The sequence below is a fragment of the Panthera tigris genome, chromosome E1, assembly GCF_018350195.1.
Source record: "Panthera tigris isolate Pti1 chromosome E1, P.tigris_Pti1_mat1.1, whole genome shotgun sequence".
NCBI lineage: Eukaryota > Metazoa > Chordata > Mammalia > Carnivora > Felidae > Panthera > Panthera tigris.
The window spans coordinates 34,575,310-34,645,676 of NC_056673.1; the positions used below are offsets into that span (position 1 = coordinate 34,575,310).

General features: G+C 49.6%; 2 protein-coding genes and 2 long non-coding RNA genes across 5 annotated transcripts; 2 read left to right on the top strand and 2 right to left on the bottom strand.

The window, feature by feature from the left end:
• Positions 1-697: 697 nt before the first annotated feature.
• LOC122233622 lies at positions 698-24,012 on the bottom strand. Its single transcript, XR_006211260.1, has 2 exons — positions 23,586-24,012; positions 698-1,358 (listed from the first exon to the last, which is right to left on the bottom strand). It is a non-coding gene; the product is annotated as an uncharacterized LOC122233622 (long non-coding RNA).
• On the top strand, positions 23,141-28,047 carry TOB1 (transducer of ERBB2, 1). 2 transcript variants are annotated; one of them, XM_042966822.1, is made up of 2 exons: positions 23,141-23,325; positions 26,703-28,047. In XM_042966822.1, exon 2 carries the CDS (start codon positions 26,852-26,854, stop codon positions 27,887-27,889), a length of 1,038 nt encoding a protein of 345 aa, XP_042822756.1. In that variant the 5' UTR covers positions 23,141-23,325; positions 26,703-26,851; the 3' UTR covers positions 27,890-28,047. The 2 variants fall into 2 exon arrangements, with proteins under 2 accessions (XP_042822756.1, XP_042822755.1); XM_042966821.1 differs by lacking the exon at positions 23,141-23,325 and adding an exon at positions 24,466-24,758.
• An 8,892-nt stretch (positions 28,048-36,939) lies between these two features.
• Positions 36,940-37,748, top strand: LOC122233700. Its single transcript, XR_006211367.1, has 2 exons — positions 36,940-37,123; positions 37,576-37,748. It is a non-coding gene; the product is annotated as an uncharacterized LOC122233700 (long non-coding RNA).
• Positions 37,749-44,622: 6,874 nt separating this feature from the next.
• WFIKKN2 (WAP, follistatin/kazal, immunoglobulin, kunitz and netrin domain containing 2) lies at positions 44,623-51,072 on the bottom strand. Its single transcript, XM_042967411.1, has 2 exons — positions 50,209-51,072; positions 44,623-47,509 (listed from the first exon to the last, which is right to left on the bottom strand). Exons 1-2 carry the CDS (start codon positions 50,407-50,409, stop codon positions 45,989-45,991), a joined length of 1,722 nt encoding a protein of 573 aa, XP_042823345.1. The 5' UTR covers positions 50,410-51,072; the 3' UTR covers positions 44,623-45,988.
• Positions 51,073-70,367: the final 19,295 nt, after the last annotated feature.

Here is a 70,367-nt window from a genome sequence, read left to right on the forward strand (position 1 = left end):
GGGGCTTGGTCGGGAGGAACACGAGAAAGGCTCGGTGGCCACGTACAAGGTGTCTGTCTGACCCTGGGCTTTCGTGCTCACAGCTAGCACCTCTGCAGTCCTGTGCAGACACTTCCAGGCCACTCACTTCTGGACCAGGCTGACCCCACTCCATTCCACGGCCACTTGGGTCCTCTTCCTCCTATAGCCCTCCACATGGCCCTGTGGACATGACATCTGAACTTGCTTTCTCCTGTTCGACCTTTGGCACTTTTTAAGGGCCCTGGCTGGCACCTGCCTTCTGCGCCTCCTGCTCCTGCCCCATTCCCCACCCCTGGACCTCGGCCCTTGTCCTCGAATGCTGAGGACCTGCACGGAATGTTAGAGCTTCGATCAGCCCTCACAGCCACTGCAATACGGACCCCACACTTCTTCCATCCATGTGCTCGTATTCTCCCCACAGGGGTGAGCCACAGAAAGACCAGACTGAGTCTCAAGTTCGGTCACATCCAATAGAAATCAATAGACCCCCCCCCCCCCCCAGGGCAAGAGCTAGGTGGGTAATTAACCCACATCTGTGTCGGAGTTTGTCTCTTGGATTGATGTGTAAGCTCTTTGAGGTGGGCGATATATCCTGACCACCTGTTATTTAATCTTTTATTTCCTACCCATTCCCAATTTCCCATGGCCGCCCTGCCCCCAAAACCAACTAGTAAAGTCCATCTGACACATGTATTTATTTGTTGCCTTGAATTTGATTCCTCCATTCAATACCCATTTACTGATCACTTGCCAAGAATGCACTACCACCGTAGGCACTCTGAGAGACACCAAGACAAAGGAGACAAGGATGCTGCCCTCAAGGAGCCTTCACCCCCACAGGGGGAGGACACGGCCATGGAACTGGAAATGAAATCGAAAATACAGACTATTTCCAAACGAGCCTGAAGGCTGGGCTGAACTGATTTCACCTCCAAGGGCTTGGGTGGTTTGGCCCATATGGGTCAGTCCAGACCAGAAAAGAAATCTCCCCACTGGGTCTCCAAACACGTCCCGTTCGGCCTTGAACACGGCTCTGAGCCAAGGGTGAGTCGGTATCCCAACCATGCAACCACCTTGCTTTGTGTTCAGAGAGGTTTTTTCTTTTCTTTTTCTTTCTTCCTTTCTTTTTCTTTTCTTTTTTGTCTTGCTCTGCTGGGGCTCCTTCTCCCTGACCCCTCTCCCACACTCATCCTAAACAACACCAGCAAGAACTTTCCTTGAAAACAAATGTCTCCCCGTTGCAAGATAAGGGTGCTCTTGGTGTGTTATTTTCATTAATTTCTTGACGCTTGTTTTCCTGCTGAATTTGGTTGGCCTTGTACTTGCTTTATTGAAGCCTGAAGGTTGTTTCAGCAAAAGGACACAAGAACGGGGAAAACAAATCAAAGAAACACTTAAACTCTTAACAACAACAAGAACAAAACTAAAAAAAAACCCAAAAAACAACAACTTCACTGCTGACTGACGGTAGTGGGGGGCTCAGACCTCCTCTGGAGGTTAGAGGGAACGTCTCCAAGGGATTCGGCACTGCCTTTCAGTGTCCCACCAAGCCTTGAAGCTACGCCCAGCAGGCTGCCTTCCGGCTGTGTCCACTTTCCCAGGGTAAGGTTCTCCCAACCTCCGTGAGCTTTTGGTGTCAGAATGATCACTTTCTTCCCAACTTGTGGCTTACAGAGTGGGGGCAGCCTGAAGGTTGTGGGGAAGCATTCTGAAGCAGAAGTCAGGAGACCTGGGTCCTTGTCTCGGCTGCGTCCCTGACCAGGGCAAATTCCCTGTCTTATCTACATCAGTCTCTAATGTTTGCTGGGTCTGTATCTGCTTCTGTGGTTTTAATTATGTAATTATAAACTGCACGCATGTTCACTGTAAGAAAGTGGAGATGGTACAGCAATACATCAGGACAGGGTCCCTCACCCCCACCCACCATCAGCTCCAGAAATAACCACTATCTGTTAGGTGAGCGCCCCTTCAGAAATGATCTATGCCCACACACAGACATCACTGGGTGTGTTTAATGTTTATTAATTTTTGAGACAGAGAGAGACAGAGCATGAACGGGGGAGGGTCAGAGAGAGGGAGACACAGAATCCGAAACAGGCTCCAGGCTCTGAGCTGTCAGCACAGAGCCTGACGCGGGGCTCGAACTCACGGACCGCGAGATCGTGACCTGAGCCGAAGTCGGCCGCTTAACCGACTGAGCCACCCAGCCGCCCTCACTGGGTGTGTTTAGACCCTGCCTAGTTTCAGGGGCTGCCACGGCCTGCCTCGTGGCTATGGGGATCCCCATCTACCCGAACAAGACTCTGTCTTCGTAACGCATTTTATTCTTTCAGCACCGAGAAAGGTTTTGCTTTTTTTTTTTTTCTTTTTAAATCCACATTCGCTTTTTCTAGAAAATTCGGAGATAAGGAAAAGGTGTGCAGCTGGCTTGTGAAGGGCCAAAACTCAATTATGCATATTGATTCCAAACTCCTCATTCGGTGATGTCACATTGGCAGCTTGCAGTTGGCTGTGGGAGGGGTATTTGCACCCGAGAAACTGGCTACAAATCAGGACCCTACGGCTACCCCAGTCTAGTTTACCAGCACACCACTGGGGCCTGGTGAGGACAACTCGAGGGGGTCAGCCAAATGGTGCTATGTAGTCTGGTGGGCTCTGTGGAACCCAGAGCCTACTGGATCCCGTAGGCCACGTTGTGCTGGCAAAAGATAACAGAACCCTTTCCAAGATCATGGAAATAGATGCTGGCAGAGAAGAGGGACTTACACCTTCTCTCTCCGGCTGTCCTGAAGCAAACGCTTGATACGTTATATCTTTTAGGCCTCTGTGTTCTAGATTGTTCGAACAATGGCCCCAATGAATGGCACCTCCTTCTATCTACACCCCTTGGCTGTGTGGTGCTGCTGCTCCCCCACAGTGAGCAGTCCAGTCAATTTTGCCACCGCTTGAATGTGGATGGGCCTCATGACATTTTTCACCAGCAGAATATGGCAGAAATAACATGAAAAGTCCGGAGCTTAGGCCTAAAGGGGTCTTCCAGCTTCTACTATCACCCTCTCATAACCTTGAGAGCGCCCCTTGGAGGCCACTCCAAGTGGATGAGGCCACTTGGAGACCGGACAAGCTGCACCAACGGCCAGATGTGTGAATGAGGCCGCACTGGGCCCCCCAGCCCAAGTCAGGTGACCGTAGCCACGCGGGTGACTGCAGCTGAGACTAAAAGGACCACCCACACGGCCAACCCACAGCATGGTGAGAAACAAATCACTGTGCTTTGTTACACGGCAATAGCTAACTGAAACAATCTCAAAATCTAGAGACATCAGCAGGGCCTGGAAAGATGGCTGCCTTCCCATCCCCCCCCCCCCCCCCCCCCCCGCCACCCACTATAAAAGAATGGCCAGTAGAGTTGATAAGTGGTCAGGATGTAGTGAAGCTCTCTTCCTCCCAGGGGCTCATGCCGACTCCGAAGCACATCTAACCTTCTCTGTAGCCACACCAAACAGGCCCAAACCCCCAAAAAAGAGTGCTGGAGGAAAAAAATAGACAAAGATCCCAAAGATGACAAAACATTGTTTGAATGTGGTTTCCCTCACTAGACTGCAAGTCTCTTGGAAGCAGGGATCATGAGTTACTCGCCTTTGTGACTAAGAGCCTAGCATGGGGCTTTGTACAGAGCAGACACCCCATAAATGCTGTTGAATCGAAGTGCAAATTCAGATCCAAAGAACAGGCTGGGGAGCACAGAAGCCAGTCGTTCCCATAGTTCTGAAATTTTGAAATGTTTGAAATGTCCATGGACACGGTGGCATCCTGGCCTTGCGGGCACTCGCCTCCCCTGACCCCCACCCTGGGCAGGAGTCATTGCCCTCACTTGGAACACTGGGAACTTCAAGGTGAGGCTGCAAATCCTCGGACCTCAGTGGCTCCCTGAGCCCCCTTACTCAGCAACCTTGTTCAGAGAGAGGTGACTTTGCCTGGCTTGGGAGAAGGTGGAACCTGTTTGTGTCCCAGAGCTGGATCCCTGGAATCAACCCTTCAACTGCCCTGAGTGAGGCAAAGCCAACAGCGCAGAAGAAACCCTGGACGGGGCCAGACCCTCAGGGACCCTCCCCAGGCACTCGTCAGTGGCTCTTTCAAGTTGTCATTCTCGCTAATGAGTCTCAACCTGACCTAACTCCTCCCTCTAGCCTCTGCCCTTAGGGCTCAGGGCCCTGGGTGCTTGGGGGGCTCCCAGACACCTCTCTGGGTGAAGGTGGTGGCGTTGGGGAGCATCTCTCTTTCTACTATGCTAGCTCTGCTTCGTACATCTGGGGACAGGGCTAGGAAAAGGGGTCCGTTGAGCACCGTCCCTTCCAAACGCCTGCTGCTTCCTTCCCAACCAAGAGCGTGCTAGCCGGCACTTGGAGGCATGGTTCCCTGTCTGCAGAAGGAAGGGAAGCAAGGAAGAGGGGGTGGGAAAGGCAAGGGAGTGGGGAGGGACTCCCTACCAACCTTCCCAGTTTCCCCCATTACCTACAGAAGAAAGTTTAGATCCTTTTTTGGTATGCAGAACTCTAGCCAGGCTGGCCAGTTTTGTCTCTGCCTCTCCTCGCTCTGACGTGACAACCACAGGGGTCTACATCAGCCTTCTGCAGCTCCTGAGTCTGAAATGTCCTTGTTTCCTCCCCGCCTGTGAAGAGATGCCCACCCTTCAAGGCCTCCTTCTGTTCTGCAATGCCTCCCTCACCGCCCAGGCAAAGACAGCCTCAGCATATTCTGTCTGGTGTTTCAACAGCATCACTCATTCATTTGCTCCTCCCTCCCTTCCTCCCTCCCTCCCTTCTCTCCTTCCTCCCTCCCTCCCTCCCTCCCTCCCTTCCTTCCTTCCTCCTTCCCTCCTTTCCTCCCTTCCTTCTTTTTTCCCTTCCTTCTTTCCTTCCTTCTTCCTTCCTTCCTTCCTTCCTTCCTTCCTTCCTTCCACAAGTGCTCACTGAGCACCTGTGTGAGCCAGGCTCTGTGCTTGGCTCCAAGGATACCACAGGGAACAAAACAGACACCATTCCTACCATTATGGACCTAATAGACAGCCTTATAGACAGCTATTGACTGATGGGGGCAAAGAGCTCGACCAGTGAGGGTTGGGAGTTTCCCGTGAAGAAGTGAAATAACAGCTGAAAGCTAAGTAGAGGTTAATGAGGTCAGGGTGGGGTGAGGGGCCCCAAGGCGGGAGGGAAGCTGGTAAGCTTGAGGAAGTAAAAGAAGGCGGAGGAAGGTTGTGTTAACTCTGGGCTGTGGGCCTTGCAGACCGCAGTGAGGTTTCTGGTCCCCTTCCTGTGAGAAATGGGAGACACTGATGGGTTTAGCCTGGTGGGGGTGGAGGGATGGGGACATGTCTGATTTGCTTGTGGGGTGGTAGGTAATGGGGCAGGAGTGAAGGCCGGAGAGGCCCCAGGAGGCTGCTGCCGTGGTCGAGGAAAGAGGTGCTTGTGTCCTGGACAGTGGTGGGTGGACCAAATCAACAGGTAGGAGGTCAGACTGAGGGGCTCAGTGGCAGGTTAGCAAGAAGGGGTATCCAAGATGGCTCCCTGGTTTCTGACTTGGGAACCGTCTATGCCCCCACTAGCCTGGGACTTCCTCAGTCTTATAGCCTCTGCACCCAGCATAGAATCTTACTAAGAGCTTGTGCAAGGAAAGTCCAGACACCAGGGAACAAAAAGGGAAAATCTATTAGGGAATATGTCAGGTGTTAAGTTCTAGCCATTTTAGCCAGACTATTCACAGAATTCTTGTAACTAACAGGTACTCCCAAATACACAAAAATCAGATCCCTTCCTAAGTGATAAATAAACGCTTTTGGAACGTAGGCAGCTAGGTGGGGCATAGCATTCTGTTCTCATTTTTGCAAGATAATAGTTTGAACTAATAGTTCTTTTCTGGGAAAAAAACCTCACCATATAAACAAAGAAGTAAGCTCCAAATATAAAGGTATTTTGAATATATAAATTAGGGGCACTTGGGTGGCTCAGTTGGTTAAGTGTCCGACTTTGGCTCAGGTCATGATCTCGCGGTCGGTGGGTTCAAACCCCGCTTTGGGCTCTGCGCTGACAGCACAGAGCCTGGAGTCTGCTTCAGATTCTGTGTCTCCCTCCCTCTTTCTGCCCCTCCCTTGCTGTGTGTGCATGCGCTCTCTCCTTCTCAAAAATAAACATTAAAAAAAGAATATATAAATTATTTATAATATGTTACATAATATATATTAAAATATATTTAAGATGATATGATTTTAATTGCAAAAATGACTCCTTGCTGTGAAAAATTCCAGCAATATATAAAGAATGGCGTCAAAATGAAGTGCCCGTTCCAACACCCCCAAAGTTCTCTATCTAAATGTAAATATTTTTTCCCATGCACCAAAACATGTTTCCACTTAAAAATTATTTTATTTTATTTTATCTTAGAGAGAGAAAGAGACAGCTCTTGAGCAGGGAAGAAGAGAGAGAGAGAGAGAGAGAGAGAGAGAGAGAATCCCACGCTCACCATGGACATGGAGCTTGATTCCACCACCCTGGAATCATGACCTGAGCCGAAATCAGGTGTCAGATGCACAACCGACTGAGCCACCCAGGTGCCCCAGTTTCCACTTTTAATAAAGATGAGATCGTTCAATATTTGTGGATTGATTTTCTTCCCAGTATATCATAGTCATATGGAAGCAGGATTTAGGGTCATGGTCAAGCCACAGGCTATGGGGCCAGATCACTGGGGTTTAAATCCTAGCTCTGCCAACCACCTGTGTAGGTGAACGACTCACCCCACCGTGCCTCAGTTCCCTCGTCTGTGAAATAGCTCAAATTATGGTGTCTTCTTCATTGGGCTTCTGGGAGGATTAAATAGACGTAAAACATGGAGAACAGTGCCCGGTACATACATGATCTTCCCCCATCAGTATGGGTCCACCTCCTCGGGAGCTTTCAAGTACAAGGTGGATCAACATTATTCAACTACCCTTTGTTGGCGGACACTTAAGTTGTTTCCATTTCCTTTGCAATTCTAAACTGTAATTATCTGTAAAGTATCTTTAAAGATAGATCTTTGGTTCTTACTACAAAATGGCCTCGGTGCTCACTCCTACCCTCCTACTTAATCAGTTTGAATTCCTGTTAGAGATCCTTTTCCCCACTCTTTTGTCAATGCTATTAGCATTGACAATTAATATTAATATTAATTAGCAATTAGCAATTTGGGGTGTCATCAAACCAGTGGATAAGATAAAAAATCTCATCGTTTTCATTTTTGTTGCCCATGTTATTTATGAGATTGTCATTTTATGTGCTTATTAATAAGTTGGGCTTTTTTTCCCTCACTGAATTGACTCCATTTTACTGTTGGGCAACTTCCATTGAGTTTATATCTTTCAGTTGTTGATTTGTAGAAGTTCTTTATATATTGTGGTATCAGTCTTTTGCTCTTTGCTTAGGTTGCAAAGTTTCTCTCAGTTGGCCATTTGTCTTTTAATGTAGTTTATGGTTTCTTTAGTTATACCAAAGATTTAAATGTTTGTTAATCTGCTTATCAACGGATAAATCTATCTGTAGTCTATCTGTTGATCATTTCCTTACGGCCTTTGGGATTGGGGACTTCCTTAGAAAGGCCTACCCTGACTCAAGATGCGAAAAATAAAAATATTTTTATATGTATCTCTTGTTGATTTATAGGCTTTGAAATGTTTTGATTTTTAAACCACCTATAATTTGTGTGCATGTTGTGACATAACTTTTTCCTCCTAAAATTGATAACCAATTGTTTCAATACCATTTTGCCCCATAAATTGTAACTGCCATCATTATTATAAACTAAGTTCCTATTTATACAGGATATACTTCAGGGCTCTCTGTTCTGTTTCCTCACCTCTTTGGTTATTCCTACATCAATACCTCATTTTTTATTCTTGTAAACATTCTTTTTTCTTTTTTAAAATTTTTAATGTTTACTTATTATTGAGAGACAGAGAGACAGAGCATGAGCAGGGGAGGGGCCGAGAGAGGGGGATACACAGACTCTGAAGCAGGCTCCAGGCTCCGAGCTGTCGTCACAGAGCCAGACGCAGGACTCGAACTCACGAACTGCGAGATCATGACCTGAGTTGAAGTCTGACGCTTAACCAACTGAGCCACTCAGGCGCCCCTCATTTTTTGTTCTTATAACCTTTGTTATCTTTGTTGTATGTCTTGATATATAACAGGAGGTACTCCTTGCATTATTCTTCTATTTCAAAATGTTCTTGGCTATTCTCGTATGTTTACTCTTCCAGATGAATTTCAGAATCAGCATATCCATAAAAAGTCCTGCTAGAATGTCAATAGGAACTAATTTGGAGGAGAATTAATATCTCTTTAATACTGAGTTTTAAAAATCATTTTCAGAAGATAAGCTGTTTCTCCATATATTCAATATTCATACATACTTTAATAAAGTTTTATAGCTTTTGCATAGTAAGTCCTGTATATTTTTTGATAATTTGTTCTGAGTGCCTTATAGTTTTTATTATTAATATGATTCATAACCTTTTTGATCATACTTCCTAATTTATTATTACTGACAAATAGGAAAGCTATTAGCTTTTTCTGGGTGTATATGTTTCCTTCCTGATTTACCACCCTGTTAGGTTCTTTCATAAGCCACAATCATTTTTTAAGGTGTTGATCTTGGAGGTTCTGAATGAATAATCACATCAGCTAGAAATAATGCCATTTTGTCTCTTTTCATGTTGATATGTACCTCTTTTTTTTCATCTTACTACAATGACTAGGTACTCCAAGCTTGTTTACTAATAACAAATAGTATCAGCTCGGTTTATCTCAATCCTGACCTTGAAGAAAATGTTTCTAATACTTTGCCATTCAGTTTAGCATTTGCTGTAGCTGTAGGTTCCTGATGGAGACTTTATCAAGTTAACGATGTATTCTCTTTTCTTTTTTTTTAGTTTACTTAAGTAGTCTCTTTTTTTTTTTTTAATTTTTAAATGTTTATTTGTTTTTGGGAGAGAGAGAGAGAGACTGAGCAGAGGAGGGTCAGAGAGAGGGAGACACAGAATCTGGAGTAGGATCCAGGCTCTGAGCTGTCAGCACAGAGCCTGACGCAGGGCTTGAACTCACAGACCGTGAGGTCATGACCTGAGACAAAGTCAGACAGTATGCTCTACCAACTGAACCAGCCAGGTGCCCCCAAAAGATATTTTCTTTTCTGCTTCATTAATAAGAAGGTTTTTTGTTTTTGTTTTTTTCCCAATCATCAAATGATATTGGATGTTATTAATTTTTTTTATACCAATTGAAATGATCAGAAGTTGTCTCTTTGGTGTATTAATGTAGTACATTTCATTAACAAATATCTTAATGTTGAACCATTCTTGCATTATTTAAATACACTGATCCAATTTGCAATATTTCATTTAGGGTTTTTAAAATCTGTGTTTATAAGCGAATTTAGCTTTTGATTTCCTTTTTTGTTGTTCTATGTTTGTCTGCTTTGGTAGCAGCATTATGTCAGCCACCTGGAATGAGTTTGTAAGATCCTACCATATAAAACCACACTAGCCTCATTTCTTTTCTGTGGGTAGATTTTACTTTTTTTTTTTTATACCCAACATGGGGCTTGAACTTACAACCCTGAGATCAAGAGTCACATATTCTACCAACTAAGCCAGCCAGGCTCTCCACTGTGGATAAATTTTAAGTTAGTTTTTTTTTTCTTCACTTTTTTCTATTGTTGGTGGTCTATTTAGGTTTGATACTATCTCTTTTTAAAAAATTTTTAAGTGTTTTTATTTTTGAGAGACAGAGAGACAGAAGTGAGAGCTGGGGAGGGGCAGAAAGAGAGGGAGACACAGAATCCAAAGCAGGTTCCAGGTTCTGAGCTGTCAGCACAGAGCCCGAAGTGAGGCTCAAACTCGTGAACCATGAGATCATTACCTGAGCCAAAGTCGGACATTTAACCGACTGAGCCATCCAGGTGCCCCAGGTTTGATATTATTTCTTAAGTCAATTAAGATAATTTAAATTTTCCCTATTTTCATCCAGATTTAATCCAGTTGTACATAGTATTTTCTAAATTATTTAATAGCCTCTGCTTCTTTTTTTAAAGGTTTATTTCTTTATTTTGAGAGAAGGAGAGAGGACACATGAGTGGGGGAAGTGCAGAGGGAGATGGAGAGAGAGAATTCCAAGCAGCCTCCATGCTGTCACAGAGCCTGATGCAGGGCTCAATCCCACAGACCATAAGATCATGACTTGAGCTGAAATCAAGAGTCAGACACTCAATCGACTGAGCCACCCAGGTGCCCCAATAACCTGTTTTTATAATCACTTTCTTCTCTTGTTTCTAAAATCATCAGTTTGAGGGGAGCCTGGGTGGCTTAGTCAGTTAAGCGTCCGACTTCGGCTCAGGTCATGAACTCGCTGTTCTAAAATCATCAGTTTGAGGGACACCTGGCTGGCTCAGGTGATAAAGCATGCAACTATTTTTTTTTTTTAACATTTATTTATTTTTGAGAGACAGAGAGAGAGAGAGAGAGAGAGAGAGAGAGAGAGAGAGAATGAGCGGGGGATGGGCAGAGAGTGAAGAAAAAACAGGCTCCAGGCTCCAGACTCTGAGCAAGCTGTCAGCACAGAGCCTGATGCGGGGCTCAAACCCACGAACCATGAGATCATGACCTGAGCTGAAGTTGGACACTCAACCGATTGAGCCACCCATGCAACTCTTGATTTCAGGGTTGTGAGTTCAAACACTATGTTGGGTGAGGAGCCTATTTTTAAAAAATAAATAATTAATTTTTAAAAATAAATAAAATCATCAGTTGGAGTCCTTTTCCTTTAATCAGACTTGTAAAAATTTTATCTATTTTATCAATCAGCAGCTTTTGATTTTAGATACTTGATGTTTATTATTTTATCAATTTTATCTTTATTAATTTTTACTTTCTACTTGATTTAGGTCTATTTTTGCTTCTCTTTTTCTTTCTTTCTTTCTTTTTTTTTTTTTAAGTTTATTTATTTATTTTGAGGGAAAGAGAGAGTGCAAGTGAGTGAGAGGCAGAGAGAGAAGAGAGAGAATCTCAAGCAGGCTCTGTGCTGACAGTATAGAGTGTGACTCGGGGGTTTGATCATGACCCGAACCAAAATCAAGAGTCAGATGCTTAACTGGTTGAGCCACCCAGGCACCCTGCTTCTTTTTCCTAGCGTCCTGAACTGCGTGCTTAAACTAAAACTTAGTTTTAGTTTTTCTCATTTTCTAATAAGTGTGCTTAAGGTATTAAATTTCCCTCTGATTATCACTGGGTCTGTATCATATAGAACTTGGTATGTAGTATCTGTGTTGTCATTAGTCTAAAGTGATCCGCGTTTCAGCTTTGATTTCCTATTCAGCTACAAATTTCAGAAATTTCAGTTCTGATTTCCTCTTTAATGCCAAGAGCTATTGCAAAAAGTGCTTTAAAGTTGCAAACAAATAGATTTTTTTTTTTTTTTTTTTTGCTATGTTGATTGTTAATTTCTAGTGTTAAGGTTCCGTAGACTGTTGGGTCAGAAGGTTTCTACTTGGGAATACGGAAATTTTCTTCATGATGTGTTACGCAGGCAATTTTAAACTATTTCATGGATATCTGAAAAGAACCTCTGTCCTTGGAGAGTCCTACAAGGATGCAGATATCTACTGAATCAAGATTACTATTCAAATCTTTACTTTTTATCTCATTAATATATCAGTTTCTGCCCATGATTTCATTATTCCGTTCTGGTTGTTTTCTCTGGTCTTCACTTCCAGAATTCCTATATTGGTCAATATCAAAGCTCTTAGAGCTACTCTACCTGTCGCTTAATATTTGTTCTTATTAACCATAGTGAGAATAGAAGAACAGTGATTTAACTTTAGAATCCAAATCCTGCTGGACACATGAGATCCTGGGGTGATTCACTGTGTAAGTACCGCCCAAACGACAACTTTTAACAGGTTAAAACAACAGCATATATTGGGAAAAGCACATTGGGATGCGAGAGGTCCAATAGCAGAACGCTGAATTTTAGGAAAGAGTCAGTTCAGCCAAATACTCGGTAAGCATTCTGTGAATGGCACAGGCACAGGGCAGTAGAAGCTATGCCCCGCCCTTGCGGCCATGCAGATCTCTTGGAGAGATAGGACATGCACCAATACAGTGCAGTTAAGTACCACAAAGACAGCACACACTTTTATGTCAAGTGGATGGCCCAGGCAGAGAGTGTTAACAGCAGCCCAGGGAGTGGGGAGATGGGAGTTGTAAACACAAGATTGCTTATGCAGAAACCTAACCCAGCTGGCTTTAGCGAAAAAGGAACTTATTGTCAACTCAGGAGTATCAGGTGCCTCTTAGGCACCACTTAGGTTCTCTCAGCCTCACCTTCTCTCCTTCCAGAGGCTGTGACCAGATCCGCACAAGCTCTAACTTCACAAGGGGAACAAGTTGATGGCTCCTCGGCTCATGCTGTGTCACTAGCCTCCTGCCTCAGGACTCCCCAGTTGACGTAGAGGTGCAGGACCTTGCTTGTCTTCCAATATCCCAAACCCAGAAATGTGGGAGCGTTAACAGCTCATGGTACACACCCTTTGACCAGTGGAAAATGAGAACTAGTGAGTAAATTCTTGGCTGTTTCTTTTCTCAGATGGATTGTCCTGGGATGCAGTTTATGCAGCTTCTTGGAGGACTGGTCTATGGGGGGCAAACAGTTGTACTCAACAGTGGCTGGCCCAATAATGCAACCTTGGGTTGGTTCTCCCTCCTTTGCTTTATTTCCTTTGTCCTTCACTCCTGCTCCCTAGTATTTCACGTCCTGTTAAAGTGGTAGCACAGAGCCCTTTGGTCAGGCTCTGCTCTTTGGGGGGACCCATGCTTAGACAGCCTGTAACTGAAAGTCCAGGTAGAGGTGATGTAGGGGCTCAAAGTCTTTTTTGGGTACTTGGTTTTCCTTCATGTTTTGCCTGTGTTAGCTGAGTTCTCCAGTAGGCTCTCTTCTGATGGTACTAAGATGGCCACAGCAGCCTCAACAATGGATGCTTCCAGGCTCACATTTCATGGGAAAGAGTCCTTATCTCCAATACCTCAAACACAATTGAGAGTTACTGATTCTGTTTGGCCTAACTAGGTCAGTGACCATCCCTGAACCCGTCACAGTGGCCAGGACAATGCCATGTTCCAGTTGTCTTCAGCATAGATCTTAGGACCCAACAGAAGGAGATGGATGGAGAGTGGCAGAAGGGTAGATGTTCAAACAGAACCCAGGACTGTTGCTGGAGGAAACAGGAATGGATAGTGTCTAAAATACCCAGCACGGACATAAAAAGTAGAGATAGAGGGAACTAATCTTCCTAGGGTCCCAGCAGAATTTTCCACAGAAAATTTTTAGGTTTTCCAGAAACCAAAAGCTTTGGGCTTATACCCTGCCAGAGAATTGTTCCCTTTTCTTTTGTACCAAGGTGGGTAGAAATACTGGTCTACAGACAGGGTCTATTTCCTTGCTAAAAGACAAAGTATTTCGTCTTCAAAATAATAGAACAAGTGAAGAATACTCTATTGAATGATAAAAGCAATTAAACATAGACCGATAAGGCAATTCCTGTGTACCAAGCACTGTACTAGGCTCTGGGGTTCAGAGCTAAATAAAATATGCTCTAAACAGAATTCCAACAATGTCATTTCCCTACTGAAAAATCATTTGATGTCTTCTTGTCTGTTAAAGGCAAAATTCCCAATTTCCTAACTCAGGGCCCTCAGTATCTGGCTTCTGCCTATCCAGCCTCTTCTCTAGAGTCTCAGTACCTTTCCCCTTTCTCACATAGTCTGTGTTCTTTCACTGGATTAGGCAACTACAGAGCAAAGCCATCAGTCAGTCAATATTGATCGACTGCAGGGTCCTACAGAGTTCATGTGCAAAGACATAAAAAAGCTTGGAATCAATCCAACATAGGAGACAGGACATAAACACATGGAAAGCAAGATAACCTAAGAATTAAATAACAATCTAAAACACCAAAGCATAAGGTTCTGAGAGATGTTTTGAAGACGGAAATGACAGAGTTGGTGACACTGTATATGAGAGAAGAGAGTGTCACTAATACCTGTTTATAGTTTACAAGCACTTTCACATATTTCTTCCTTGAACTGAATCAAATTTCCATTGGACAAAAGAAGGAAAGGAGGGGGAGGAGGAGGAGATGAGGAGGGGGGAGGTCGGGAGGGGAGGGGGAACAGGATGAGGAGGAAGGGAGGGAGGAGGAAGGAAAACAATGTTAATATCTACTTAGGGTTTTACAGTTCACCAAGCATTTTCTTCTTCTTTATTTTATTTTATATTTTATTTTATTTTGAGAGAGAGAGCGAGCATGTGAGCAGGGGGAGGGGCAGAGGGAGAAAGAGAGAGAGAATCCTAAGCAGGCTCCATGACTAGCAAGGAACTCCCATCTCATGACCTTGAGATCATGAGTTGAGCTGAAACCAAGAATTGGATGCTTAACCAACTGAGACACCCAGGTGTCCCAGCTCGCCAACCATTGTCCCAGGCATGACCTCATTAGATCTCACACAGCTCAGAGGGAGTTAGTGCTTCTATTCATTACAAGAAGGCTGAGACCCAGTGCAGCCATACCCAGCTAACACCTGGCAGAGCAGGACGTAAACACAAATTCTCTCAAGTTCCTAATGTTTCTACTCTGCTCAACTATAGGTGAGATAGCGAAGAAGTGGGAGCTATGCTGGGTACATCCTATGCCAGAGCAAGAACATGCAAAGTCAAAAGGGAATGTTTCAAGTAGTTACCAGTAAACAGTGTGACACGTGGCAGAAGGATGGAGGAGAAATGAAATTGAGTAAACATCACTAGATTTGTTTGTTTTGCCTTTTTTATTTTTAATTTAATTTCATTTGAGGGGTAGGGGAAAGGGGAAGAGGGAGGGAGAGAGAAAAAGAAAGAGAAAGAGAGAGAGAGAGTGAGAGAGAGAGAGAGAGAGAGGATCTCAAGCAAGCTCCATGCTCAGCACTGAGCCCATTGACGGGCTGGATCCCATGACCCTGGGATCATGACCTGAGCTGAAATCAAGAGTCCATCCCTCAACCAACTGCCCCACCCAGGTGCCCTTTTTTTTTTTTAATGTTTATTTGTTGTTTTTGAAATGGAGACAGAGGATAAGCAGGGGAGGGACAGAGAGAGAGAGGGAGACAGAGTTTGAAGCAGGCTCCAGGCTCTGAGTCATCAGCACAGAGCCCGATGCGGGGCTCCAACTCATGAACCACGGGATTATGACCTGAGCTGAAGTTGGATGCTTAACCAACCAACTGAGCCACCCAGATGCCCCTTGCCTTTTTTTTTTTAAAGCATTAATAACCTTTCAATAAGGCCAAATGCTACAAAGTCTAAAATAGATAAGAAATCAAGGTTCTAGGGGTGCCTGGGTGACTCAGTCGGTTAAGCATCCGACTCTTGATTTCTGCTCAGGTCATGATATTGGGGTTGACAGGTTCAAGCCCCGCATCAGGCTCTACCCTGACAGTGTGGATCTTGCTTGGGATTCCCTCTTTCTCCCTCTCTTTCTGTCCCTCCCCCTCCTCTCTCTTAAAGAAATACACTTAAAAAAAAAAAGAAGGAAATCAAGGTTCTATAAAGAGGTAAAAGACCCATACTCTGAAAATTATAGAACACTGATGAAAAAAATTGAAGATGACCCAAAGAAATGGAAAGATGTTCCATGCTCGTGGATTGGTAGAACAAATATTGTAAACATGTCTATACTACCCAAAGCAATCTACACACTTAATCCAATCCCTATAAAAATACCTATAGCATTTTTCACAGAAGTAGAACAAACAATCCTAAAATCTGTATGGAGCCACAAAAGGCCCTGAATAGCCAAAGCAATCTTGAAAGAGAAAAGCAAAGCTTGAGGCATCACAATTCTGGACTTCAAGTTATATTATAAAGCTGTAGTGATCAAAACAGTATGGTACTGGCACATAGATCAATGAAACAGAATAGAAAACCCAGAAATAAACCCACAACTATACAGTCAATTAATCTTCAACAAAGGAAGAAAAAATATCTCATAGGAAAAAGTCCCTTCAACAAATGGTGTTGGGAAAACTGGGCAGCAACATGCAAAAGAATGAAACTGGACCATTTTCATACACTATATACAAAAATAAATTCAAAATGGATTAAAGCCCTAAGTGTGAGACCTGAAACCATAAAAGAGAGCACAGGCAGTAATTTCTTTGACATTGGCTGTAGCAACTTTTTTCTAGATAGGTCCTCTGAGGCAAGGGGAACAGAAACAAAAATAGACTATTAGGACTACATCAAAATAAAAAGCTTTTGCACAACGAAGGAAACATTCAACAAAACTAAAAGGCAACCTAAGCAATGGGAGTAGACAGATGCAAATGACATATCTAATAAAGGGTTAGTATCCAAAATACATAAAAGAACTTTTGAAACTCAACACCCAAAAAACAAATAAACCAATTAAAAAATGGGCAGAAGAGGGGCACCTGGATGGCTCAGTCAGCTAAGTCTCCAACTTCGGCTCAGGTCATGATCTCTTGGTTTGTGGGTTTAAGCCTTGCATCGGGCTCTGTGCTGACAGCTCAGAGCCTGGAGCCTGTTTCAAATTCTGTGTCTCCCTCTCTCTCTGCCCCTTCCCCACTCGCGCTCTGTCTCCCTGTTTCAAAAATAAATAAACATTTAAAAAAATTTTTTTTAAATGGGCAGAAGACATGAACAGACATTTCTCCGAAGAAGACATCCAGATGGCCAACAGACACATGAAAAGATGCTCAACATCACTCATCATCAGGGAAATGCAAATCAAAACTACAATGAGGTATCACCTCATACCTGTCAGATCGCTAAAATCAGCAACACAAGGAACAACAGGTGTTGGTGAGGATGTGGAGAAAAAGGAACTTTCTTGCACTGTTGGTGGGAATCCAAACTGGTGCAGCCACTCTGGAGACACAGTATGGAGGTTCCTCAGAAAACTAAAAATAGAACTACCCTATGATCCACTAACTGCACTACTGGGTATTTACTCAAGGAATACAAAAACACTAATTCGAAGGGATACATGCACCCTGATTTTTATATTAACATTATTTATAATAGCCAAGATATGGAAGCAGCCCAAGTATCCATTGACTGGTGAATGAATAAAGAAGATGTGGTATATATTGACAATGGAATATTCTTCAGGCATAAAAAAGAATGAAATCTTGCCATTTGCAATGACATGGATGGAGCTAGAGAGTATAATGCTAAGGGAAATAAATCAATCAGAGAAAGACAAAGATGATATGATTTCACTCATATGTGGAATTTAAGAAAAAAATAAATGAGCAAAGGGAAAAAAAGAGGAAGAGGCAAACCAAGAAATAGACTCTTAACTACAGAGAACAACCTTAGGGTTACCATAGAGGAGCTGGGGTGGGTGGGGAATGACTGAAATAGGTGATGGGAATTAAGGAGTATACTCAGTGTCATGAGCGCTGAGTGATTAAAATAAAAACTTAAAAAAATAAAAATAAAATGAGTAAAAACCATCTAGAACATTTGGGGAAGTTCTAAAATGAAATTTAAGATCAGAATCATGTTCAGCAAACTATTTGTCACACAATATGCAAGGTGCTCACATGCATTAAAGAGGAAGAATTCAAAGACCTCTCATAGAAATGTGGAGAAAAAGCGTGGCTAGAAAATTCATTGAAAGAGTAGTGCGAAGAACTGACAAATATGTGAAAACATATTCATCTTACACATGATCAAAGAAGTGTGAATCAAAACAACAAACAGATACCATTTTATTTATCAAATAGCCAAGAATAGAACAAATATCCTAGTGGTCAATGCTAGCTAGGATGTAGTGAGATAGACATAATTATACACTGGGAGTGTAAAATAGTACAGTCTTTCTGGAAAATGGGTTGTCATTATGTATTAAGAGCCTTAAAAATATCCCTTCTGGGGTGCTCATTTGGTTAAGCGTCCGACTCTTGGTTTTGGCTCAGGTCATGATCTCACAGTCTTGAGATTGAGCCCCATGTCAGTCTTTGCACTGGGTATGGAGCCTGCTTAGGATGGTCTCTCCCTCCCCCTCTGCCCCTCTCCCTACTTACTCTCTCTCTCTCTCTCAAAAAAAAAAAAGTTTAAAAACTATCCCTTCTCTTTGATATCTGATAAATACACTTAGGGAACAATCCCAAAGAAATAATCAGAGATGTAGTTAAAGATTTATATGTAAAATGTGTGCATTGATAGATGAATGAAAAAGAAGATGTGGTATACACACACACATACACACACACACACATACAGGCACACACACACAGAGGATATAACTCAGCCATAAAAATGACTGAAATCTTGCCATTTGTGGCAACATGGATGGACCTAGAGGGTGTTATGCTAAGTGAAATAAATCAGAGAAAGACACATGCCATATGATTTCACGTATATATGGAATCTAAAAAACAAATGAATAAACAAACTAAGCAGACTCTTAAATGTAGAGACAGATGGTGACTACACTTATGATGAACATTGACTAATGTATGTAACTGTCAAATCACTATGCTGTACACCTGAAACTAATCTAACATTGTAAGTCAGCTATACTTCAGGAATAAATTACTGAATTACAAATTCATTGATATTCCTCCCTTTGGAGGTGGTGGGAGTGGCGGTGGAGGGGAGCTCTGGGCTTTCCTCTTGAATCTAGACAGGCTTCCGATTACTTCGACCAATGGAGTATGGCAGAAGTGGGGCTTTGTGAATTCCAAGGCTGGGTCGTAAAAGGCCACGCGACTTCCATTTTGGCTCTCTTAGAAGGTTCGCTCTTCAGAAACTCTCTCTTGAGGTGCTTCCTCTGAGAACCAGCTGCCATGCTGGGAGAAGTCCAAGCCACAGGGAAGGTTCAGAGGCCACGTGTAGACGCTGCAATACGGTGCCAACTGAGCCCAGCCTTTGGGTCGTCCCAGACCAGGTACTAGACAGATAAGTGAAGAAGCCTCCAGACAGATTCATACTGTTCTACTCAGGAGCCACTGGCCACCTGTGCTAATTTAAACGTACATTTAATTAAAACTAAATGAAAGCTTTAGTTCCTCAGTCACTCTGGCCACATTTCAAGTGCTCAGTAGCCACCTGCGGCTAGTGGCTGTCATATCAGACAGCACAGAGATAGGCTGTTTCCATCATTGGAGAAAAGTTCTATTAGACACATATGCTCCGGATGATTCTTGTATGTTTAAATCTTCCTAGCTGAAGTTCCAGATGTTGTGGAGCCTAGAAAGGCCATCTGGTCCCCTCTACCCTGTCTGAACGCCTGACCTACAGGATCCCAGAACATAGTAAAATGGGTGTTTTATGCTACTAAGTTCTGGATGGTTATGTAGCATTAGTAACTGGAATAAGTTCCTTTGATAAGAAGAGCAAAGCTTTCTCAGAAACCCTCCCCACTGACTTCTGTTTACACTGCTTTGTCAGAACAGTGTCACAATGCTAATTCCACTGCAAAGAAGCCTGGGAAAACATGTAGTTAGCTCTTACAGCTGTGTGTGTGTGTGTGCGTGTGTGTGTGTGTGTGTGTGTGTGTGTGTGTGTGTGTTCTCTCTCTCTCAAATACAATATATATTGTTGGACCATGTGTATCTTTTCTAAACTAGAATTTTGTTATGTAATTCTGTTTGAGTAAGGAGAGCTGCGTAATAACGGATGCAATCTATGCTTGAAATTGACATATCATTTTAACAGAGCATTTTCCATTTTTCTTAGCAGACAGGCTACAACAGGTGAAGTCTAGAATTCATACGTTTAAAGTATTCTAACACTATTAGCTCACAGAGGCTTTGAATAAGTGTTCTTTGCAGGTAGAATGTTATAAACACTGTATCATTCCCAGAATCTGCAAATGTAATCTGTGCCTGAGATCAAAATCCTCATCCTTGGCTAATGGAGAGAAATTCAAAGATTTGGTCTGGATTGTTGTTCACCAAGATAACAGGGAGTAAGCAAGTTATAAGGGCACCTTCTCCTGTTGGACCCAGTTGCTTCAGTGGGATTGCCTGTTCCAAGGATAAATGAGTTTGTTCAGTGTTATCTAGTTATCTTTCAATTACAATGTCCGTGTTCCCATCTCTTTTAGACAACGTATGGCCCTCCTCCACTAACCCATATGAGAAGCCACAGGAAACCACACTGAGGTTTCCTCAGTCATAAGTGTGTGACTTCCTTTGAAAAATGTTTAGGAAAGGGGCGCCTGGGTGGCTCATTCGGTTGGGCGTCAGACTCTTGGTTTCGGCTCGGGTCATGATCTCACAGTTTGTGAGTTTGAGCCCTGTGTCAGATTCTCTCTCTTTCCCCTGCTCTTGCTCTCTTTCTCTCTCAAAGTAAATAAGAAAAGAAAAGGAAAGAAAAATGTTTAGGAGAGAATTGGTTTACTTGGTTTTTAATAACTCAATGATTATTTAATAATTGGTCCTTCTCAATAATATTAAAGTGCGCATGACAGTCTGCAAGAAACGAATGACAATGATGAGAAAGATATCATGCTTGTATGCTAACTTTCAAATAAAGATAAAAGTTTGATTCTCTAGAAGTAAAATAAGCCTTGATAAGTACACATCAGGAGATGGTGACTCTCCTGTAATCCTCAGTTTGCAAAGAAACAGAATGAGAATTACAAGGTTTAGGACACATCTGTCAGAAATCAAGGCGGGAGTGTGTGTGTGTTTGTGTGTGTGAAGAAGATAATAATTCAGCGCACTTTCAAGAACTGTATTTCGCAATGATATTGGAACATACTCGTTTACCTTCAATGTAAGGCACTGCTCTAGGAATCTTGTGGAATGCAAGGTGGGGAAAGGCAAAGACTGTGATTTTCAGTGACTATTACTCGCCCTGAGAGAGGAATACCTATTGTTGCGATATCACCTGAAGCCTCCTATCGAACGCTTATTTTTTTTCCCTCCATAAATCAAAATAGTCATTTAGCAGTCCACTCCCCTGAACAATTCCAAAGTAAATGTTAAATAGTAATAAGCCATATGAGGGGGGTCCTTTAAAGTGTAAACTTGTGTAAGGGGAATTTTATACCTCGTGACTTGGAGGAGTATGAATCTGGTTTCCCTGTATTTGCAATCTATATTTTTATTTTTTATTTAAAAAAAAATTTTTTTAACATTTATTTATTTTTGAGACAGAGAGAGACAGAGCATGAACGGGGGAGGAGCAGAGAGAGAGGGAGACACAGAATCGGAAGCAGGCTCCAGGCTCTGGGCCATCAGCCCAGAGCCCGACGCGGGGCTCGAACTCAGGACCGTGAGATCGTGACCTGAGCTGAAGTCGGACACTCAACCGACTGAGCCACCCAGGCGCCCCGAGCGATCTATGTTTTGAAAATAACTATGTTATTTACTTTAAAGGCATTGAGTTTTAAATGTGGAATATTTTAATTGAAAGAAATGTTAGAGATTATGTCATCCAACACTTTTTATAGATGAGAGATATGAAGGTTGATAGAAATGGGTAAAATTCAGATACCTGCCCTTCAGGACTTTGCCCAGTATATCATGGGGCCTCCACATGTGTGTGTGTGTTTATACCTGCTCTGAAAAGTCCTCATACCCTTGGGCTGAGCTGCAATAACTCATACAGTGTTGACATTTAAATTTTTTATTAAAAAACTCTATTTACCGCTATTGATAATTAATCAGAACCTATCAGACGACTGCTCTAGAGTTTTAAGCCTGGGATTATAGATTGGGGACATTCAGAAAAGAGAATGTGTACCTTCCTTTTGCGAATTCTTGAAAAGTATAGATAAGGTAGACAAAATTACAATTCATCTATCTTTGGTTAGACATTTTAATCTCAGCCAAGCCTAATATGCTCCTCTAATTATAGTGATATATTTTCCAAATTACAAATCAGGACACATGACCTCACACATGGTCCTGCAATTCTGGATGTTTGGTACAGTAATATCATTTGCCTAATGGTAAGCGAAATTATGCTCTGGAGCACATGAAAAATGAAGTGCTTCACTTGATAAACCATTCCCCAAATTTCCCATCTTGTTACCTGTAATTTCTGTGCTCAGCTAATCATAAAATTAAAAATAACTCATTTTTTATAACAAATGGAAGGAATGCTCATTATAGAAAACAAAAAGTTACAACTGAGCAAAAAGTAGAAAACACTGAAAGAATATCTTGATGCAGAGAAAGGGGAGTTTTAATTTAAAATGCTTCCGGGGTGGCTCAGTGGGTTGGGCGGCTGACTTCGGCTCAGGTCATGATCTCACACTCTGTGATCAGGTCATGATCTCACACTCCGTGAGTTCAAGCCCCATGTCGGGCTTTGTGCTGACAGTCAGCTCAGAGCCTGGAGCCTGGTTGGAGTTCTGTGTCTCCCTCTCTCTCTCTCTGCACCTCCTCCACTCACACTCTGTCTGTCTGTCTGTCTCAAAAATAAACATTAAAAAATTTTTTTAATGCTTCCAAGAAATAAAATAAAATGCTTCCATACTTTCACAATCAAATCCCACTTTTCCTTGTTACAAAAAAATCCAAAGACTAAAAAATCAGGCATTGAGTAAAATTTCTATGTTCTTAAAACAGACTGCAGGAGTTTTAGGAATCTGTACAATAAACATTAAATCGGCCACCTGACCACTCCCTCCCTCAAACCATTCTACAAACCAATCTTCCTCCCACTCCCACTCCCCACAATGGCGACTTTAGAAATTTCCGAAATATCCTCTACCAGTTCGGTTCCTTCTAAAGGGGACCAGGGATGGAGGCACGAGGGCACGGGAGTCATAGTGGAGAAAAAGGCTACAGGCCTAAAGCGTAAAGTCTCTAGGCCTAACACCTAAAGCGGATGTGTGCGGGCACAGCACAACCGGTCTACACAGCCGGCTCCGCGGACACCCCACTCCTCGGGGAGTTGCGCTTTAAGTTCCTTATAGCAGGTTGAGAGTTCAGGCCCCACAGTTTTAAGACGAAGGCGGAGCCCCAGCTGGTGTTTTTCCAGGAAGCACTTCTTGAGCTCAGAGGAAAGCGGGGAGAGAAGGCCAAGCGCCGGGCGTTTCATTCATTGCTCCTCTTTCTCCCCCTCCCTACCATCCCTCCGCCTAGACTTTCTCTCCTCTTTTCCCAGTGCGAGCTTGACGTCTGTCTCCTGGATACCAGACAGCCAATCGCCTAGTTGCTAAGGGAGAAGGGCGGCCAATCAGGCGTCGTTGCTACCTGTGAGTAATATTTTTAGCCGAGAGGGACGCTCGGTTCCACTCCCACTGTAACTTCGTGTATTTCTCTGCTGCAGGTTGTGAAAAGGGCGCTTACCCGCCTCCCTGGAGTCCCTCTCTTTCCCCGCTCCCTGTTTACCCGCTCACATTTCAACCGAAGATTATCTTAAACGTGCATTACAGGAAGGCACCGTGTTTATTGTGTGTATTTATGTTCAAATACATTTGAATACACGCATGCATATATATACTTGGATACGTACGCAGTTTGGCACGGAGGCCTGGGTTGGGACCTTTGGAATAAAATGTGATTCTTCTTACAGTCTCAAGCCACCCCACGTCCGAGTTGCTGCCAGATCGCATGGGGAGGTCTGAAGTGGGATGCAGAGGCAGTTAAACTGTCACCTGGGCGGGAGGTGTGGCCAGGTGGTCTCTCTTCCCCACCCCCAGCCTGGCACGGCAGCTTTGGGTTCTGCTGTTGCCACTCTCTGGGTGGCAGTTGGCCTAGGCCCCTGAGGTGATTAATATTCAATTAATCGGGTGCACGAGTCCCTGTCACAGTTCGCCCTTTCTCTAGGCTCTCCTGGGTGCACTGGAGGCCGATTTGGTAGCTCGTTCACGAGTGGGATTTTCCTGGGCCACAGTCCCACTCGGGTAGTGCATTTTTGTAAACTGTCCCCTCCTTCTCGAGGCTCTCCTCCCGTTCTTCCCCGCCGCCCCGCCACCTGCCTCGCTCCCCTCCCCCCTCTTCTCTCCGGTGCTCTCCGCCCAGATTTAGCGTCAGCCGCCCCACCCACTACCGTCGCCCTCACTGGCACGTCTGCCCCCCAATCCCGTTCCCAGCTTTCTCTTAATCCCACCCACAGTGGCTTCAGAACGTCGGTTCATTGGCCATCGTGGAGCCCGAGGGGTGTGGCCTTGTCCACTCAGCCCTCCGCCGCCCGTCAGGACATGGGCAGGCGAGACTTGACCAATGGCATCGGGGGGCAGGGCAGGGGCGGAGCCGCTGCTGAGGGTCTGGGGTGCGGGGCCGCAGGGCGGGGAATGGTTACGCGGCCCGGAGCTGTGTGACGCGAGGCGGGCGCGCGCGCACCCCTACGGGAGGGGATGGGGGCAGGGAGGAGACTATAAAACGAGAGGCGGGGCGCGCGCCGCGGCAGAAGGAGCGAAGCTCTGGCCCGGCGCGGAGTGGGCGCACTACGGGGACGCTGGGCCGGGCACCGGGCTGTGTGGAAAAGCGAGCGCGCTCGCCTGACCCGTCGCCGCCACCCCGAGCCACAAGGGTCGAGTTCCTGAGGCCCGCGCCGAGGCCCCCGTCCTCCGCCCGGCGGCGCCGTCTTGCATTCAGCCAGCTGGCCGCTGCCGACCCTCCCGAGCCCCCGCCCTGCCGCCCCTTCTCCCCCGCCCAGCGGCCGGGTCTGTGGTGGAAACAGCTAGTAAGTATCGAAGGGCGGCGGGCGGGGTCCGGAGGCGGAGGGGCTGCAGCGGCGTCGAGCCCGGGGCCCTCGGGGACGGCGGCGTCGCGGCCCGGGCGCGGAGGGGAGCGGCTCCGAGGGGCCCCAGCGCGCCCGGGGCCCGGAGGCGGGGCCGGCCGGCGCGTCGGTCTCGGCTCGGGCCGGGAGGGTGAGCAGGGAAGGGCTGCCCGGGCCGAGCTGACGGGAATCGGGGGTTGGGGCGCCCGGAGGAGCGGCGAGCTCGAGGGGGACGCTGGGGTCCGCGGGGCCGGTGGCCGCCGGGACTGAAAATGGTGCGGGGGAGCCGGTGCTCCCGGGCTCTGGCCGGGTCCCAGGAGCCTCGGGCGGGGGGCGGGGGGCGGGAGCGGCGGGTCAGGTTACGGCGGGGGGAGGGGAGCGGCTGACCCGGAGCGGCCGGCGCCCCGACCTGCCGGGTGCCCGGCCCCGAGTGGTTGCTTTGCCATTTCTCGTGGCCTTCCTCCTCCTCCTTTTCGGAGGAGACTTGTACTCTCCTCCTCCTCCTCTCTTCCTCCTCCTCCTCTTCCTCCTCCTCTTCCTCCTCCTCTTCCTCCTCCTCCTCCTCCTCCTCCTCCTCCTACTCCTCCTCCTCCTCCTACTCCTCCTGCTGCTGCTTGCTGCTGCTCCAGCGCTTGGGCTCCGAGGGCTGTGAGCTGAAATCTAATGAGACCCAACTGGCTGTTTATGTAATTCTTCACACTCCTGTCTTAAGGCGTTGCTTTAAAACTACCTTCCGCGGAGCCTGAATTTCGCTCGGCTGCACCTTCAAGCAATTTGGCTTAATCAGCTGCCTTCGCCGGCACTCCGGCTCTGGGCTTGCAGAGTGTAGTTTGTGGGCCGCCGGGGATCCTTTCCCTTTGTCATCACGAATATGGAACATGGAACAGATGGATTAATACCAACTTGAGTTTTAAATGTCCTTTTAAATCAGCCTCAGTGTACGAATAGATTCCTTTTGCAAATATCTTCTGTTTGCCCTTGATCTTTTCTTCTCCCCACCCAGTGCTGATCCAGCAAACGTTTAAAGGTCGACCTTATCGTACCAGCCTCCCCGGCTGTTCTCTTATCGTGAAGGAGGGAGGTGGTTTTGAAAATCAGAATAAAACTCAGAAGCCCTCCCCTTTAAAGAGAATAATCAATAGAGTGTTGAAATTAATTATTGCTTTTGTTGCACTTGCTGCTAAAGAGAAATTTTCAGACTTAGAAAAATATACATTGAAAAGAAAAGGCACAGAGAACCTCGATTATTACAGTGTATGCCCTTAGTGTTCAAGAGGGCAGCTATATGGGATAATTTGTTTCATAATTATCGTTCACAAGGTCGGCAATTCATTTAGTATTTAGTATTTTTAATTTTAGCATCATGTACTTTGGAAATCAAAATAATTTCCCTAACTCCTCAAATGTCTAAATGTTAAACGATACAGCAGATTGAAGCAGCATAAATCCAGAATGAATTGAAATACAAAGTTCACTTCTAAATTGGTGAATAGGAATATGATCACTTTCTAAAACTGGTATATATGTGTGTGGAGGTGGGTGGACGGGTGTCTGGAGTAGAGTTTCCAATAAATAATCTTGTGAGAATTGAGGGAAGAAATACGCTACATGCGCTAGAGAGATACTGTTTTTTTAGAACTGTATTCAGGAAAAGAAAAAAAAAAAAAGTAATAGGGTTGAAAATTTTGTTTGAAGTGTAAATCCTAAGTTTTCCCATGAGATTTTGAACTTCAATAAACAATTTTCTATTGTACGTTCCTTTATTTTGTGCTATTTATATTTTTCTGACTTGCCAGCCTATTAAACTTTTCCTAAAGTAACGTTACTCTGGGGGTAGAAGAGGTTGTGGGACTGAGATTTATCTTATTTGGACATGTTTGTTTTTGTTTTGTTTTGTTTTTCTTTAAGGAGCAAGACCACTCAAGGTGAAGGATAACCTACAGAATACCAGCACTCTGAATGAGAATTTGTTTCTCTGCCACAAACTGAACACTTGTGTGTGTGTGTGTGTGTAGGGGGGAGTTGAAACACAGAGCTCACTTTGTGGCATAGCAGCTATGCAGCTTGAAATCCAAGTAGCACTAAATTTTATTATCTCATATTTGTACAATAAGCTTCCCAGGAGACGTGTCAACATTTTTGGCGAAGAGCTTGAAAGACTTCTTAAGAAGAAATACGAAGGGCACTGGTATCCTGAAAAGCCATACAAAGGATCAGGGTTTAGATGTATACACATAGGGGAGAAAGTGGACCCAGTGATTGAACAAGCATCCAAAGAGAGTGGTTTGGACATTGATGATGTTCGTGGCAATCTGCCACAGGATCTTAGTGTTTGGATCGACCCGTTTGAGGTTTCCTACCAAATTGGTGAAAAGGGACCAGTGAAGGTGCTTTATGTGGATGATAATAATGAAAATGGATGTGAGTTGGATAAGGAGATCAAAAACAGCTTTAACCCAGAGGCCCAGGTTTTTATGCCCATCAGTGACCCAGCCTCATCAGTGTCCAGCTCTCCGTCGCCTCCCTTTGGTCACTCTGCTGCTGTAAGCCCTACCTTCATGCCCCGGTCCACTCAGCCTTTAACCTTCACCACTGCCACTTTTGCTGCCACCAAGTTTGGCTCTACCAAAATGAAGAATAGCGGCCGCAGCAACAAGGTTGCACGTACTTCTCCTATCAACCTCGGCTTGAATGTGAACGACCTCTTGAAGCAGAAAGCCGTCTCTTCCTCAATGCACTCTCTGTACGGGCTTGGCCTGGGTAGCCAACAGCAGCCGCAGCAACAACAGCAGCCATCCCAGCCCCCGCCGCCCCCGCCGCCGCCGCAGCAGCAGCAACAGCAGAAAGCCTCTGCTCTCTCTCCTAATGCCAAGGAATTTATTTTTCCTAACATGCAGGGTCAAGGTAGTAGTACCAATGGAATGTTCCCAGGTGACAGCCCCCTTAACCTCAGTCCTCTCCAGTACAGTAATGCCTTTGATGTGTTTGCGGCCTACGGAGGCCTCAACGAGAAGTCTTTTGTCGACGGCTTGAATTTTAGCCTAAATAACATGCAGTATTCTAACCAGCAATTCCAGCCTGTCATGGCTAACTAGAAAAAGAAAAAATGTATCTTACGAGTTGAAATGCACGGGCCCAAGGGGGATTTTTTTTTTTTCACCTCCTTGAGATTTTTTTTTTTTTTTTTTTTTTAAGCTTATAGTAAGGATACATTCAGGCTTGGTTACAAAAATAAAACATGCATCATTTTTCATTTGCCAACCAAGCACAAAGTTATTTTATACTGACTGTATATTTTAAAGTATACTCTCAGATATGGCCTCTTACAGTATTTAAGATATAGCAAGGACATGGCTGATTTTTTTTTTATAAAAAATTGGCACTAATAAGTGGGTTTATTGGTCTTTTCTAATTGTATAATTTAATTTAGTACAAAGTTTGTAAAATATCAGAGGATATATATATTGTTTCTACGACATGGTATTGCATTTATATCTTTTTACTACAGTGATCTGTGACAGCAGCAGCTTCATGTTGTATTTTTTTTACTGAAATTGTAAAATATCCATCTTAAAGACATCAACTATTCTAAAAATTGTGTACAGGATATTCCTTTAGTGGTGGAATTAAAATGTACGAATATTTGCTTTTTCAAAAAAAATGTATTTTCTGTTAAAGGTTTAAAGATTTTTGCTATATATTATGGAAGAAATGTAATCGTAAATATTAATTTTGTACCTATATTGTGCAATACTTGAAAAAAACGGTATAAAAGTATTTTGAGTCAGTGTCTTACATGTTAAGAGGGACTGAAATAGTTTATATTAAGTTTGTATTAAAATTCTTTAAAATTAAAAAGCACTTCTTGTGGTCTTTATTTTGAAGCTGTTGCCTGGCCAGTGCTTGGGATGATTTTTTTCATTCATTCATTCATTCATTCATTCATTCATTCATTTGCAGCTTTCTTCAGCCCACACCTGTCTCCCTGTGATAGGGATGGTTATGCTACGGCTAGTCAACCCTATTTTACAGCAAGTTTTAAAGTGTGTCTGCTGACATGTAAGAGAGTCACATGATAAAATGAAATTCGCTGGTAACCTGAGAGGATTTATTTGAAATGTATAGGGGGAGGCCATTGGATCGGTTTTCTGTTTCTGCATGGGAGATGAATAGCTCAGAAACCTTGCTTGGACAAAACAGCTGACCTAACTAAGAAGATTAGGTGTGTTTACTAATTCTCACACTTAAAGTTCAGTCATATTTAGCTGGAGAATATATGATCAAAATCTGAAGATTGGACAGGTTGCTCAATGTTAGTATTCTGTGTGCATTTTCCCAGAAAGTTTACCTTTTTTTTTTTTTCTTTTTTTTTTTTTTCAATACACTTGGATAGCCAACCTGCTGCTTTGGAAGTAGAGGGGAGGTTCAAAGATTACTCACCTATAATACATCAAATTGTAGTGGCTTGGTAAGGGGGTTCTTAAAAAGTGAGGAGTCAGAAGAGACAGATGCTATTTTTGAAGTAAAATAAGTCATTTCACTATTTATTTTTTTTTTCAACATTTATTTATTTTCGGGACAGAGAGAGACAGAGCATGAACGGGGGAGGGGCAGAGAGAGAGGGAGACACAGAATCGGAAACAGGCTCCAGGCTCTGGGCTGATGGCTCAGAGCCTGACGCGGGGCTCGAACTCACGGACCGCGAGATCGTGACCTGGCTGAAGTTGGACGCCCAACCGACTGCGCCACCCAGGCGCCCCATCATTTCACTGTTTAAATGTCCATTGATAGTGTGTTGACATCGTATCGGTGAGAAATTTGCCTTGAATTGGAGGAAAACTTTGTACATATAGTAGGAACCAACACTGTCTGGGTTCCTGGTGAAATAAATTTGGTCTTAAATGAGTTTTTTTGGACACCAATGTACAAAAAGCCTTTTGTCTGTTACCCATGCAGTTTAGAGCAATAAAAAGTTTTAAAAAACACAAGCACTAGGCATAACCGAGCCGAGCTGTCTGCTCCATGGTGAGGCCTTTGTCCTTGAGTGGACAGAATGAGGCTATGAAGAGGTACTGGGATAGTGAGTGGAACCGGGAGATCCGGTCTGCCAGCACCATCAATTATGTGCTTTTGTGATCCCCAACTTTGAATAGCTATAAGAACACTCACTAATGGTTTTAAGTTCTAGTATCTGCTAGAGACTTTTGGGTGAGGTTTTAGGCTTACCAGAAAAAATGCTTTACAAATCTTTTTTTTTTTTTTTTTTTTTTTTTTTTTTTTTTACAAATAAAGACTCCAGTTTTAACATACTTCTTCTGACCATCAGAAGGCAGCGGGACAGTAGATATACATAGAATTTGTAACAATCTGGGACACTAATACGTACAATCAGATTCTAAGTAATTGAGCTTAATGTAAATATGAATATCTCCCACATCTAATGGATGTGTGTATTGCCAAAAGATCCTAGAGAAAATTCATATTGGTCCATATGTCGGTCTTGATTGGCTTCAGAAAAATCAGTTCAATTTGAGCTTGGTGTCCTTGAAGGCTTTTTTTTTTTTTTTTTTTTTTTTTTTAAAGAATGAACAGAGGCACTGTTTTCATGCCCTTTTTGCTCATTAGGAATGGAAGTATGTTTTAAATTTTTATTTTAATTCCAGTTAACATACAGTACAATACTACTTTCAGGTATACGATATGGTGATTCAACACTTCATACATCACCTAGTGCTCATCACAACCAACGCACTCCTTAGTCCCCATCACCTGTTTTCACCCATCCTCCCACCCACCTCCCCTCTGGTAACCATCAGTTTGCTCTCTGTAGTTAAGAGTCTGGTTCTTAGTTTGTCTCTTTTTTCCCCCTTATTTGTTTTGCTTATTAAATTCTACATATGAGTAGAATCTTTGTCTTTCTCTGACTTCTTTCCCCTAGCATTATACTCTGTCTCCATCCATGTCGTTGCAAGTGGCAAGATTTCATTTTTAGGGCTGAATAATATTTGTGTATATATATGTGGACATATACCACATCTTTATCCATTTATCAACCAATGAACACTTGAGCTGTTTCCATAATTTGACTGTTAATAAACATCAGGGTGCATGTATCTGTCCCTTTGACTTAGTATTTTTGTATTCTTTGGATAAATATCTAGTAATGCAATTGCTGGGTCATAGGGTAGTTCTATTTTTAACTTTTTGAGGCACCTCCATACTGTTTTCCAGAGTGGCTGCACCAGTTTGCATTCCCACCAAGAGTGTGTGAAGGGTTCCTCTTTCTCCACATCCTTGCCAACACTTGTTTCTTGTGGTTTTGATTTTAGCCATGGAATGGATATTTTTCTTTTTCAGATTTTATTGTTAGGTAATTTCTACACCCAACATGGGGCTCAAATTCAACCCCGAGATCAGGAGTCACGTGCTCCACTAACGGAGCCAGACAGGCATCCTCAGGAATAGAAATTTTTCAAAAGGTACTTTTGTCAGGGGCACTGGGTGGCTCAATTGGTTGAGTGTCTGACTTTGGCTCAGGTCATGATCTCACAGTTGGTGAGTTTAAGCCCCACTCTCTGCTGTCAGCATGGAGCCCACTTCGGATTCTCTGTCCACCTCTCTCTGCACGTCTGCTGCTTGCATTCTCTCTCTCTCTCAAAAGTAAATTTTTTTTTTTTTAAAGTACTTTTGTCTAGCATACCTTATAAAGCCTTAGAAAAGCTTACTTAACATCTTGGTCCCAAATCTTTTTCTCCCCATTCTGCTGTCACACTCTTGACCCTTTGTGGGAAATGTTTTAGTTGACGATTTGATGAGTTAATTTTTTTTTTTTTTAAGATTTTATTTTTAATCTCTATACCCAGAGCGTGGGACTTGAACTTACAAACCCTGAGATCAAGAGTCTCAGGATCTACCACTAAGCCAGCCAGGCACTTCTGATGAGTTAATTATCTTCATAGGTCTTTCTCATTGTTTTTACTTCTATAACTATGGATACTGTCGGTATAGCAGCCTCTGAATGGCCCGTTCTTGGTGTCCAAAATACTGTCTTACAGATTGCATAGCTCATTGATGATTGAATAAGATGATACCAAAAAGTAGCTCTTTGGGTTTAGAATATTCCTTATTGCCTGTCTTTTCTAAAATCAGGTGTATTGTTAAATCTCCTTTGAATAGCTTTAAGCCTGTATTAGATGGCAAATGTAGACCTTCAGTCAAAATGCCTCCTTAAAAAAAACAAAACAGCAACAACAAAAACGCCTCCTTAAAGATAATGACAATCTTTATTTACTGTGGTTAACTTCTTAGCTTTTGAAGGTGAAACTAAAGGTGTCCTAAGTGTAAAATGTTCCAATGTGTGTTTGTGTTAATTTCATTCTCATATAGCTGTCTTATGTACAGGCATTTTAATTGAGAGATTCGCACAAATGTTTAGGAGGTAGGTTATTTTAAAACAAGTCACTGTAGGGGTGTCTGGGTGGCTCAGTCAGTTGAGTGCCCGACTCTTGCTCTCTGCTCAGATCAGATCTCACTGTTTATGATATCGAGTCCCACTTTGGGCTCACCCTGACAGCACGGACCCTGCTTGGGATTGGGATTCTCTCTCTCTCTCTCTGTACTCCTCCCCCCATCTCAAAGAAATAAACTTAAAAAAATAGGGGTGTCTCAGTCGATGAAGCATCCAACTCTTGGCTTTGGCTCAGGTCATGATCTCTCAGTTTGTGAGTTCGAGCCCTGCGTCCTTAGGCTCTGTGCTGGCAGCAGAGAACCTGCTTGGGATTCTCTCTCTCCCTCTCTCTCTGCATGTGTGCACTCTCTCTCTAAATAAACTTAAAAAAAAAAGTCACTGTAACATACAGAAAAAAGTATCTCTAGTTGGACATAGTCAAGCTAATGAGGTAAAATGCTGGTTGGAGATCTCCCATACCCTTTCCCTACACAGAAAATAGCATGGGTATGGTAGAGTACAAATGCATCTTTGGTTGACTACAATGCATGCTGTTATCAGAAGGATAATAACGCTAGGGCAAGATCAGGTAAGAGGAAAACAGCCTTATTAGAAGACAAGTATGTAAAATCGCCGTTGCTGAATAAAACTGTTGATAGTGTTCACTATGCCAATCAGTTGATGCTTAATTGATTTGGCCCGGGAGGCCACTTAAGATCCAAGGTCTTCAGTTTTTTGGTGTGTTATATTAGGAAGACACTTTCTTCATGTTTAATGAACCTTGGATCAGTATCTGTGCATATACCTGGAACATCAGTACAACACTTCCGTTAAAGCCATGTAAAAAAAACCTTTTAAATCATTTGAGTAACAAATGCTCATAGAGCACTGACTACATGCCATGCACAGTTCTGACGCAGTTCACAGAAGCAGGGCTGAGACCGTTCAACTCACCCACGATTGTGGGGCCAATAAGTGGCAAGCTTGGAATTCAAACTCAGTGAAGTTCCAGAATTTAGGCTCTTCAACTTGATGCTTTGTTCCCTGGGATTAGTTGTTCTTAAGATCTGACGTTAGGGGAATAAGACTATTTTTGATGTATTAGCCACGTGGCTGGTAGAATCCCTACAAGGGCGTTAATGAGAAGAGTCTGATGGAAGGTTCTTGACCATGCTCAGAAGTCTTGATGATGTATTGGGGGAGATACACATGATATTTCCGGTGGCCATAAACTATGATTACAGGCTATCTGGAAATGTTTTTAGAAGTCATTAAGTCAGTGCTTTCGTTGATCGTCTTAATTCAATAATGTAAGTTGCTTCTCTCATTTTAGAGCCACTGGATGATATCTCAGACTAAGACAATAGACTTAGTGGCCCCATTACTTCTAAGTAGAATTATAATTGTTGACCTCCTGCAGCTCTTTTCTCACACATTCCTCACCTTGCTCTTGTCTTCAACAATGTGTTTCTAGGACCTGTGATTTTGTTCTAAATTACTTGGACATCCGTGACTTCTGTATGTATAGATGTTGTGGTAAATGGTCTTTTTGCCCTTAATTTTAAAACACTAAGGAAACCAAATGACCTCTTATTCCAAACTGGTTCTGAAAGCCTCCCTTGAAAAAGAAATCAAAATACACTTAGGTTTATAAAATTACATTTTAGGGATGGGGGCCACTCCCTGGCTCCTAACACAACGCACTAGGTTCGTGGGGAACCTAGTGCTAAACCATTGTCAGATGACTGGCTTCTGAGTTAGGGTTTCGGACACAGCAGAGCAGCTCCCTCAATGCGATCTATTGAAAGTCAGCCCTCGACACAAGCATTTGTAAAAAGTTGCACTTTAAAAGCATAAGCTGTTATGGATGAACTTGCATTCCCATTAGTGTTGTTATGAGTTTGGAACATGTTTAAACTGCACAATAAACAGAAAAACCCATTAAAATTTTTTTTAATGTTTACTTTTGAGAGAGAGGCAGAGCATGAGTGGGGGAGGGGTAGAGAGAGGGAGACCCAGAATCCAAAGCAGGCTCCAGGCTCTGAGTTGCCAGCACAGAGCCCGACGTGGGGCTCGAACTCACGAACTGTGAGATCATGACCTGAGCTGAATTTGGACATTCAACCGACTGAGCCACCCAGGAGCCCCAGAAAAACCTGTTTTTAAAATGGCTGAAAAGAATTTCAGTAGTTTCTATATGGACTAAATTTCGTTAGGCTGAGTGCCAATTTTTAGGATTTAGGGTTAGAATTGGATGGACTAAGGATTGCTGAACCCCTGGCTGGGCTTTTGGAGGTTTAACTTGGGCTAAAAGTCGTGTTATTAGTGGAATGTGAAGTAGTAAACCTCTACTAAATATTTCTCAATATTTGAGGTTCAAGATTTATATTTTAGAAGACTTGCTTTATACACAGTCCGTTAGTGGAGCTTTGAGATCATCTCACAATCGGGCAAACCCTAGAAGAAAACATTTAATCAGGCGGCAGCTCATGCCTGGGGGCTATGGAGTCTAATTCCTTCCTTAAGCATATTAAGTTATTTGACTCAGATGACTCAGTTTCTTCATCTGCAGAATGGGTGCGATGATATCAATATACTTCCTCAGGCAGTTCCTGAGGTGCTAATCCCCTCGCTATGAAACGTTGTCAGTGAGGTAATGGAACATGTGTTCTTAGGGGTTTACAGTATTTAGAAGGCACGAAGTCCTGACTTTCACCCTCAGTTTGTTGACCTCTGAAATCAGAAATGTAAATGCAAACCATAACCATCATTTGTTATATCAACATTTTGTTGTCCCATCTGTAATTTGCATCCACCGAGAATTCAATAAAAATCCTACAGTAATATCCTAAAAGCGATTTGATTCATGTTTTGGTGATAAATACCCCCGAGCGTGTGTCTCTAGTTTTGAGGCGCGGGTAGGGAAACCCATGTTTCAGCATTGTTTTTCATTCAATCAGCAAGTTGATTTAAACCCAGAATACAAGTGGACGTTTCTTTTGGGAGCAGCCAAACGGTCCGTGCTGTTGTGAAAAGTCCTGAAATGGTGGTTCCTATTTAAACAACACTGGCTTGAGAATAGGAGTAGTTAAATGTAGTTCTGGCAGCAGATACGTCCTACGGATAACGGTGCTAGCTTTATTTTAGTGCAGGTAGAAACGAAGAGGAGGTTTGCTTTCCAGAAGGGAAAAACATGGAGGACTTGGAAGGAAAAACACATTCCTCCTGGCATTACGAGTACTTTACTTCACTGATAAAATATGACCAGTGTGCAGAACAGAGAACAGGTGTAAAATATTTTTAGACAAACCTTGGCAAATAGTGTAGGTCGCATCCCTTCTGTCTATACACTCGAGTCTTTCGAGAATAAGTGTGGAAAGACCACATTTACAGAAGAAGCTAGGCATTGCTTTTGTGGTTTTTAGGTCCTGGATGTTCAAGTCAAACATAAACTTCCTTGCCAGCCATCAGGTTGCAGCTATTTTAAAACCCTGGGTCTCCGCATGCCCTCCTAGAGCTGTTGAGTCTCCTTTTCCTTCCTGAGCACTGTTGGGAGAGCTGGGAGAATCCGGGGCCATCGCCTCTTTGGGCGCACGGAGAAAGAGATGTGGCAAGCACGGACGTGGCCTCAGTCTAGCTTAGTTTGTAACAAATGGGTATACATGGAGGACTTCTGGACACTGATGGAAGGGAACACTGGATACTCCTGTCAGTATAGGTCACGAAATGGAATCACATGGTCCATTGTAGCCCCGACGCCCTGCGAAGCAGCCTCACGCCTCTGTTTCTACCTGCAGGCACCCCTTTCAGACTGCTTTTCCTTGCCAACCCTCCACCGCCCACCAATTCACTGCTAGCAAGGATGAAAGTTGGATTTCGATCTGTTTTGTAATGAGTGTGCCTGTTCTTCTTTTTTTTTTTTCATGTTTATTTATTTTTGAGAGAGAGAGGAGGGGGGAGGGGCAGAGGGAGAGGGAGACATAGAATCCAAAGCAGGCTCCAGGCTCTGAGCTGTCAGCACAGAGCCTGACGCGGGGCTTGAACTCACCAACTGCGAAATCATGATTTGCGCCAAGGTTGGACGCTTAGCCGGCTAAGCCATCCAGGCGCCCCATCTTTTTTCACTCAGATTGTCCAGATCTGCCTACTGATCCCAGAGCTCTTTTCCCAAAAAGAACACTCTTTGTTTTGTAAACTACCTGTCAAGGTAAAGTTCGGTAGAGTCCTGGGGACCGACTTTCTGCTAACTCCTTTCTATTTCTAGGAAACATGATGGGATTTCCAAACCACTTCAATCCAGTGCTTAAGACAGCTGTGGTCCCTGGGCGGCCTTTCTAGAAACTAAGGTGTCACCTGAGGCCCTTTAACTAAGGACTTTAAGAACCACCCAGTTTTCAGAAGCTCACCTAGGGAATGTCATCTTCCTGAAACCTACAACAGATTGGAAGATACGAAGGAAACTTTATCTATCTATCTATCTATCTATCTATTTATTTAGTACTTTAGGATGTTTTTTGGGAAGGAGACATTATCTGAGACACAACTGTTCAAAGAACTTTTCAGATTCTGCGTAAAAGGAATACAGAGATGGAGGTAAGACCTTACCTCCCCAGGAGCCTCTGCCAGAGGGGAAGGGTCTGGCAGCCGGTAGGAAGGTGGCTAGGGTGTATCTCCTCTGTCTGCCCTTCCTGCAGGATCTGGGAAAGGTGAGAGAACAGTGAAAGAGGACGCCTCTGGACACACGGCCTTGGGACTTGTCCTGGAGATCAGTTCCCCTTAGTGGAGGCTTTGCAGAATTTCGGGGACCCAAGACAACTACACCTGGCACGGGCACATCACATTTGCCTGATGGCTATTGTGTTCTTCCAGACTTTGAGGGAGGGTAGGTAGCTGTGCCTGTACCTTGCATGCTGCTTATTTGGTGATGATGATTTGGGCATTATTTGGACTCTTAGGGAGTCCAGAGGGAATAACCAAAGTCAGAATCTCAGTAATAATAGCCAACACTTTATCAGATTTACTACATGCTAGATATTGTCCTAAGCACTTGTACTTTTTTAAAAAAAGAATTTACTACTTTTGAGAGAGGCAGCATGCGTAGGGAGGGGTAGAGAGAAAGGGAGAGAGAACCCCAAGCAGGCTCAACGCAGTTACAGCACAGAGCCCATCGCGGGGCTCGAACTCACCAACCGTGAGATGGCGACCTGAGCCGAAATCACGAGTCAGATGCTTAACTGACTGAGTCACCCAGGTGCCCCCAAGCACTTGTACATTTTAACTCACCTAACTTTCATAAGGACCCTCTGAAGGTTGTGCTATTTCCCTCATTTGTAGATAAAGAAACGGAAGCAGGAAGCTTGTGACAGTTACGGCCAGTAGAGCCAGGATTGGATTTGAACTGTGGGATTCTGTTTGCAAGGTCTGTGATCCTTCCCCACTACACTATCCTGCTCCTTTGGTTGGCCTCAATAGGAGGGCTTTATGAAAGAACCATACTTGATTATTTAGGGGACATGATCTAAAATGCACTTTGTGACAAGACCCCCTGAGTACCCAGCATGGTCCCGCAAGAGGTGGTTTCCTCGGCAACCCTAACCTCATTTGAATATCAGCCTTTGCCCGGCACAGCAAGGAAAGGGAAATCAGCAAAAACACGGTGGAGTAGGCTGTGAGAGTTGAAGGTCACGTGCTAGTTGTATTTATCCACATCACTACTACTGTCTGGGTACTCAGATTCTTTGAGAGGTAACGCGAGGTGCTGCACATCCCTGATCTTCAGTCCCGGGCTTTTCTAGTACTTACATAGCAAAAGAGTGGAGCCTCCCTGGGGTCCGAGTCCACTCAGGTCCCTAAATTGTCTCAGGCAAAGGGAGATGTCATTTCAAACAACACCTGTTTCATCCACTCAATATATTTATTGAGCATCTATTGACGTAGGAACTGGTGATGATACATATAAACATTTAGGACCTTTCAAGAGGCTTACATTCTAACAAAAGGTAACACCCATGCCCAAATAATCATACACAGGAGAATGTGGAAATATGTACAGAAAAAGGAGAGGTGTGTCCATCAGAGGGATTCTAGATTGCAAGGGGAGTTATGAAGTGATAAAGAATGGGTCATCCGGGGAAGCATGGTCTCCCTCCAAGTCCCAGCCCTGGTGGAGGGAAAACCTGGTTCTGGTCCTTTTCCTCCATCTGATGTGTCCACAGCGGGAAGAATGTGTGCTAAGCCTTGGGGTTCGCAAAGGCAGAGGGCATCCAAACTGGAAGCTCAGCTGGCAGCCCATCACTCCCAGGAGAAGCTGTCTTTGACTTTGGATATTTTAAGTGTTTTCCTTGTTCCAAGTTTGTATGTATGTATGTATGTATTTAGAGTGCTCACGAATGGGGGAGGGGCAGGGATAGAGGGAGACAGAGAGAATTCCAAACAGGCTCCGCACTGTCGGTACAGAGCCCGATGCGGCGCTCGAACCCCCACACCGTGAGATGATGACCGGAGCTGGAATCAAGAGTCAGGCGCTCAGCCAACAGAGCCACCCAGGTGCCCCTCATTGTAACAAGTTCTGACCAGAAAGACACCGTGAAAGAGAGCTGGTTTAGAACTTTATTCTTCAAACCCAGGCGTGGGATGGGGAGATCTGGTGAGGAGTCCAAGAGCGGAAGTAGGTTGCACACGGGGATGACTCTAATTCATATCTTTACAAGATGCTTACCCTGGAAACCTCCTCAGGCTAGAAGCTCCCTCTAGGGGTCATCTCATTTGTTTTCTTACCTTTAGAGACAAAACTCTGTTTTTGTAAATATCAGGGCTCCCAGCGGGTAGCACCAGCTGGCACACCGAAGCGGTGTGGGTGGAACAGGTATGTTCACTGCACACACACCCCCAGGGCACGCCCACCTGCCGTCCTCTAACCCCATATTCTACTAACCAAGGGAACAAGTCTTTTCAGAGCTCAGCTGTTGCATTTTCCAGTTTGGCTTTTTGGATGCCTACAGTTATCTTCCAGGTTGAGCATAAATCAAAGAATGAGGCTTTGGAAGAAAAGCTTAATAAATATCTAAGCCAGAAATTAACAGCCCCAAGTAACTTTTCTCCTGGGTCACTCTCCCTAGTCAATGCCCTTCCCTAGGCTCCCCTAAGTTTCCTTTGTAGCTGAGCTACTCCGTCATCCTCTGAAAATACCGCCACAAGCTGGCCAAGCCCCTTCATGGGACCGGCGCCTGTTGAGAGAGCATCACTGCTCTGAAAGAAGCATGCATCTGGATTTAGAACAGGAAACCCCAGCGTCTCATCCATGCCTCAGCCCACCTTCCCCAGCAGGGTTGGAGCTCTAAGGCCGCACAGTTTTCCCTACGGGATCCTTGGTAACTGCTATAAGAGGCAAGTATGAATGTTCTAGGGGCCTCATTAAGCCTCCAAATAAAATTATTCCCAGTAACCCTGTACCAGAAAGAATATGGGCTTTGGAGTAGGACTTTGAACTGAATCCCAAACTCACCCTTGAACTCACCCTCTTAAAGCTACGCAGCCCCAGATTTCCTCTCTGAAAAGTCCCACTTGTTATGGTTCTTGTGAAGATTGTGTGAGATCTGTAGAGCATTAAGCATAGGGAACAACCTGAACTCTCTCCACTCTTCTGTGAGGTGGGGCTTGACCCCCCCCTCTTCCCTCGCCCCCACTCTCTCTCTTCCTGTGGCTTAGCCTCGAGGGCTTGTGCTTAGCCTTCTTAGGGGAGGTCAGCTGGCCTCAAAACATGCATTTTCATGAGAATCCTAGGCAGTGAAACTTAATTTTGGATTCGCGGGGAGGAGAGAGGAAGCAAAAGCGAGAGCAGACCATACTTCACTCTTCTGTGGTGGAAGATGTTGTACATGTGGTTGAATGCACGGGCTCTGGAGTCTCCCAGACCGACCTAGGCTTGGTTCCTTGCCTGGCCAAGGGGCCGTGGGCAATCTATTCAATCTCTCTGACCCCCAACGTCATCGTCTCTGAAATCGTGGTAAGTAATAACCACCTCACAGGGTTGTGAAGATTCAAGGAGATACTGTATGAGCACATATTAGGTGCTGTTAGCTATTAGTCATGGTAAAGGGGCATCTGATTGCTAAAGGGCACCCACCTTCTGGGGCGGGGACAAGTCACCGTCTGTGCAAGTCTCACGAAAGCTGCGTTGCGCTCAACCATGAACACCAGCTTTCTCCTCTTGTTAGGGTCACAAGGTGAAACCGTTGGTTACGATGATTGTTAAGGACTGCTCTGAATCTGAGTTATTTGGTCACATCAAGACTCCAGGGCTATTATCCCCTTTTATTCTGTTGGCCCCTGTGGTGCATTGAGATGTGGAATAGTGCTTGAAATAGGAAGTCCGTAAGAGCTCAGCTCCCTGCTCTGAGGTGTTGAGGCCAGGAACGAAGGCTGGAGAAACACTCTTAGAGCCTCCGTGAATGTCCCAGAGGTTCCCACCTCGACTCCATTACTACGTTCTGTGTCTGCTTGCTGGTCCCCAACCGCACAACCTAGAGTGTCTCTCTCTCTCTCTCTCTCTCTCTCTCTCTCTCTCTCTGTCTCTACTTTTTTCTCTCTTCTCTCCCCTCCTCTCCAGCTGCCCTCTGGACCCTTCGTCAGCAGAAGAGATTGCATCCATACTTACACACCTGCTTGGGATTCTCTCTCTCTCCCTCTCTCTCTCTCTCTGCCCCTCCCCCACTCACACCGCCCCCCCCCAAAATAAATAAACTAAAAAAAAAAAAAAAAAAAACCAATAAAGTGCCTGATCCGAGCTGTCATCAGTTAAGTGTCCCTTCCCTCTTTTGGGGGGCTGTGCTTCTCTCTTGCTGAGGGTCCCTGCCAATGCCCCAGTCCCCCCTGTTTCCTGGCTGCCCACACAGAAAGGAGACAAAACAGTTCCCATCTTCAGACAGAACGGGGTGCATCCCTCACACCAAGACCGCAAACGAATGATCAGGATGGGTACATCTTCACATCCTGTCAAGTCTCTGGTAACATTAAGACTTGAGAAGGGCAGGGAACAACCAAGCACACCACCCCCCCCCCCCCCCGACAGACGTGCTGGAAAGAGGTCCCACCTCCAGGAGGGTCCGGTCTAGGAGATGTTGGAGCTGAGTCCTGTCTTCCCTTCACCTGAGTGGGGTTGAGGGTGGCCAGGGTGTTGCGGGAGACTGCGATGCCAATAGTCCTGTCCTGGGGTAATCTGGGATGTGGACACAGAGATTCCTACTCAACCCTGAAATAGAAATGCTGAAGAGCTCAGGAGCCAGAGAGGCGGGAAGGAGAGGGGTGGTGGGCCTGCCCACCTGCCTGCCCTTCCCTCTCCCTCCGGAGAATGCCAGCTGGAGGGTTATTCTTCCTTCCTCAGCCCAAGAGATGAGTGTCACTTGACCTCAGGGCACATTCCAGAATGAGGCCACAGCCAAGAATAGGACCCAGGAACCCTACCACCCATCCTGCCTATATTAATCACACATTCCCAGAGCAGGAGAGAGACTTCAGCCTCCTTGAGGCGGTGGAAGGAGGAGGAGGAAGGGGAGGGGGAGGAGGAGGGGAGGGAGGGGAAAGAGGAAGAGAAGGAAGAAGAGGGAGAGGAGAGGGAGGAAAAGGAGGGAAAGGAGGCAGTGGTATCAGGAAGTGGAGTTGGGAAAAAGCAGGGAAGACCCCAGAGAAGCCCCTTCCCAGCCCTGGAGCCTTCTGGTGCACCTCGTGGCCCTTGGCCCCGGGACCCTTTGTTCATCCAGCAAATCCCTGGCGAGCCCTGGGTGCTGGGCCCTCCCGCGAGCCTCGGGGGGGGGCCCCCAAGCGGTGCTTCTGGCCTGGATGGCGCAAGCGCAAAGGGGGACGGCGGAGCTGAGTCTCGGAGGACGAGTAGGCGCAAGGCCGATGTCTCGCTCAGGAATGCCGGCCACGACTGCTTAGGTGTGTGATAGAAGTACCGTGGCACGTGGCACGTCGTAAGAGCGGGCCGTCTGTGCGCGTGTGCGTGTGGCCGACGCGCTGGATGCGTGTCCTACACTGCGAGAAGCAGATGGCCTACATTCGAGTCCTGACTCTGCCACGTAGCGGCTGGGCGACTGTGGGCAAGTCTCGGGCCCCCTCCAGCCTCAGTTTTGCCGCCCGCAGAGCAGGGTTCTGTCCTGTACGGTTGTGGCGGAGGCAACAAGAAACGGTGTCTGAGCCCCCGCTCGGTGCTGCTGTTGTTACAATAGGACCGTTGGCGACCATGCGTTCTCCGCCCCCCCCAAGGAAATCACCATGTGGCTGTGTGTTTGTTCTCCCTTTTCTTCGTCAGGTTCCGCCCCTGGTCCCTGCTCTCTGGCCCCACTGTCCAGGGGGTGACATCAGACTATGGAGCAGCTGGCCAGACAATGGAGCAGAGTGTCCTAGGAGGCTGGAGGTGCTGGGGGAGGCGGAGGGTGGAAAAAGCCAAGCTGTCCTGCCCCAGAGGCCTCAGGCTGGTCCGGAGACAGCCGGCGCCAGACCAGGCCTCTGAAGAGGCGAACAGAGGGATGGACTGGAGCAGGGAGGGTGGGGAGGGGAGCCAACGGATGCAAGGAGGGAAGGAGCGAGTGTCCCGTGTAGACAGGGGGGCAGGTGAGTCTGGCCTCGGAGCTGGAGGAGAGCTCAATCCCCCGACACCACCCCCCCCACACACACACCCGCTTCACTGTGTCCTGGGCCCCAGCTGGGGAGCCTCCCCAGTTTACCTGGCAACCAGGCCCCGGGAATTTAGCTCAAGCTCTACTGAGCACCTATCAGAGGTCAGTTACTGGGTAACACTTGAGCAACGGAGATCAGAGACTCAGGCTTGGTTTCGAGGACGAAAAACTGAATGCCATGTCGTAGGCCCAAAATTATAATAGATGCCCGTTCCCTAAGTGCCTGTATTTTCCGAACCCCACATCAGCCCGTGAGGGATGATCAGTTTGAATGTGCTCTGTGAGCAACAGAATAAAATATTTGAAGCTGTATGTTCACTGCGTCCGTGAAACCCCAGGCCCCACAGGATGCGGCGAGGGCTTTAGGTCCCGGGGGCCTGCTCTTGGCCAGGGGGCTGCTGAGGGCAAGGAGGAGGCCCGGGGACAGCCATCTGTGCCAGACTCCTTCTCCCGGTTTGGCAAGGTTAACAGGGTCAAGCTCCCCAAGTCTCCAGGAAGTGCACTTATCACCCTCTGTTTTACAGATGAGGAAACTGAGGTTCCGAGAGGCACCGGGAAAGTGTCAGAGCCCACATTCAGACCTAGGTGGATTTGAAATTGGTGTCCCCTGAATGTCACATCTCCACCAGGCAGCCACTAGGGCTCAGGCCCCATATCCGTGCAAGGGAGGGGGCGGGGAGAAGGGAGGTGACAGGTGTTAGCATGTGGACACTTGACCCCTCAGGCTCTAAGGCAGTGTGTCATTTATTGGGGCACCCCCGCCTAGAAGCAGGTGCAGCAGAACGTCCCCAAACTGCTGAGGGCAGGTGAGGAGCTGAGTCCTCCCCTACCTCCCTGGTTCCCTGACCCAAGCAGGGAGGGGGCCTGGGGTTAGTGCTCACACCTCCTTGGTGGCTAAGTGTTGTGCCTAGCATCTTCCCCAAGGTGACCTGAGAAGCCCCCACTCCTCTGGCCTCTCTTCTCTGTCGGGGAACAGCTTGTCTCCCGATCCCGGCCTCCTCCTTCCTGCAGGAATTATCTCTAAGGAGGGATGGGCCAGACCTGGCCAGGCTGGATGGGGCTGGGTGTGGATTCCTCCCGGAAGACCCCCCCGGGGAAGTGGAAAGGGGGCTGGGGTCCCTGGTGCTCTGCCGGCTCACAGCCTCAGGGACAGACGAGATGTGGGGCATGCCAGGGCCACAACTCCCAGGACAGGGAATAGCCACAGGTGCCCGACACCAAAGGTGCTGCTGTCCCCATTTTGGGAACAGAGCGTTGTGCTCTGAGCACACGTAGGGCTTCGGGACCCGGACTCACCCAGAGGCCCCCTAAGGAGCCACAGCTGGGCAGCCTGCCTCTTCCTGCCCCACTCACATCTCCTCCAACATCGTGCTTCCAAACACGACACCATCAGTGGAGTCTGCCCCTGGCCCGCCATGCTGTCGTGACGGGCAGGGAGCCTGGGACCTAAGTCCGAACATCCGGGCCTAAGCCCCCTATCTTCCTGGGTAAGTCACCTGGCCTCTCTGGCCTCAGCTTTCCTGAGCTGCGGTGAGCACCACATTTAAGGAGCCTCAGAGCTCCAAAGTGGGGCGAATGTTAGTGTCCCTCTGTCACCCATATATGGTCCCATTGGCCAGACTTCCCTCCTGCAAGGTCACCGGAGCAAATGACACTACCCCCCCACCCACCCACACACATTAAGCCAAACAAATCACACAAGAAGGGCTTTTGATACTATGAGCTTTTAATTGGAATCTTCCTCCCTACATTTGAGGAAGGCTCCACAATGACCTTCTTTAGCTTTGGAGGGGCCAGGACAGAATGAAGGGCTGAGGAGGGATGGGGGGCAGATGTAGAGCTGACGGTGGCTTTCTCAAGTCCTTTAGTGTGTGTGTGGTGGTGGGGGGGGAGGGGGTGGCTGGTCCTGTTCAGGAAGTCCAGAAACAAGAAGTCACCAACAAGCTGTCCCATCCCCAAACCTGCCCTGCCGGGCTGCACCTAGAGCTTTCCTCAGGTCCCTGCAGCTCCCAAGGCCACCACCAGATGGAAGCATCGAGCAACATTCCTTTTCTTTCCCAGGCCGGTCTCCCCTCCTCCTTCCCTTCTTCGTCTTTCACTTACCCACTCCCCCCAACCCCGACTTTTCCTCTTCCTATATTTCCCTTCCCACCAGGACAGATCCTGGGGCTTCTATCTGCTTTCTGTCCGAGGGAGCCAGTGGCAGATGCAAATGGGGAGGGCCAGCCATGGGTCTGCTTCGGGCCGGGTGGGGGTGGGAGCCCTGGGATCTGGACATTCACGTTCAGCCAACTAGGAGCTGGGCGGTGACTAATACCTCTCTGTGCCCTAGCACCTGGCACCCAGCAAGTGTTCACAAAGCGCCCACTGAGTTGGACTGAACAGAGCTGAATTCATAAATCGACCGTCAATAAACCAATCAATAAAGCCAAGGAGAAACACAGAACACGTGTATTCTGCTGGTGCCATGGTGGCCTCAGGGACCACAGAGCCAATTTGGCCGAGGCACGGGCTGACCGCCACCTCAGGGCCAGCTGTGTGCTGGGTCAGACCATGCCTTGCCCTTCCCACTTCCCACAAGCCCTCATGTGAAGCAGTCTCTGCCCATAGCGGCTGTGGGGAATCTGTCCAACGAGTCCCTGGGCCCTCCTTTTCTCCCCACCTACCCCTTTTGCAGACCAATCCATTCCGTGATTCCGGTGACCACCGTGCAGATGCCCTCTCTGGACCCCTGGCTGGGAGCCAGCTGGGGACGGGGAGCCAGCGGAGGGGGCTGGCCAGCAGAGAGAGGGTCATCCACACAAGCAGACTGGTCACCAGGAATAATGTGCATCTACAGGCTTCTCCTTTTGTCCCCCTCAGCTAAAGAAAATACGGGCCCCTTACTGAACCCAAAGACTAGTTGATCTAAGAACCTCTGGTGCCATTTTTTCCACCATTTTTCACCGATTGCTGTTTCCCTGCTGGCCTAAGACCGTCTAACCTGACCTTGCCCAGCTTTTGGACCAAGGGGTGTCGGGGGCGGGTGGGTGGACGAGGGCCAGGGAGGGGGCCGGGGAGGGGCCGGGGCTTCAGTGCAAGCCCAGAAGCTCCTTGAGGACGTCGCAGGTCTTCTTGTGCATGACCTCGCGAAGCTTCCTGACCCGCCGGCTGCTGGACGCTCCCACGAAACTGTCAGGCCGCAGCATGGCCATGCCGCCGTCCACCTCGCCCATGATGATGAGCGGCGTCTCGCCCACCGTCACGTTGGGGCAGGGGCAGGTCCAGTCCACATGGAGCAGGGTGACTTCCAGCGGCTCCCGGCCCAGAAACTTGAGGCCCATCTTCTCATCCTTTAGAACCTCGTCCACGGTCACCAGGGCGCGACCCGAGTCGGGCTCCTCGGTCAGCTCGGACACCCGGCCCAAGATGACGAAGTCGCTCCGACAGAAGCTGGTAACGAGCTTCTGCCTGGGCTTGCAGGCCCGGCAGCGCTGGTCCCCCCGCGGGAAGGGGCAGGACTCCTCGCAGGCCTCGCGGCTCTCAAAGTTGTTGCTGTTGCCCTCGCAGCCGCCGTACACGAAGGACTGGCACTGGCCCGTCTGGCTGTTGTAGGCCCAGCGAGGCGCGTAGGCCTTGCAGGGCCCCTGCAGGGCGGGCAGGCTGCACGCGGCCAGCGGCCCGCTCATGCAGGCCAGCATGCAGGCCTCGTAGGTCTCAAAGTGGTTGCGGTTGCGGTGGCAGTGGCCAAAGGTGAAGGTGACGCAGTTGTTGGCCTGCGCGTCGAAGTGCCAGCGGGTCTGCTCCTCGCCACAGTCCTCGCTGTCGGGGGGCTTCAGGCACTCGGCCGTGGGGAAGGCCGTGCCATTGGGGCTGCTCTCCGAGGTGGCCGCGGCCTGACCCCCCCTGACCACTGACAGTGGGAAGTCGGCCCGCAGGACCCCGGCGGCATTCCGGGCCGTGCAGGTGTAGATGCCAGCGTCCTGGGGCTGGGCGTTATAGATGACCAGCTGGGCGATGTTGGTGACCACCACGTTGCCGCGCACGTGGTTAGGCCGCATGACCACGTTCTCCCGGTCCTCCAGCTGCTTCTCCCAGGTGATCTCGGGCCGGGGCCGGCCCACCACATCGCAGAGGAAGCTCACCGTCTCGCCCACGGTGACCGACTGGTGCACGGGGTGGTTGAGCAGAGCGGGGGCCACCATATCCGGCCCGGGGGTCTCCGGGGAGGCCGTGGTGGGGCGCACAGTGGTCTCGGGCGGCAGGGGACTGGTGTTGGGCCAGGTGAAGTGGTGGCGGCAGGTGACGACGGCCAGCGTGATGCCCTTAGAACAGGCCTCAGCATCCATGTAGCAGCGGTTATAGTAGGTGAGGCCGTCGGAGGCACACGTGAAACTGGGCTCCTTCTCACAACGATCTTTGCACTTGCACACGGGCTGGCCGTCCCAGATGTCACACTCGGAGCCCTGCTGCAGACACATGAAGTGGTCGCATGTGGCCTCCTTGGGCATGCCCACCGGGCCCTTCTTGCCTCTCACGTCCATGTACCGGGCGGCCACGCAGCTCTTGGTCCCGCACACGTTCGGGCAGCATTTCTCGGGGGTCTCACACTCCTGCAGAGGGAGCCAGATCGAGAGGCCCAAGTGAGGACCAGCCGAAAGAACGGACAGGCTTCCCCCACCCCTATCCCACGGTTCCCGTGGAAGGGAGCCGGTATCTGTTCACTGCCTACCGTGAGCCAAACGTGCTGACAGTAAGAGTGGCTGGCGTATCCATAGCTCCTGCTATCTGCCAGGGCGGCACGAAGAACGTTTCTGCCTGCCGACTTAGGCTCATCACGAGCCCGGGAGGTGGGCCCAATCATTATCCTCCCCTGACAGGTAGTGATAGCTGAGGCACAGAGAGATTAGGTAACTTGCCCAAGGTCACACAGCCAGTAGTGTGAGAAGAGGCGGGCCACGTACCTCTGGGAGGGGAAGTTTTCTTACTACCATTTCACAGATGAAAAGGCAGAGATTCAGAGAAGTGACGCCCGAGTCCATAGAGCCGGCAAGTGGCAGAAAAGGGCTTCAAGCTCCAGGTGGATGGGGTTCTGAGGTCTAGTTTGGAACAAATGAGCCTGCCTTTCTGTCTTTTTTCCACTGGGGTGAGGACGCCCTGGCCGAATTGAAGAGGTCACACCAAACCCTAAGAAGGAAAAATCGGACACCTCCGGGGCAGAAGTTCGAGGCCGGCCACACACACACACACACACACACACACACACATACACGTCAGGAACGACAGCTCTGTGAAGGGACCGCATTCGCTCAAAGCCAAGGGGAGGGACAGGCCGGACAGGCCCAGGATGCCAGGTCTCACCACCGAGGGCTGTGCCAGACCCAGGTGCTCAGTTCCGACGTGTGGGACGTTTCATGGGGAAATCAACAAGGAAAACAGTCCCCTTGGGTGGCAAAGGTCAGCAAAGCCGTCAGCGAGGACTTACTAGGCTGTAATCCCCCCTGATTCTCTGTGGAGCCACATAAGGCATTAGTTTAATTCCTCGAAATTAGCAACATGCTCTGGGGCCGACACAAACAAGGACTTCACGTGGTGTTTTCGACAATAACACATCGTACTCGCTGGGCAGGCGGGCAACGGTCCTAATCCTTCGCCCTGGTAGTGGCTCTGTGAATTACTCCCCACTAGGGCTGGCCTCTTGTGGTTCTGACTTTTATTTCAGCTTCTTTGACATTCCACATCAGCTAAGAGGGGGGAAAAAAATCCCCCACCGGAGCTGTGTGGAGCCTGCCCGCTTGACCTGTTTACTGTTTTCCCCTCTCGGCTCAGAATGGGGACTTTGTTTTGCAGCCCTTGCTTGGCATAGACTTCTGGGCCACACCAGGCGAGGCTTTGGTCCGGGGATGGGCGAATCTCGGAGCTGGGGTCTGAGGGCGAGAGACCCAGTGGGGGCTGGAGGGCAGGAGGGACTGGGAACAGACAGGAGACCTGGCTCCTTGGCCCGAGGGTCATAAAATTCCTTAAGAACTGGCCCAGGAAGCTCCTTTAGGACCCCGATGGTTCTGAAAGGTTGGGTCCTCAGAGACCAGGGGCAGGTGTCTCTGGGCACAGGGAACCTAGGAGGAATTCTTAGAACAGTTTTTGCTTAAGGGCCCAGAGGCTCATGAATCCCGAGCCCCACACAGGTGCCTTTCCCCCAAGACACGCCAAATCAGCCAGAGTCTCCCTGTCCCACGCGCCACCTGATTTATCAGGCCAGCCTGAGCCACTGAAACAGACTTCCCTGCAAATGTAGCCAGTGAACCGCGTGACCTCAGCTGAATGGGAGTGCTCTGCCTCCACACTCCTTATCTCCCCTTCCTCCGTCACCACCATCGCTCACTGCCAGCGTCTGGCCCGAGTGGTCTGACAATTGTCCCCTGGACACCATGGGGCAGAGGCCACTCTCTGCAGGGCTATCTTGGGCTTTTCTGGAGATTCCATGCATTTGGAAAAGGCCACATCAGGGTCTCTCCCGTGCCCCGGTGATGCCCAGCCCAGCCCAGCCCAGCCCCGAGCCCTAGGAACTGGCCAGGCCGGCAGGAAGCGCCTCTGTCCAGGCAGCTGCTAGGTACCAGCACGCTCTCCATCCCCTGTGGGGAGTGGCAGGAAGGGCCCTTGGACTCGGGAGCCGGGAGAGAATTGCTCTAACCCCAGCCTTGCCCTGCTTGGCCCAGGCTGCTCTGATGAGAGCAGAAGGGAGGACCGAGGAAGCTGGCAGGTTGGAGCTCACTCCACTTCCCTCCCAGGGCCAACCAGAGAGTCTATTCAGAGCTGTTCCTGCCTACTCTCCCCATCAGCCTGGTCTGATCTCCGGGTCAGGGTGCAAACCCCTGGGCAGGTGGCCTGGAGGCCTCATTCTGTTGTCAGAGACACGCAGCTTCTACGCCCACCCTCCCATCCCTGGCTACGGGACCTTGTGCCGCTCGCTGCACTGCCCTGAGTGTCTGCTCTCACCTGCTGATGGGGGGCTGAAGGGCTGGACCAGACCACACGACACGCCTGGCCTAGTTCTGGCTCCGAGCAGCCTTCGGCAAACACGAGACTGGGAATCCCAGGATTCCCCATCCCTGATGGGCTTGGACATCACACCCACCTCTTCATCGGGGCCTCGGACCCGGACAGACATCACGCCCTACGTATCTCCATGCGGCCTGGGGCCCAACTTCCTTTGTGTTCCTGGGCCCTGCCAGGTGCTCCTGAGCCTCCCCAGCCCACGGCCCCCACTAACACACTCACGTGGTCCGCGTCCGGCGTCTGGATTCCCACTCACCTGGTCCGTCTCACACTCCCGCTTACAGGTGCTCTGGGCGTCCACCCAGAGGTTGGGGTTCATGTCGTTGGGGCAGATGCCAGCGTGAGAGTAGCGGATGGGTGGCACTGCCAGGCCTCTCAGGGGCACCCCCAGCAGCAGAAGCAACACTGTCACCTGCGCCCAGCGGGACCAGAGCCGGCAGCACCCCGGGGCCCACATGATGCGGTCTATGGTGGCTAGAGACCTCCCCTGGGACGAGACCAGGGGCTGGAGCCCCTCAGGGCCTTGTCCTTCTCTGGGCTACAGACACCTGCCCTCCCCGCCACCCCAGCAGGCTTCCTCGGTGGGGCTGCCTCCGGCTGCCTCCAACAAGTCAGTGCAGCCCGCTGGGCCGTGCGGCTTCAGATAAAGGAAAGGTCTTCGCAAGGAAACTCCCTCTCCTGAGCGTGCAGGGAGAGGAGCCGCGGCGGGGGCCGGAGCCTGGATTTATATCCTGGGCGCGCCACCCAAGTGGGAGCGAGCTAACCTGATGCCTGTCACAGGCGGGCTGCTGGCTCCTCTGTCCCGTGGCTGATCACAGACTTGTTGCAGAAGGGGAAAAAAAAAGCTGGAAGCAGTTTAGGCGGCGTATCTGGCACGGTGGGACACCTGCTTGTTTTTGACTCCAGGAGGCCTTTTAACCCCTTCAAGGGCCAGAAATGGCATGTGCTTTGGGGGGGAGCTGGCTCCGGGACACGCAAGCTCACTGTAAAGGAGCGGTTTGTTTCCCTTTCCCCCACCTCCGCGGGCCGGGCCCCCTCCTCCCCGTGGCCACCTCTGAAGAACACACAATCGCTTGTTACGAGGAGGGACCTGCAGCCACAGGGTTAGCATCGCCTGGCCCGATAGCACATTTGAGAGCAAATGACGTGGAAAAACAACAAGTTCACGGCCATTCCAGGGCGGGCCTGAGCAGCAGCGCTGTGCCGTGTAAGCCGCCTCCCGCCCCCGCACCAGGTCCCCCTGCGGGGGGTGTGCGCTCGGACAGCTCCCTATCTCTCTGTCCCGGGCAGTTCAGGGCTCAAGTTCCAACTTCAGTGAATTGCCCCCAAATCATTCCAGAGACACATACCAGATATGCTCCGGCTCCCCCAGCTGCCGGGACCTATCACATTCCTCGCTCCTCGATTGACACACTCGTCCGCTCCGAGAAAACCTCCGCGGTGAGTGTCTCAGGACAGCGCTGGGCGGCGGGGCCGCCCTCGCGAACCACCACACAGGTTCCCTGAGCCCTCCAGCGGTGCAGGGTACTTCGGCCGTCCTGTCACTTCCCCCCACTTTACAAAGGAGAAGGTTCCGGGCTGGAGAACCTCGCCCAAGGTCAGCCACCGTGGGCAGTGAGAGTGATACTCATTGCTAGTGTTTACGGGGCTCTCAGGATGTGCCAGGCTCTCCGCACACATCACGTCCCTTCATCTTCACAACCAACTACCCTCGTGGCAGATTTGAGGAAGAGACACCCAGAGAGGCTAAGCAACTCACCCCCCGTCGCACAGCGCTATGGGATGCCACCGTCGACCGGGAAGACGGGGCGGCCAGTTTGCGGGGTGCGGGCAGCGGCCTTTGGGAACCTCCCTTCCCCCACCTGGCTGTCAGGACTGCTGTTAAGGTGCAGCTTCAGCTCTGGTTTTTACAGGCCGGAGGGGCAGTTGGTGAAACATCAGACGCTGTCTTGGTGGAGGGGGGCAGGGAGAGAGTCAGAAGCTGCCGGGAGGTTAGGGACCATGTCTCTCCCGTTTGACAGGAAAGGGCAGGTACGTCAAACGCCCCCGAAAAGTGAGCTGGCCAAAATGTTTTTGCGTTGGTCACTTGACCCCCAGAGGGCGAGAGGTGGCGGGGAGACGGATCCCCAGAAAAGAGAGGTACCTTTTAAAGACCAAACCACACAGGAGTTGAGGAGCGGCGACCGAGATGCTGTGTCCCAGGGAGACTAGATGGCGTGGTCCCAGCACTAGTCGGAGCCAGAAGGGACCTGGAAGGCCCCCAGCAGTGCTCTCATTTCACAGACGGAGAAACTGAGTCCGGAGCCCAGGCCCCTCCTTTCCCAGGTCCACTCTCCCCTTCAGGGCTAGCGTTGGCCATCTAATTTGACTGTAGAAAAAGCACAACCCTTTTCTCCACCCTGCAGACTTTTCTTCTTCCTCCAGGCGTGGTGTATGGCCTTTTCCCTGCCTGTACCCATCCTTCCCCACAGTGCGGGTCGTTCCGCAAGATCTGTCTTTTCTGCTTATGTCAAAGAGCTAATACAGGGTGTCAGGTCCTAATTCCCTAAATCATTGGAATAAACTTCCCCCTCCAAGGCCGGTCCCCGTAATGAAGCCAGACAGTGGCGACGCCGGCTGCTCTGAATTGCCTGTAATTTCATAAACCCGTGTTCCAGCTGCTCGGAGCGGGGCCTCAGCCCCGCACTTGACAAATGCAGTTTGTGCAGCCTCCTTTGAAATCACAGAGGGAAATGGACGGTGACACATTTCTAAGCAGGGCTTAGAGGAATTGTCACGGCCCTGTTACTTGGGGACAAGTATCCAGGGAGAAGAGACTGGTTTCTGGGGAGTCACCTGAGACCACTAGAGGTAATGGGGGGGACAGGGGAGTGGGGACAGAGCAGAGGTGGCAGAGACGGGGAGGCTCCCCCCCACCCCCCCACTCCTTGGGGTTGACTGAGAAAGGCCTGTGTCCTCCCAGCTCAACCCTGTCAAGGGCCACGGGCCTCTCTCCCTCCCAGGGCCCCATTTCTGGCCATTCCACTCTGAGAACTTTCAAAACAGCATCGGGGAAGAAGGGGCCTACAACGCCCCAGCTCTCCCTCTCAGCCCTTCCAAGTCTCCCACCAAAACACAGCTCAGAATAATAAATAACATCTGATCAGGGCTCGGAGCCCACACGGTGTCTTCACCTACATCATCCCGCCGACCCTCACGCCAGCCCTAGGAGGGAGCCCGGGAGATGTCGCTGTGAGCTCCTCCATTGTACAAGAGAGGAAACCGAGTCACCGAGCGGCTAGCTGGGCCTGCCCAGGGTCCCGAGGCTCCCGCCCTCCCTGCTGCACCCCTGTCCTATGCTTTTCACACAAGCCATGCTTGCTTCCAGCCCCTCCAGAAAGGTCCCCCGCTGGCCACCCCGCCAGCCCAGCTTGTTTATAAGCTGTTCTGGGAGCACTTTGAAGTGTCCTCCTGGGCCCCTCCCACACTTCCTCAGATCTGACTGCTTCGTGTCTGTCTTCTCTGGAGGGCGGCAGGGACCCCACCCTCACCACACCCCTGGTACCATCCCCCAGGCCTCCTTCCCACCAGCCAGTGTGAGCCTCCCTGGAGCGGAGCCTGGGCTGAGTCACCTGAGCAGGGCCCTGACCTCCGGAGTGTCACCTGCCTTCCCCCTCTCCCCGGGGGGACGGCGGGCACGCTTGGACTTGAACTCAGGAAGAGCTCTCTCCTGCTCCCACCGCTGCGGAGGTGGGGGGCGGGGTGGCCACAGCCCCTTCACCCTCTCCAGGGTGGGTTCAAGGCCAACTCTAGGTGTAGCTGCAGGAAGCCACCCCGGACAGTGGGCTCTGGGTGACCCTTGACCTCAGGCTCACTCTTCACATAACAACTCCCAAGCCGCGGGGGCCTTGACGGGACAACACAGGAACACCACTTCCCAGATCGCCCAGGCCTCTCCCCTCTGGGGACCGGCCACACATGTGGGGACGCCCAGATCAAACCTCTTACCTCTCGAAGCATCTCCTCCCCCTTTCCTTCCTTGATGGTTTTTAAAGCACCTACTATGTGCTTACTCCTAGGTACACAGAGATGACCGTCCTTGTCCACAGAGAGAGCACAGCATGCAAACGCATGATGAGGATAGTGAGGGCCATCTTGGTGGGGGGGGGGGTCCCTACAAGTGCTGGGGGGCCAGGGAAGGGGAGAGAGGCCCAGGGCTGCTGTTGTGCAGATGTGAGGCACGGTGGGTCCCAGAGCCTGAGCAGCAGGCAAGACGGAGCACAGAAGGTGCTTTCCGGCACTCACTCCCCCTCGGAAAGGCCTGGCCCGTAGCACCGACTCCTCGGCCAAGGCCCTCCCTCTGCAGGGCCCAGGCCTCCAGAAAGGGGAGGTGAGGGGAAAGTCAGTAGGTTTGGGAGACGGGGTGGGGGTGGGAGCGGCAGGTCCTGCTTCTGCGTGGGGCGGCCCCAGGAAAGGCAAAGCAGCAGCCCGCGCTGATCCACCCTGCTTGGGCCCCTGGACCCGAGGCAGCCACGCTCTCTCCCCAATGGCTGGGGGAGGCCAACCCCCTGGGAGCCTCCCTGCCCTGATCCTTGCTTTAAACCTCTGTGGGAGGAGGAAGAATGTAAGAAGCCAGGAAGCAGGGTGCTGGGGAGAAAGCAGTCCCCAGCAAGGGTGCTCAGAGGCCTTCTCAGAAGGCCCGGGCTGCATTGGCTACAGGCTGTGATTCGTCAGACCAAAACCAGGGAATTCAATAAAGCGGGCAGCTCATTACCCAGCTGGGGACCCCCTGCCAGAGCGGCCGCGGGCCTGGGTTACATTACAGGGCTGTGTGAACTCTCCCCTCCGAGTGAGACTGCACTGGGTTTCAGAATAATTATGGGGCCTCAGCAGATGGTGGAGGCGAACAGGGGAAGCCTTCAGCTGTGGGACACGTGACTCCAGGCATCTGTGCGGAGCAGGACATGGGAGGGTCCCCACTGGGCCTCGGGGGAGGCAACACTGAATCGAGATCTGAGAATTATGGGGTTGGCTGTGGTGGGGCATAGCCCAGCCCCCTTGGCCGGCCTGGCCTCCTTAGACCCCTGCCCCTAAGACCCGGGACAGGGGGCTGAGTCCCTGGAAGCTGGTCCGTGTTTGAACAGATCTGTGTGTCAGGAAGCAAGGACAGGAGACACAACTTCTGGGCACTTTTGAGCCCCCAGACGCCTCCTTGGAGAAGGTGGGCATCAGGTGCTCAGTGGATTTCGGCCCCGTGTCGGACCCCTCGCCCACATGGGAAGCTCCATGGTGCTCAGGCTGAGCACTCCCGACTGTGCGAGGAGTCAGGAGTCCTGGGTTCGCAGCCTGGTCTGCCATCAGTTCACTATGCGACCACCCCTGCTTCCCCATCTGAGGCCCCTTCCAGCTCCCTCCTCTGCGATCCCATGTCCTGATTCCTCCAGCTTTGCCTTCATGGAATCAGCTTCAAAAAGCCCCAAACAGCTCTCAGCCAAGACAAACACGGGCGTGAAGAAGCCAAAAGACCACAGGGCTGCAGAGTGACTGTCCATTCCACTGCTCTCCTCTGCTGGGGGAGAGCCACAGCCCCTGTTTCCACTTTTCCCAGGCCTTGGGGCTCATGGGAATGCTACGAATAGGGGCACAGCCTCCCTCCTGCTCAGCCCGTCCCTATCCTAGAAGCTTCTTCCGGCTACCCCACCCACACACTCCCTCCTTCTCTGCCTTACTGTTTTTTCCCCTCCAGACGAGAGAGAAATGAGAAGGTCTCAGACCCTTGGGTCTCCCTGCTCACCTACACGCTGCTGCGCAAAGGGACACATGTTCCTAAAACCAGATGCATTCCTGACCCCCACTGTAGGGTACCACATGGTGGGGGTGGGGCGTGAAAAACAGGCCTCTTCCCGACTGAACCATTACTTGAAGACTTCCGGCTTAAATATGGCTTCCCCGGGGCACCTGAGTGGCTCAGTCGATTAAGTGTCCGACTTCGGTTCAGGTCATGATCTCACGGTTCATGGGTTCGAACCCTGCGTCGGGCTCTGCGCTGAACAGCTCAGAGCCTGGAGCCTGCTTCAGATTCTGTCTCTCTCTCTCTCTCTCTCTCTCTCTCTCTCTGCCCCTCCCCTGCTCATGCTCTGTCTCTCTCAAAAATTAATAAACGTTAAAAAAAAAAATTTAAAGATGGCTTTCCCACCTCTTCAAGATGAAGGCCAAAGCATTTAACCCAGATCACCATGAACTTCTGCCTCAGTATCCTTCTCCAGTCTTATCATTTCTCAAACTCTGGAAGCTGCCTCATTCAGATCCTTAAAAAGCTCCACTCAGTCTTTCCCCCGCCCCCCCCCCAGCACCGCCCCCCCCCCCGACATTGTCCTCTGCCATGGACACTCTTCCTTCTCCGGGCCAACTCCTTCCCAGCCCATCCTGGCAGCCCCGAGTCTTTCAAGAGGCATTCCTGATCTCAGGGGCTGAGGAAGGCCCACGCCACCTCTCGTTTGCGGAGTTCCTGGTATTGGTTTTACAGTGAAAAAGCAAAACAAAACAAAAGGCCAAAACTGGGGTATAAAACCCGTGGCAAGGTTTAATCATTCCACGCTGTCAGGACAGGTCGCTGTTCGTTTGAGTGTAAATTGGTTCAGGGATAATGTCAAAAATCCACACTTGAGGCCCTTTGTGAGGATGGCCTGGCCCGTCACCTTCCTGGGATTGCCCATGATACACCTGAGCACCGTTTATGCGGGGCCGAAACCGTTTATTTCTCATCTATCACCCAGACTGGGCTGCGGACCCCTGGCAGGCAGAGAGCAGGCACTCTACCCGTGTATGCTGAATGAACAGACGATCCCACCAAGCAGACCGGGCCCTTGCAGGGCAGGAGTGAATATTCCTGGAGTCAGTCACACCGGAGAGAGACCAGTGGTCCTAGGACAGGAAACCAGAACTCCAAAGACCAGCTTTAGGCAGGCAAGGGAGAGTATGCCCATCCCTGGGCCCGCCAGCCATTCTGGGCAAGAAGGAACCTAGAGTCTGCAGGGGGCATCCCTGGAGGCGAAGGAAGGTGCCCCAGTGGGTCCACCACTCCCACCATGCCGCGGCCCTTGGTTCCTCCCCAGGCTTCCATGAGCCCCTCTTCAACCACGCTCTTCTCTGCTTCCAGAGTCTTCTTTCCAAATTCCGAACTCGAACACGTGCTTCCTTGCTGTAAAGGGTTGAGTGGCGGCTTCCCAAAAGTTACGTCCATGTCTTAACCCCCAGAACCTGTGAATGTGGTCTTGCTTGGGAAAGGGGTCTTTGCAGAGGGAATTAAGGATCTTGAAATGTGCTCATCACGGATTATCCAGGAGGGCCCCAAATCCAGTGACGGGTGTCTTCGCAAGAGAAAGGCAGAGGGACATCTGAGATGCCGAGGTTGGGGCAGGGTGGGGGGGCACTTACAGAAGGAGGCAGATGGGAGTGATGTAGCCACAAGCCCAGGAGCCTTTGAGCCACCAGAAGCTGGAAAAGGCAAGAAAGGGATTCTCCCCTAGATCCTCCAGAGAGAACGAGGTCTGACACCTTGATTTCGGCTTTCTGGCCTCCAGAACTGTGAGACAATACATTTCTGTTGGTCTAAACCACTGTGTTTGTGGTGATTTGTTATGGCAGCCACAGGAAACGAATACACCTGCTGAAAGCTTTTCAAGACCCCTCCCGGTCAGAATTTAACGGCCTCCAGGGCCCTCTGAGATCTGCCCCTACCACCTTTCCAGCCTCACTGCTCACCCTGATGGTCCAGCCGGACAGAACGACTGGTGTTCTCCAAATGTCCCACTTGGATGACCAGCCCTCCTGGTTGGCCTGCGACTAGCCTAGTTTTAGCCCTGAAACTCCTCTCTCCCAGGAGACTCCTTAGACCCGGGCACACCAGAACAGTCGGCCCCCTATGTGTACCATACGGTCTATACCTTTGTTCAGGCCATTCTCTCTGCCCAGAATGTTCAAGAAGCTCTACTGAAGGGTAACACCAGGAAAGGGGCTGGTGGGGCAGTCCAGAGCCCTGGGGTAGGCCTCAGGGAGTCACAGCTGGACCACACAATGAACCATGAGACCCCTGGGTCTCGCCGGGGACCCAGAGTCAGCTGGCAGCAGAGGTCAGGCCCCAGCCGCCGGGACGGGCAACAAGGGCTCAGGATGGGGTGGCAGCTGGACTGTCGCTCTGTCCTCCTGGGCGGTGTTACAGCTGGCGCTGTTGCAGGTGAACGGAGACAGAAGGGTGACTGTGGGTGGGGGTCACCGCCATGGCTGCTGGGTGTGGGTGGGGGAGGCACGGTCACAGGCATTTTGGCAGAAGGAGGCCAGTGACCCTGAGCGTTAAAGATCAACGGTCAGAAGAACCGTCAAGTTGGAGTGCCTTCGGCTGCGTGTAACAGATGCTGAGCCGCTGCGGCTTAAAGAACTAGGAGTTTACTTTTCTCACAGAACAGGAAGTCCCAAGCAACCTGGCTGATTCCTCAGGGCCCTGACTCCTGTCTTTTCTGTCACCCTCAGCATGTGGCTTTTGTCCTTAACACCCAATGGTGGCTGCTCCCCTGGATACTTCCTCATTCCAGACCCAGATTAGGGGGGAGGGCCGAAGCCCCTGGAACTCATCCATCTATTCAGGGAGGGGACAGCTCCCGAGAGTGTGGCACGACCACACCCACACGCTGGCCAGCACCGTGTCACATGACTGTAGCTGCAAGGGAGCCCGGAGATGGTTCTTGCTTTGCAGCAAGGGGAGAAAGAGGTTCTGATTGGCTTTGGGCGGGCCATCCACAGCTGTCACAACAGCCTGCCCGCCTTCCCGCCTTCCTGCCCTTCTTCCTTCCTTCCTTCCTTCCTTCCCCAATAGCTGGAGGGGTGTCTCGTCTTGTCTGCCCTGTAAACTAGCTTCTGGTTTTAGAATTGGAAAGTCAATTGCTATGCAGGATGATGGGGTGTCGGATAAAGATGGATGCGGATTCTCAGCGATCCCCGTGGGTCTGTGGGATACCAGTGGGCTACAATAAAGCCGGGTTGAGCCAGCCCCAGAGGCCCTGGATGCAGAGGTTGGTAAGGTGCTCGGTACACAGAGGGTTTGACGGGCTCTGGTAAGCAGAGCTGGCTCGTGACTGTAACCCCAAGAGAACCGGAGCCAAGCTGGTATCTGGGAAGGGGCCTTTTAGCTCGCCTACCCTGACAGTGAATAAATACCTCACAGACTGAACCCGGCCCTGAGGGAGGAAGGGAGGCCAGTGTCAGGGGAGACCAGAGCTTTGGGGGTGTGTTCAAGTCTACAGTCCCAAGTCTGCGTCAGGATGGAGCCCCAGAAACTGAGGCAGGGGGGTGGGAAGGGGGTCAGGAGGGGGTCAGGTGGGTGGGGGAGTCGCTATACAATTCACAACGTACCAAACATTGGGATGATCATAGGGGTACCGGGCCAGCCGCAGGGAAATGGGTTGTCATTCAATAATCATTCACTGGGGAAAGACTGATTTTATACCTGCTGCGTGCCGGGTAGTATACGAGGCCCTGGGGACAGAAACCAGGCTTAGCCTTGGTGCTCAGGAAGTGGACGGTCCAGGTGGAGAGAAAGGTGTGGAAGTCACGTGCTCAGGAATCCAACTACAACCAGTGCATGTTGGCAAGGGGCCCGGGGCGGGGGAGGGGGGCAGGGAGCCTACCAGGAGGGGAAGAGTGGGTCAAGCAGGGTTCAACTGAGGTGAGGAGAGTCTTAACCAGCTCAGACGCAAGGCTGGTGAGGCCGGAGCCCAGAAGGAGAGAGAAGTCGGGGCGCCTGGGTGGCTCGGTCGGTTGAGCGTCCGACTTTGGCTCGGGTCACGATCTCACGGCTGGTGGGTTCGAGCCCCGCGTCGGGCTCTGTGCTGATGGCTCGGAGCCTCAAGCCTGCTTTGGATTCTGTGTGTGTCTCTCTCTCTGCCCCTAACCCACTCACATTCTGTCTCTGTCTCTCTCAAAAATAAATAAACATTAAAAAAAATTAAAAAAAAAAAAAAAAGAGAGAGAGAGAAGTAGCCAGTGGCTGAGGCTGCCAAGGTGGGCAGGGGCTACACCCTGCTGGGCTTATAGATCGTGGTGAGGGGTTCGGACGTAATTTTAAGGTTGGACTATGTCACTGAGACTCTGAGAGGTGGCGAGGGTCAGATGCGGCAAAGAGGTGATGGGGGAGGGTGGGGAGACTTAGGGAGGCCCTGTCACCCGGAGCACAGCACTCGGGTAGGCCCTGGGTTAGTATCACGAGGGAGGGAAGGAGGCCGGCTCTCTGCTCCAGGCTGAGGCTGGAGAGGCAGTGGAGAAGGGTGGGCCACGTGTCATCAGTGACTGCGGGCTGGCAGAGAAATGGCCCAGTGGAAGCTTTGGTTGATGGGCTGGGGACAGCCTTTTCTTTCTTCCAGTTTCTTTCAGGGAAAGGGAGAAGGGGAAAGAGAATGACATGACTAGCCCCTTGAAAGCGAAGAAGAGACTCCTTCCATGTAGGACAGCACTCGCCGGGGAGAGATGACGATGGGATTGAGCTCACAATTGGATTTCCTCCCAACTTCCTCCACCCAGCTGAGGCTGATAAAGGCCCCCGAGTTCGGAGTGGCTTAGATGCCAGCCCGTTGCCAGACCTCACGGAAGACTTTCCTGCCCAGTGAGCACGGGGGCTTGCTTCAATCAACCCTGCACAAACCTGTGGACTCATGCTACCTAATCCAGAAGGCCAGGGTCAAGGCTTCATTAGCACGACCACTGCGACCTGCCCCTTTGTGTGCCTCCTACACTGCCCAGCTAATTGCTTCCCTGGAGTGTGTTCTCTTCTCCGTTTTACTCTTTATCAGCTGAGGGTCAAGATGGTCTCAAAGTAAAGGCACCCAGCAGAACCTGGGAGGCCAGAGCAGTCGAGAACGTGGCCCAGCAGCTGGAAGCCTTGACCTGCCCCATAGGGCGAGAGGGTTGCTGGCATTGGAAGGATCACAGGAGGCAGGTGCTGAGGGAGAGGCTGAACTGAGCCCTACCTGCCGTCTGGGACCCTGGGGAAGGGAAGTGCTCTACGGCTGAGGCTCTCAAATGTTTGTTCTTCGTTGTGATTCAGGACACGTATGCATGTGCATAACTAGAACAAGGGTTGTACAACTTTTTTTTTTTTTAACCATCAACAGACCCTAAGCCTCAACCACCCTTTGGCTGATTGATTGATTCTTCACTTATTTACACAACAAGCACTTCTCAGGAGTCAGAGTGTGTCCTGTGCTGTACTTAGAACTGGGGAGGCGGATGGAGTGAATTAAAGGGCCTCCTGGGTCGTGGATTTGGAATGTTGGTGGAGGAGACAGATACTAGACAAACGCTCACACAAAAGGTAAATGGCACATTTCGGGGATGATTAAAGGAAATATATGGGCTGGCCTCCTCTGCCTGGTCCGTTTGTCCACCTGCGGAGGGTGGGAAGTCAGCTGGAGTGGACTCTGAACACCTGGCTGGCTCAGATTCCAGGAGGGAGGGTCAGGGTTTAGGAGCCCTGTTTCCAATTTAGAGCTGGGGTCAGGGAAGGGCTTCCAGGGGAAGTGATGTGGACGTTGGGCCCCTGAACGATGAACTGTAGGCAGCCAGGCAAGGGGGGAACAGCACATGCACAGGCTGTGAGGTGCCTGGTTACATGGGCCATTCAAGGAACTGGAAGACAGCCATGGAGGCCGGAGAAGAGTGAGCCCACACGAGTCCCTGTGGTCTCGGCTCAGAGGGGAGAGTCTCTAACCCATGCCTACACCACCACCAGGAAGGAAGCCCTGATTTTACCTTCCGTTTAAAAAACTGTTTCCTGGGGCGCCTGGCTGGCTCAGTCGGTTGAGCATCCGACTTTGGCTCAGGTCATGATCTCGCAGTTCGTGGGTTCGAGCCCCGCGTCGGGCTCTGTGCTGACAGCTCAGAGCCTGGAGCCTGTTTCAGATTCTGTGTCTCCCTCTCTCTCTGACCCTCCCCCGTTCATGCTCTGCCTCTCTCTGTCTCAAAAATAAATAAACGTTAAAAAAATAAAAAAAAACCTGTTTCCTGTGGCACCTGGGTGGTTCGGTAGGTTAAGCATCCAAGTCTTGTTTTCGGCTCAGGTCATGATCTCATCATGATATGTGGGTTCGAGTCCTGCGTTAGGCTCTGCGCTGACAGCATGGAGACTGCTTGGGATTCTCTCTCTCTCTCTTCCTCTCTCTTTCTCAGAATAAATAAATAAACTTAAAAATATATGTTTAACGGGGCGCCTGGGTGGCTCGGTGGGTTAGGCGTCCGACTTCGGCTCAGGTCATGATCTCGTGGTCCGTGAGTTCAAGCCCCACGTCGGGCTCTGTGCTGACGGCTCGGAGCCTGGAGCCTGCTTGGGATTCTGTGTCTCGCTCCCTCCTTGCCCCTCCCTTACACTCTGACTCCCTTTCTCTCTCAAAAATAAATAAACATTAAAAAGAATATATATATATTTATGCAAATATATATAAATAGTTATTTATATATATCTAAAAAATGTTTCCTTTGCACTTTGGATTCTGTTTTGGGCAGGTGTGGGAGTGGGGATTTGGGAAAACAAACAAACACATGTAACAAACCCGATGTGCGGCTCAGTGAAGGCTGGACCACAGGAGACCGGTTGGTTAAGCACTACTCTCGCCAGCTGCCAGCTGAAAACATAAGAACCACTCACTGTGTCGGTATTTGGGAATCTCCCGTGAGCGCGAAATAGGCCGGGGTCAGTGGGACACAGAACAGGGGCAGAGAACGGGCCAGGCCCCTTCGTCAGGAGCCACCAGGAGGATGTCCTGCCAGGGAGGGCCCTGGACGAACGGGCCTCTCTAACGCCGAGCCCGGCAGGCAGGCATCATGGCAGAGGACAGGGAGGGCCGCCCCGAAGATCTGTGAGGTGCTACTCCCCAGTCAGCAGCAGGGAAGTGCGGGTGAGCGCGAAGGGAAAGAGGGGGCACGAGACGCCTGTTCTGGGGAGTCGGTCCCTCCCTCCCTTCAGGTTCCAACCCAGGAGCAGTGACCTGGAATCTGTCCGTCTGCCCAGTGTGGCCTCAGGAACCCAAGGATCCGAGGAGGCAAAGAGCCCTCCACTGAGGGCAATGGGCATGAGGGGGTCGGGATGAGGGTTCCATGTCTGAACCCCACGGCTAGTCCTCCCCTTGGGGATCCCCGACCAGGGGACCTGGTGCTAGGACCTAGCACAGTACCACATTCATCTATCTTAGCATCTAGGGGCTGTGCCTGAGCCCCTTTCTCTCTGCAAGACTCCCTAGTAAAGGAGACCCAGACCGAGGGGGCAGCTGGGGCCAGGACCCTCAGGACGGCTCCGACCTCCCAGCTTCCTCCCCAGGGTGCGAGCCGCGGGGTCAGGGCGGGCTGACTGGCCGGACACCCGGCCCCAGGTGGCGAAGATGGCCCGGAAGAGGGCACAGCTGGGGCCCCCACCAGCGAACCCGTCCTGGGACAGCGGCTCCAGGTCTGGCTGCCACGGGGGAGAAGAGAGGAAAGAGAAAGGACCAGACTGTTTTCCTGGAAGAGCGGAAGTGGACCCGAGGGCATGTGTCAAGGCCACACACATGCCCTTGAAAATAACCCCATCCACGAGTAAACTGTGGGTGAATGAGTGTTCTCGGAACCCGCCTGGTAAAAGGAGCCTTCCTCCTTTGTCCACCCTTTCCATCTTCCATCCTGTCACAACAGATGACGCGTCCCTCGATTGAAGGGGTTTTTTTTTTTTTTTGTATTTTTTACATTTATTTATTTTTTGAGAGACAGAGAGAGACAGAGCACAAGCTGGGAAGGGGCAGAGAGAGAAGGAGACACAGATTCTGAAGGTGGCTCAGGCTCTGAGCTGTCAGCCCGACGCGGGGCTCGAACTCACCAGCCGTGAGATCATGACCTGAGCTGAAGTCGGAGGCTTAACCGACTGAGCCACCCAGGCGCCCCTCGATTGAAGGTTTTAATGTGCTGGCTGCCTCCCCTCCCCTCCCCTCCCCTCCCCTCCCCTCCCCTCCCCTCCCCTCCTCTTCCACATTCTCAGCAACTTGATATCATCATTTATGTCTCCTCTCTCCCAAACGCTCACTGCCTCCTCTCTCCTGCACCATTTATTTCCATTAGCATTCGGACACACTCAAGTCTCACCCATCCTGCACAACGAAATCATTCCCTTGATCCCACATTCCCCTTCCATCTACAGCCCTGCCTCTCCCCCCGCCTGGAGCCTCGGTCTGCATTTTCTGTGTCCATTTTCTTGCCTCCCGAATCCACGTGCTCCCATCCAGCTTCCCGCATGCACTTCGCCAATGCACCTGCTGCTAAAGCCACCAGCGGCGGCCTTGACCCTAAATGATACACCCAGTCCCGGTTTTCTCCATCTCTCTGGAGCCCGTGACCTTTAGACCCTTTGCTCTAGGGATACGAACCCCCCCCCCACCCAGGTTTCCACTTACTGCCCTGGTAGCTCCTTCTCCAACTCCTTTCTACCCCACATTGTTGTGCAGAGAGGTTTGTCCCCGCTGCGTCCTCAGTAACCCCTCCTCTCACATCACGCTTCTCCTCCCGCCACAGCAAGTGGTTCAACGCTGGCTGCACCTTCAGAATCATCTGGGAGCTTTTAAAGAGTACCAGCACCTAGGGACGCCTGGGTGGCTCAGTCCGTTAAGTGTCCGACTTCGGCTCAGGTCATGATCTCCTGGCTAGTGAGTTCCAGCCCCGCGTCGGGCTCTCGGCTGACAGCTCGGAGCCCGGAGCCGGCTTCGGATTCTGTGTCTCCCTCTCTCTCTGCTCCTCCCCCGCTTACACTCTATGTCTCTCTCTCTCTCTCTCTCTCAAAAATAAACATTAAAAAATTAAAAAAAAAAAAAAAGTACCAGCACCTGAACGCTACCCTAATTAAGTCAAAGGCACAAGCATGGGGCCCCGGTGTGAGAGCTTTCAAGCTCCCAGATGATTCTGAAGGTGCAGCCAGGGTTTTGAGCCGCTTCCCCAGATGACGTTGATCATGTAAGCGCCAGGAGACTTCAGAGTCCCATCTGCACATCCTGCGACATCCGGAAGCATTCTTGGTTCCCCAGAGGCATCTGGTCAGATGTCTTCTCATACACGGAGTCCATTCGGTTTACAAGCCACTCCAGAGTCCAACAGCTTATTCTAACACTGAGGTCATATGGTTCTTCCTCTTATCTACGGGTAATCTTCCATAATGGGAAGATATTTTCTCTCTCTCTGGCCTAAGACTTTAATAGCAGATCCAGAACAAAGTGTATTATTTTTTTTCAGTAAGCTCTATGCCCAATGTGGGGCTTGAACTCATGACCCCAAGATCACATGTTCCATGGCATGTGCCAGCCAGGCACCCCCAAATTTATTTTTTCCCCAAATTTATTATTTTTATATCTTGAATCATGAATGAAAACCATCGAGAATGCTAAAATGCCTTTGATGGCGTTATGATACTCTGGTGCATTTCTCTTCTCAATTTGTCTCTCTCTCTCTCTCAAAAAAAAAAAAAAAAAGTCACTGCTTCCTGCTTCCTGCTTCCTGCTTCCTGCTTCCCTGACCTGGGAAGCTGTCCTGTTCATCCTGGTGACTACATGTTTCCCCAGCCAGACCTCAAGATCTTTGGAGGCGAGGCAGGGACCATGCCTTAGTCACCACTGCGTCTCCCACACCTTGCATGGTGCCCAGTGCAAAGTTTTGTTGAATGAATAGGTGCATAAAATTTTACAAGTATAGCCCACAGAATAAGCCACCACTCTGGCTGGTTTCCCTGGGTGGATTCGTAAAGAGGAGACACGAGCTCTTAGTCTAGAAGCTGTAATTTAGAAGGCAGACCTATACTGTCTGCAGAAAGTACATGGTCCTCGTCTGAGCATGAACTTGAAGGAGGGTCCTGTAGAGAATCCGGAGCCTGGCACACGTAAGAATCACCCGGAGGGCTTGCAAAACTTGTCCCGATCCCACTGGGGTAGGGAGTTTGTCTCTTCACACGCTCCCACCGGCTGCAGACCAGAATTGAGGGACGTCTGGCAGTCCCCAAGGGCAAAGTTTCTATCACTCAAATATCTAGGGAGTAAACTGAGGGGAAAAGCACTGCAAGGTGGAAATTCACCAGCAGTCCAGGTAGAAAACAACTTTCCGGCACCAAACTTGCCCCAGCGCCCCTTGCTGGGGAGGGGAAGCCCCACGTGGGCACAGAAGGGACGCCGCAGACATCATCCAGGGGCTGACCAGCGGCCTCCCTTACCGGGCAAGGGGACCTCCTGTCTCCCCAGGGAGGATCGAATAAATCATCCAAATGAGGGAGACAAGACAGGGTTTAAAAGGTACTTCCTGGGTCCTGTGTGCTCCTGGCTGTATTCGCCAGCCCCTAGCATACACCTGCCCTGTCAAGGAGACCCTTCTCTGTTCCAGAATAGATGTCGAAATGTGGTATCTATCCACGCAATGGAATATTATACTATTAGTCAACCCTGAGAACATGATACATGCTATAATGTGGCTAGGCCTTAAAAGCATAGTGCTGAGTGAAAGAAGCTAAGTGAAAGGCCATGTATTACACGATTCCATGTGTATAAAACGTCCAGAACAAACGCAGAGAAACGGAAAGCAGATTAGTGGTGGCCAGGGGCTGTGAGGAATGGCGAGTGACTGCTAATGGGTATGGAATGTCCTTTGAGGGTGATGGAAAAGTTCTGGAACCAGATATGGTGATGGTTGCCCGATAATGTGAATACACTAAATGCTACTGAATCATACCCTTTAAAATCATTTAAATGGGGGCGCCTGGGTGGCTCAGTCGGTTAAGCATCCGACTTCGGCTCGGGTGGTGATCTCCCGGTTTGTGAGTTCGAGCCCCATGTCAGGCTCTGTGCTGACAGCTCAGAGCCTGGAGCCTGCTTCCGATTCTGTGTGTGTGTCTCTCTCTCTGCCCCTTTGCCACTCATGCTCTGTCTCTCTCTCTCTTTCAAAAATAAATCAGCAGTAATTTAAAAAAAACTTTTTTAATGGTTTAAATGGTAACTTTTATGTTATGTGTATTTTACCACAATTTTTAAAAAAAGAACACGTACGGTTGTTCGTAAGTAGAGTGTTTTCTGTGGACCCCTCGTGGTTCTGTGAGAACCCCCAGGGCTGGGCACCACCGGTCAGCTCAAAGGCTTAGGGGTTCAGCCCAGGGGCTGGTCTGGTTCCCCAAACCAGGGCAACAGCCAGAACGCCCAGAAACAATAAGACCCCTGTGCCTCCCAGTCACCCACGACCGTGGTCTGTTTCTACCCACAGAACACTTCTGACACCAAATGCGGGCCGGGTGGGGGCCCACACTAAGCAATTCTCCAACACCAACTGGGCGTCCTGCAGTTTAATTCGATTCCGACCCTAAGTACCTGGAGTTAGCCTCAGACCCCACAGGCTAAGGGCTCCGTCCCCCAACACTGCCCCGGCTTCAGATGCCAGTTGCACGTCTTGGGCCACCGGGACTTCTGACTGAGGAGCTGTAAATTCGGGGGGTTCCCACCACCTCCTCCCCAGGTTTGATAATTTGCACAGAACCCTGAAAAACAGTTTACGTACTGTTCCCAGTTTATTATAAAGAACACAGCACAGCTCAGGCACGGTCAGATGGAAAAGAGGTGTAGGGCCAGACATGGAAGGATTTCTGAGCCCTCGCCAAGTGCACCCTTCCCCCCCCCAACCCCCACCAGGACCGGTGTTCACCACCTGGAAGCTCTCCGAACCTCCTCCCCACCCCATCATCTGTGGTGAGGGGTCATAGCGATTTCATTACTTGGGCGGGATTGAGTGAATCATGGCCATTAGTGATTAACTCAATCTGCAGCCGCTTCCCCTCCCGGGAGGCTGGGGTTGGGCCGTGGGGAGCTGACCTCAGGCCCAGGGCACGTGCAGAGCAGTGAGGGAGCAGCAGCGTGGACACAGCGGACTCAGGGTCGTCTCAGAGGAGGGGACGCTGAGGAAGCCCAGGGCGGCCGGTGAGCCAGACCAAGGTGGCCCGGAGCACTGCAGAGGAGGCAGCTTGCAAGGGGAGTCAGAGTCTGGCAGGTGAGGGGTGAGTAGAATGTTCCAGGCAGAGGGACTGACCGGCCGAGGGTAGAGGGCAGGAACTGAAAGATGCACACAACTGACGGGATTCTAAAGACCGAGGAGATGAGCGGGCAAGGATGTGTCTGGAAGGACGGGCCGGGGCCATGGAGGACAGGGCTGTGTGGTCCACGGTGACGCGTTGGTTCTCGACTGTAGGGAAATCTGCGACTCCTCTCTGCTTCATCCTCTCTAGTCGAGTGACTCCCGAGTTGCCTCCAAGATACCTATTGCCTGTCTACTTCCCTTGTCCTCCTTGTTATGAATCTAGTTTATGACACCATCGTCTTGTCCAAGAGTGGCTCCCCTACTCGCTTTTTCTGGTTCCTCGGAAGTCCCTCAACATCACTGTCGCAGGGAATCATAGCCTTCCCCTCGACTAACCCCAAGGCCTCTTGGCCTCTTCCCACCTCCTGTCCCCCAAGGATGGCTCTAAGATGAAGGTTGTGACTGGAGGTCACCTGCCCTCACCATGTTGCCTTGACTCCTCATGGTCACAAAGTAGCTGCAGCAGTTCCAGCCTCCCCACGCCAAAAAAAAAAAACCCCACAAAACACCAACACACCCAGAAAGAGCTGGGACATTTCCCTCAACAGCTCTTTCTAGAAGAGGATTAAATCCTTCCCAAAGGCATCTCCACAGTCTTCCCTTCAGATTCCATTCCTAAATCAATCACTGGCCAGAGGAGTGAGACATCATGATCCCCCCCCACCAGGAAGGAGCCCACAGGGCCCAGGACTGCTCACATGAGAAAGAACCAGAGTTTTCTCAGTAAGAAGGTGAGGACGGCTCTTGGCCAGGAAGCAGCAGGTCTCATTACTTCCTGTGAACACTGCAATTTACTCACAAATCTACTTTCCCTCTCCAGGACAAATCCATCCTAAAATATACCTTTGTTGGATGCCGCAGACCCGTAACACCCCACCCACCGGCTTCCTTCTGCAGCATCTCTCACGGGAGATCTGTGAAGACCCCAGCCTGGTCCTCCAGCCCCGGGCCACGCTGGAACATCCATCCTGTTCGCCCTGTGCCCAGACCACACAGTCCTCTTCCAGAGAGTAATTCCAGACACCCACCGCTCGGGCTCTGGCGATTTTCTCTTTGCAACATTGTTCGGCCGACAGTTTAGCAGAGATGGAACCCTGAGGCGTGTCCTGGCTTAGTTCCACTAATGCAGTGACTCGAGGGAGGTCGGACGCCGCCACACTTCCGTTCCCAGCAAACCCCGAATCTGCCTGTGTCCTCAATGGTGAAGGGAGGGATGGAACTTCCTCTTAGTCAAGACAGAACTTTGGCGTTGTCCGGGAAGGGATACTCGGAGCCCAGAAGGATGGAGAAAATGGGTCATCAGTTTGGAGTAGTGTCTTCCACCTGTACCGACAGTGACGTGCTGGAAAATGGCTAATAACCAGTCCTTATCTTTCTCCCCCCTCCACACACCTCTCTCTCTCTTTCATCTATCTATAATGAACTTGAGGGGCGCCTGGGTGGCTCAGTGGGTTGAGCGTCCGACTTCCGCTCAGGTCATGATCTCGCGGTTCACGAATTCGAGCCCCGCGTCGGGCTCTGTGCTGACGGCTCAGAGCCCAGAACCTGCCTCGGATTCTGTGTCTCCCTCTCTCTCTGCCCCTCCTCCACTCGTGCTCTGTCTCTCTGTCTCTCTCTCTCAAAAATAAATTAAAAACATTTATTTATTTATTTATCTCTGCCACCTGGGTTGGGTGGCAGAGACGCTCATGGGTCTTCAAACCCTCCAGCTGCTCCCCCAAATCCTTGGAGCCACAGTCCTGAGAGTCCATTCCCCTTGGCTCCTTCCCTTCCATCTCCCCCCACACACTCTGTACCCTCACTACCACGACCTAAATCGGTGCCAGAAGGCTAAGGGTCTGCTCTGTGCTTAATGTGACCAGTCAAGAATAGAGAGGAAGCATTGTGAATAACCCAGGACCAGGAGAACTGCATGGAGCCTCTGGACCGCCAGGCATTTTCACAGTCTTCATTTCGAACCACCAGCCTTGACTCCCCTTCCTGGTCTCTCAATTCCTATTTGTTCAACCCTCAACAGCCTTGTCCTACTGGAACCGGATACTCAGCCTCACTTCCCTGGAAGTTCTGTTCTTGCCTGTCCCCTCCCTTTCAGACTGTTGCTCTGGCTCCAAATGCTTGGGCTACTGAAGAGGCACAAGTCTGGAAGTGTGTGGCCCCGAGGGTTACTTGCCTCCCTCCACATGCAGGAATTTGACCCCTCAGTCATCTGCCTGAGGAAAGGGGATCCAGTGAACTGAAAGAAGTTTACTGCATCTGGTGCACAGGGCACCCGCTGAC

What these genes read in the sequence shown, in the direction of transcription:
- TOB1 (XM_042966822.1), top strand. Translation starts at nt 26,852, where the DNA reads ATGCAGCTTGAAATCCAAGTAGCACTAAATTTTATTATCTCATATTTG.
- WFIKKN2 (XM_042967411.1), bottom strand. Translation starts at nt 50,409, where the DNA reads ATGTGGGCCCCGGGGTGCTGCCGGCTCTGGTCCCGCTGGGCGCAGGTG. An exon ending in GGGAGTGTGAGACGGACCAG is followed by an intron (nt 47,510 to 50,208) that starts GTGAGTGGGAAT and finishes CTCCCTCTGCAG; the next exon opens with GAGTGTGAGACCCCCGAGAA.